The sequence below is a fragment of the Rosa chinensis genome, chromosome 2 (assembly GCF_002994745.2).
Source record: "Rosa chinensis cultivar Old Blush chromosome 2, RchiOBHm-V2, whole genome shotgun sequence".
NCBI classification, from domain to species: Eukaryota; Viridiplantae; Streptophyta; class Magnoliopsida; order Rosales; family Rosaceae; genus Rosa; species Rosa chinensis.
In genome coordinates, this window is record NC_037089.1 from 3,390,823 (window position 1) to 3,458,515 (window position 67,693).

The window sequence follows — 67,693 nt, forward strand, 5'->3', positions numbered from 1 at the left end:
TATTCAATCTCGAATGGCAGATTTGGTTAGGAAAAATTGAACAATGTACATTTAGTAAGTTTATGCAATTCTAGCAAGTATGGTAAGTTTATGGTCAAGTCAATCAAGCATGGGTTTGCTTAAGATTTGGATTATGTCTTTCAGTATAGTAAGTTTATGCACTGTAATCGTTTGTGTTCGCAATTCTAGTAGGTATGGAAAGTTTATGGTCAAGTCATTCAAGCATGGGTTTGCTTAAGATTTGGATTTTAGCTTTCATGATTTTGCCGCATTTGAATTGCTGTAAGGTTTAAGCTTTACTTGCATATATTAGTAGTTCCTCAAGAATTAGATAGTTTGTTAGTTGCTGAGATTCAATGACATTTACTGTTGCATTTTTTCTTATCTCTTTCATGTATCTTGTAGATTGCCGTTGTACATTGGGATGGTGGGCGTGGTTTTGAATTTTATCATCTTCTGTTACACAAGTATGTCAGCATGGAGTGTCGGGCGATTTGATGAAAAATGGGAATTAGCAAGTATATCTGCTCTGCCATTTGTGACACTACTTGGTGCCATTTCCTTTTGCCTGTAAGAGAAACTGTTCAGTTACCTTATACATTCATCAGGTGTTATGTCTATGTTGCTTCTTCTGACTTGTTTGATCTGTTCTTTGGCAGGTTCTGCTTTGCTCTGTGGCCAATATGGGGGGTTTTGACCCTTCCTCTTCTGGTACATCCCAAACCAACTTCCATTTTATTCATGTAGGTGAACAGTTTAGTACTTGTGGCAACTGTCTAATTACTCTATTCACGTTGTTGCAGTTCACGCTGTTTATGGCAGGCATGGTTATATTTCCATACATTATAATTGGGATATTTAGGAAAAAACATGATGCGCTGCGTACTGATAATGCCTTCTCAGATTTTAGTGAGAAACAATACTGACCTAGATCAAGAGCTGCTAACTCAACCATGGATGAACTGTCACATCAATAGTGGAGCGATTATTGTCTTTCAATCAGTCAGGTTTCGATTTTACACACACATTCTTTTGATGATACACTTGATAGTACCACAGAGTTCTTTACAAACTGGAGCAGACCGGTTGGGATGTTGTTTTGGATGTTGATGCCAGCGAGCGTTAGTTGTGTAAAAATGTTAAATTTTCTGGATACAAATGATGCCTTTGTTTCTGGTATGAGTCCATCTTTCACCCTAGGTTCTGGCATTGATTTGGCATTACAAAATTCAGTTCTTGTTTATGTTTCTCTTTTAGATTTCGTTTCTCTTATATTTTCTGTTGGTGTTAATGAGCTATGGTTTCACCATATTTGCACACATATTTTCGTCTTGGTTTGAAGACATTTGTGATGCTGGTGAGTTTGAGAGTTGCAAATTCAGCAAAGGTGCCCAGCATCTTCAATAGTCTTGTAATTCCTTCATAGCATCTTTCAAGAACATATCCTTACCAAGTAAATTGCAAGGGTTCATCTTCACCTGTCAAGGAAAAGCTGCGGTAAAATAAGGTTGGAAGCTTCCAGAGTTGAAAATGTTATCTAGAATTGTTCTAAGGTCCTTGGTTCCTAGTCTTCTTCCATTTGATGTTTGCTTCTTCGTTTTCTCTACCGGTTTTCAAGTGTCTAAGCTTATTCTATTGCAGTTTTTAAATCGATTTCTATAATTTGCCATGTAGTTTGGTTAGGAACACATTGATGGCAGCATAGCAAAGGAAAACTCGATTTTGGGTTTGCCTTATTTTCCACTCGGCTTGTGAGCCTGATATAAGTGACAATTTGACATAATCCAGCTAATCAACGTTTTTGGCGAGTACTGATTTTAGTGCTCTAGTTTCATACACACATTAATTTTTAATGTGTCTTCCACTTTATCTCTAATCTAAATTTAAATCAAATAGTAGTGAATAAACACGTCAAAGGTCTTCATAACAATAGCTTCATCATTCGTAAGGCATTATTTTTGGAATGCGTTGAAAATGAGGAAATGCCAAAATTTGGAATAAAATTTTTTTTTTTCAAAAATTGTAAAAAAAAAAAAAAAAATTCAGGAGTTTTGAGTTCTGTTAATCTAAGAAGTGTTAAAAAATTATTATTAGAATGTGGAAAAATTTTCTGAGATATGAGAAATTGGAATTTTGGCAAAAAACATGTGTTATTTAGGTAAAATCATGGTCTTGGAATTCCGAATTCCTTGTCTTTTTTTTCTTTTGAGAAAGTTATGCTTCAAATTTCAATGAAGTTTAGCCATTGAGGTCCTGAGGTGTGAATTGGTATCGCTTATAGTTGTTAACATTTTGTTTTTGTTTTTCACCTTTGAGAATCAATAAACAGTATTATAAATGACTAATTAGAACATAAGTAACATGATGACTAAAAGGATCTCATATAACATGAAACATTATATATCAAGTAGACTATAAAATTTAACTTTTTTACAAACAATTACTAAAGTATAATATAGGTTAGCCAAATTTTACATGCTACATTACCTAGTCCAATTTTAGCTTCCAATCTTTTCATTACCAACCCAAGTATCATCGAATTTTCTTAAGAAATTTAGGTAAGTGATCCGATACTCCAATAAACCAAAAATAAAAAGAGGAAAATAGCTTCCAATTTTAGCTTCCAAATCTTTTCATTACCAACCCAAGTATCATCGAATTTTCTTAAGAAATTTAGGTAAGTGATCCAATACTCCAATAAACCAAAAATAAAGAAATTTTAGCAAGACATTACGTGTCAAGAAACGAGGGGGCAATGCCAATCTTTGAAATGAGTCATCAACGTGGAACCTACGTGTAATCGACATCATTATCTAAAACTTGACATGCAGCTCTGATCATCCTCTCTATATATACAAACCCTGATTTGTAGCTCTCTTCTATTATCTATCCTTGCTAATTATACACCATCTTCTATTTTTTGCTATAGAATCTGTTGTTGAATTGAAGAATAAGTAGCTAGATTTTCCAAGTTCCAGCCTCTGTGGAATTGTGCTCTGTAGAATTGTGGCTAAGCTAGAGATCAAGGAAAAACAAGTATGAAAGAAAGAATGGGAAATCCTCTGCAATTGAAGTCCTTGAATCACATCTCACTGGTTTGCAGGTCGGTCGAGAAATCCATCGATTTCTACCAGAATGTTCTTGGCTTCTTTCCCATTAGGAGGCCTGACTCCCTAGATTTCAATGGTGCATGGTATGACAACATTCCCATTCTTGAAAGCTATTGAATAATTATGGTTCATTCTTTCATGTTGATGTAATGTCTAAGCTTGATTTTGTTTAATCAAATGTATGTAGGTTATTCAACTATGGCATTGGCATTCATCTCCTTCAAGCTGAAGACCCCGAGAAGCTGCCTAAGATCAGCCAGATTAACCCCAAAGATAACCACATTTCTTTCCAGGTCTCTCTTTCGTTTTCCTTTTAGATACTTTATATAATGGTCCTTCGTGTATAGGGTCATATTTGATACATTAATGCATCTCTACATTATGTACACAAATTAATTCTATCCAGCGGGTAGTTGTACACCTTATTTACAAGCAATGGTCTTTTTCCAAATGGACTAATCTATCGCTAGCTGCATGTATCTTATCTACGTTTATGTATCAGTTAATGCGTTACTAGTTAGTGTAATTTAGGAATCCTCTGGTGTTTAACGACTAGAATGACATAAATATGCAGTGTGAGAGCATGGTCAGAGTGGAGAACAAATTGAAGGAGATGGAGATCGAATACGTGTGGAGCAGGGTAGAGGAAGGAGGAATCAACGTTGATCAGCTCTTCTTCCATGACCCAGATGGCACCATGATTGAGATCTGCAACTGTGACAACCTCCCTGTGATACCTCTAGTTGGAGATCAACCTCTCAGATCTTGCACAGGTGTGAAGTGCAAAGTGCAGCAGCAAGAAGCAATAGCCCAGATGAAACCTCAGCAGCAAACCATGACCTGCCTGCGTTCTAATTCTATACACATGAACGACGACTATCTTCCTTGTGCTTGATTTATGTGAGAAAATTGATGTGATCCATATATGTCACTGGCAGTTAATGCTTAGATCGATGTAGTTAGTAGTTACTACTTCTTGGCCTGTAAATATGTAAAATCCCCGGTGTTTATGAGATGAATAATAGTAACCATATATGGAAAAACACAAACCCAGCTTTACCTAAACATCAAATGCGTTGTTTGATTTGTATATCTCGTAAAGTTGGTTCATGGAAGAGTTTTGCGCTTTTATGTATTTTGCAAAAGTATAAGGCATGGTGTACGTAATAATGTCTCAAACAACTTGTACGTGCAATGGGTTACAATAGCTAGGGAGAAGAGGCTCACTATGATTATGCAACCAAGCAAAAATACGCCTCTCCTTCAAGCTTTTGAAGGATGACAAGAGCGCTACAAACGACGATTTGAAGGCCAATCACATGATTCATTAAGCACTGCCGCACTGGAGGCAATTATGTTTGCTTTGAACAAAAGTAAGAGAAACTAAAATAAGACATTGCAAAACCGCTAATACCAGACGAATTTTAATTGGTAAAATTTCTATAGCCGACGAAATTTCGTTGGCCACTAAGTTTTCGTTAGCAAAACCTCATGAAGAGGGTTTCCAATCCAAAAAGCCTTATGAAGAAGGTTTCTATAATCTGAAAGCCTTGCAGTAACCATTTGGCCTCCAGGGCTGAGATAATGAAGCTTGATCAAGGAATTAATTAATATGTATGAAAAGTGAAGAATTGGGAGCTCCCTTCAGTCCAAAACAAAGATGGCAGAATAACTCAGACTTATATATAACCACCGGTTTGGGCTGCAAGGAACTCCCATCTCTGCAATTTTCTCATGAAGGTACTTGAAAATATTAAGAGATCAAGGGAAAAGGAGGAGAAACAAAGAAGTATGGCAATGATGCACATAATGCCAAAGAATTTAAGTTAAGGCGGTCTCTACTTCTCTCCTTCCCCTGTATATAGTCTTTGTTGACTTGTAAAAGAAAAGCTTTAGCTACATAATTCACTAATTAAGAGGCAGACGAGTTACAATTAAGCACGCCACGACTCGGTTCCATTAAGCTGTTCAACCACCATTTCTAAAACAGTAAAACTACATATATGCTATAGTTTCATGAATATTAACAAGGAGCTAGAAGAGGAGACAGTATTTAATGAAGCAATGGCTTGAAGATGAATGCCATGATGACTTGGCGAGTGACATCTAACAACACCAGATGATAGACATCGAGGCGGATTGATATGAAGTTTCCATTCAATTGTTTCCCAAAAACAAAATGTAATACTTGTTTATGCTCTTTCTCCATTTTCCTCTTAAGGAAAAGGAGATTAGACTCTTTTCCATTCCATAATTGCTTAAATTAGTTACAGGATAGCGAACTTAGCATCTAATATTAATTCCTTATAGCTAATTATAGCTATAATATTGAATATGCAACATCCAATCTACTCTAGATCTCCCTAGTTATAGCTTTAGGTTTTGATGATTTATTTGCCCAATCTCTCATAGGTCACTCAGGATGCATATAGTGTATTCCAAGGAAAAATATTACTCCGATTTGGCAGTTGGTAGATTGATTTGAAACACCATGCCATCTCAATTTCTTGTAATATAAGAATGGTTTGGTGCACATGAGGCTATGCATAACCGGCTATTTTCTGTGGATTTGAATCATCTGCTACAAATCTCAGATATTTGGTGAGTTTCTTTGAGTGGTTGTGGATTACACAAGAAACCCAGATTCACAAACAGCTCACATCTCAGGCCCTCAGGGCCTCATGCCCTCATTGTCATGGAAGTATGAGAATGAGAGAGGGACACATAATTGGCTTGCTTTAAATATCAAAAACGACCCTCCCCCTACCCAATGAAAGGTCTGGTGCTGAGATTTTTGCCCACAGAATCTGTCCTTTGGAAACTGGGGGTCACCCACTCACCCAGAGCTTGTAACTTCAAACCCTACATGGAGAATGGAGAGTGTATTATTATGAAGATAAGCAACTAAAATACATACTCATCCATCAGCCCCATCAATGTCTACTATAACAAACATGCCTCTGCACACCCCACAAATTTTATGTGACATTTATTGTGGAAAGAGATTTGGTAGGCAAAGCTCTTATTTTAGTATTTTATTTAGGTTTTTGGGTATGTCCTATGAAGGGTTCTGTGGCTCAGAGCTGGTACAATGGCTTGAGTCTACCAGGACTAATGGGCATATTGTTATGAATATCATAGGCAAAATCACATAATACATCTTTTTATAGAAACTTTATATTTATTTTAATCTTCTGAATTAAGATAGAGAGAATCTTATTTGATTATCATTATTTTAATCTTTTTGAGGCAATTCATTGAGTTACATTATTTAAACTTTTTCAAAATTTTTAGATTCTTTATGAAAAAGTGTAGTACATGCACATAAATTTTGATGAAAAATGAGGTTTCTACTTTCATTCGTATCCCTAAAACTCATCCCTAGTCAAATTGGGGCATTTACCTTCACTAGCACCGCTAAATTTGTCCATCAGTAAGCATATGAAGGATTGAAACTATGCTTCGGCAAAACCAATAAAAGAAAACCATGCAAAATTTTGGATCTAACATACAAATATACAATAGAGAGAAATTTGATCCCTTTACATTTTTTTTCTCCAACAAAATTTTATTTCAAAGATAGAGCACATGTTAGGTCATGAAGATGCTTAGCAACGTTCCATTGACTAAAATCAAACCAAGGATTTCGGCTTCCTAATCTTCAGAATATTGAAAAATCCACATTAATCAAACATATTCTTTGAATAAAGTTCGTTATCGTTTCAACTCTTTTCTTCTTTCAATGGTTTGTTGAGGATTCCAATTTGAGGAAAAGAACTCTGAAAAAAAAAAAAACAAGGGTGGTTACAGAACATAGTCAATTGTATATGAGTAGGAGCTACAAATCTATACAAACTTGTGCTGTCCTACTCCTCTATAATGTAATCGATCAATTCTATATAGGTGGATACTCTTAAATTATAAATAAGAGAAGCAAATCAAAGACAGCGACCCTTTTTGTTGGCTACCCCAACAAAATAAGCGGTGGATGGTAGGAAGGGTCTGGGGGTCCTCTCCTGGTCTGTCTGGAAAACCAAAAACCATTGCTGACAAATATTGCTCCAAACAGTAATTACCAGCCTCCACCATTTTCATATAGCCTCATAACCATTATTGAATTTAGGCAACAACAACAACAACAAAAATGTCCTATCTAGCTTGGATCTATGTTAATCTTTAAGATCACCACACAACGAATCAAGCATAAAAAGTTGACATATTAATTAGTTTTACAGCTCACGTAGTAATCTGGAGTAGTCTGTAATGAAAAGAAAAGAGTTTGATACGATTCATGTACTAATCCAGCCTAGTCTCTAACCAAAAAAATGAATCTGTTCGCGCGGGAACAATAAAATGAGCGAATGCATTGATAAAAAAAGTATGAGAGGAATGCTAGCAACGTTTTCTTTAACCAACTTGTGCATTAAATAAATCATTGCTAACATTTCTCGAAGATATATATCTTATAAGATATATGCGTCAATTTGCGAGCACATGCATCAACACCATTAATCAAGCATAAGGTAGTGAATAAGAATTTGGCTCAAAAACGACACACGAGTCGATAGTCTTATCACTCTTATTCAAACAAGTTATCAAACTAATCGATCATGGAACTATGGAAGATATAAATATCCATGATTACAGGCAAGCACACATGGTTTGCTTCTATAAACTATGTTACCGTCCTAAACCATTAATCAATCAATTTATACCCCTTTCCTTCCACACAGTCCCCATTTCCTCATTATATACATAGTTTTGTACCACAACAAACAAATCAACTAAAGAAAGAAAGCCAGAGAGTCCGAGTCGCAGAAATGAACACCCCTTTTCATGACCATGAGAAGAAGCAGAAGAAGAGTTTCATGTCCTCGTACAAACCCAGCCCCGGACGTCACCTAAAGCCGGACTCTAAGCCTAACATGGTGGATAAATACCCGGTTTTACGTAGCTGGTTCAGTTTGTCCAGGAAGTCGAAAACACGTCAAGATGTTCTAGATCAATTTGAGCACGCTCAGATTCAAAGAGAAGAACCAAATAAGCAAGTTGGAGTGGTGGCGGAGTCAGCAAGAAAGTCGGTGTCTCATGTCGAAAGCAACTTGGTATCAGTAGCTTCGTTTCTTCAAGTGAAGGTCTTGGTCTCAGACATGCCCGGCTTCATGCAAGTCCATGCCTTCCGCAGCGCTAGAAGAACCTACGACAGTTTGGAGAAGTTTAGCCCCAAACACATGGCTTACAACCTCAAAAAGGTACGCTAATGCCGGCAGGCTAGGCTTTTGTTTTCTTAATGAAACGAGGATTAGGCGAGATTAGCTTTTCGGGTTTGACTGTGTCTAAATTATAATTTTTTGATTGATTTCATACTATACTCGTTGATAGGATGAGTCTTTGAGAGGCCAAGACAAATATGTTTGGATATACGCGATTGTGTTCTTGCTTCTTGGAGTTTCTTTTTGGATTTTCTCTTCTTTTTTGTTGTTGATGATTGACGATGTGGGATAGATCGTATAGAAGAACCCCACATGGGAACAATATTGAATGTTGAGGAAGACAATGCACTGAGCCAGATCTTATTCTTGGTGTTCAATTCTGAAAAACACAGCACGATGTTTCTCTTTCCCTTTGTCTATCGTTAATGGGGCCACTGTCCTCTGACCCCTTCAGAACATGGAATTCTGGATCTTGGATCCGGAATACTGTTAATGAAATAACATATTTAATCTCTTGATACATTTTATCGAGCATGTTGCGGTTTTAATAAATAAACAAAGTTGACTTTCCATGCGCAGGAGTTTGATAAAATGTATGGACCGGCATGGCATTGCATCGTGGGCTCAGGTTTCGGGTCATTCGTGACCCATTCGACTGGTTGTTTCCTTTATTTCTCAATGGAGAAGCTATGCATTTTGTTGTTCAGAACTAAAATCCAGAAAGCTGAGGTTTGAGTCTTGTGATTTGTCTCTCTTTATGGACTGAGATGAACATTATTGTGTTGTTAGAGTGTGCATAATATCAAATTACATTATAAAACATATATAAATTTGTTACTAAACACCGTTATGATCAGCCTTTTGGTGCTTTCTGACCTTCTCTTCAGCGAGCCTTTATCCATCTTGGCCTATTAACCTCAAAATGGGGAAGCTCGGGTGATCATAATTCAAAAATTGTGATTTACTCATGCAAAGTGCATGTGCAAATGAATGTGAAAGGGTGATGAAAATCAGTAAAACAAAATCATGTTTTGACCGTCATGGCTATTGTGTGATACTGAGAGTCTGGATATATAAATATATATATATATATATATATATATATAATCCTCAATTTCTGGTTCCGATCACATAGAACCAAAAGGAATGGATGTATCCTTTCAACACATGTATTCATGTAGATGTGTGACAGTCTTTTTTTTTTTTTTGGGAAATGGGGATCAATTAAGCTGCCCCAAAGCTAGCCCAAAGGGCTGAAATTAGTACATACTAAAAAGTTTGATGGACAGACCCAAACAGACAATAAAGAAAGGAAACTTAATTTCTCACTGGGCTCAACAAGAGCCAGTATTAAGAAACTAACCCTTGTAAAACAACTAAAACAAAGGCCCAAAGAATAAGCCCAATCCAATACAGAAAACCTAGCTACTGCAGACCTCGAAGAGCCGCTGATATGTCGCCGGAAGCAGAACACCAAGTAGTTCCGTGCTGTATATCCGATGCCAATCGAAGCCCAGAACACAAATCATATGAATATCAACAACCCAAGGGATATAATCCCTCAAAACAACGCCATACTCTCCACCATAGAGACCCATACCAAGAAAGCGTTGTGGCTACCGAAGGCGGACCGAGAACCAGAACCATGGAGAATGGGGGGTGATGAACCCATGCGTGGCACCCATACTCACCTTGGTATCATCGTAGCCACCATAACTTTCATGGAGTTTGGGAGTGAAAACGGAAGAACTGTTTTGGGGTTAGGTAAACATTGATTTGGAAAGATGTGGGATTGATTGACAGAGAGAAAGAAAGAAAATAAAAGATGAGGAACAAGGTCCTCCCGATCTGGACAAAGCTAGAGAAGAACTGGACATAGCCAGATATAACCACAAAGGGAGCAAAAACACCACAAAGGTGAGAGAAGAACAGTAGTCTTTAGGATGCTGAAAGGGAAGAAAGAGTGACCTCCCCCAACTCTTAAGCCTTCAATCTAGATCTAGATGGATCAAGATTTGGGCAAAAGAGAAGGGGGAGGAAGGAGCTTTTTTCTCAGATCTACTTTCTCTCTCTACTGTTTAGAGAGAGAGGGTCTCGTATCGGGTAGGTTTGATACTAGCTCCAAATACTTAGATGTGTGAGAGTCTGGATGTATATAATCCTCAATTTCTGGTTTCGATCACATAGAACCAAAAGGAATGGATGTATCCTTTAACACATGTATTCATGTAGATGTGAGATATTGGAAGAAACTGAAGTTACTCTGACAGTTTGACATATAAAGAAAGTCAAATTGGGATAACCATCTTCATTCTTATCCCTATATTGACAAGCTCTTCATTCATGGTGTCAGTATCCTTTTGCTTGGTGTTGCCTCTGAAAATTAGCTCGGCCAAGATAGCCGAGAGATCAAGGAACATACGTCATTCTTGATGAATATATTGCGGAGCGTGCCACAGCCAAAAGGTCAAAGTGTGCAATTGTAGATGTAGTGCATGTGATCCTAGCTTATCAAGCAATTGTTGGCTGAGGAAGGAACTGATTCTCGGCTGATAGTTCGCTGCCTTTAGATCAAGGACTTGATGGCTGAAGGTTGGGTGAATTGGGTGTGATTGTGAGAGTATGAGTGAATACGAATTGTCTGGTCACATGGCTTAAGTCGATTGGATCCAAGTAATAACACGTAACAGTAAAAGTGAACTCATAAAGAATGAAATTCTCAATACTAATAGCTACTATGCGACTACGAACAGTAAATAACATGATCAAGCAAGCAAAACATAAAGGAAATAGAAAGCAAATAAAAGACAATAATAACAAAACTGAAATCTGGAATGGCTGAAAATGATTAACTATTGTTTGAAAGAAAACAACGAAAATAATTCAAAATCTATACCAGGCTACAAGAAAGGTAAAGTGACTAAAATTGTAACTAGTAGAGCAAATTAACTAAGTAAATAGATGAAAATTCTACCTAAGCAAGGGATAAAACGAAAACATAAAAGCTTGATGGCTTGAGTTTCTAGAGTTATGTGTGTGATGTATTTTGTCGATGCTTCTATATATACTGGCTACTTTGTGATTTGAGCTGATCTCTTGACTCTTTGAAGTTGAGTGAAATTCGACTTCCTCTTAGCTTACTAACTCTTATCTTGATTTGGCTCCAATGCTTATCATTGGCTGACTTGATACTAGACTCCATCTTGATCGGCTTTGATGTTCATTATCAACAGCTAGAATTAATCTTGAAGCAAATTGTCTTGGATTGAACTCTCTTTATCGGCTTACGTGAACTTCAAGTCGATTGAAATACTAACTTGATCAAATTTCATCTTTATCACTTATCGACCTTCTCTGTTTATCGACTATTATTTCCCAAGTTATTGAGTCCAAGTTGGAAACTGACTAGAGTGATTTGAACAACTGGCCAATGGGGTTTTAGACAGTAGACCTTCTTTCTGAATTGATGACTACAGGTCGGCCGATAACCGAAGGCCTAACTTTTATCTGACTTGTCTTGGACCAAATGAACTATCCAATTACTCATTGGCCAATATATATTTTTGACTATCGGACCAGTTGCTTGTTGAGTGGCTCATTGTAATTCGAAAACATTCAATAACTATATGCACATTAGCTATATTTGAGTGGACATGCAAATGTGGGTACAAACACTTGGTAGTTTCTGATGTTTGGTTGAAGATTACTAGAGTAGGGTTTTGGTGAGGGTGGTAATCCCTTGTTTTAAGCAAGATCCTTAGAGTTTTCAACATACTTCTCTAAATTCTACAATAAAAAGATGTTTTTTGCGACACAATCGAGTAACTCACGAATCCTTTGGGCTTTATGTCTTCATTATTGTAAGATGGAAATGTATATTTGTGTTTATTTCTAATATCACAATTATTCATCTTTCTCTCAAAAATAATTACAAAAAAAATAATATTATGGCTGAATGATATGTTCTTGTCATGTTGGTCTTGTTTCCGACAATATATTTTTGTTCAATTAATCCGCCTACCAAAATTTCATGCATGTGGAATGAAATATACAGAGAACTAGAAAATTAAGCATTAAATTAATTGGCTGAAAACAAATTAGCACGCTGAATAAGATTCATATTTCTCATGTTTCTCATTAACGTTGGCGACGATCACTTGCTCTAAAGAAATTGAATCATTGCAAGAATCGTATCACATGAAGTACGTCCTACTCAGGTAGTATAAGCAGTGTTAAAATATGTTGATTCGAATTGAAACATTAAATTTTTTATTTAAAAAAAAACATTAAATTTTGATCGCACTTAAATTGTGATTAACCCCCACACACTGTGCATGGGATGTGAAAACAGTGAAATGATCATGAAAATGAGATACAATTGTTTGAACGAGATGATTCTTATCTGATTTAAACATATATATATATATATATATATACATACTATCCTCAAGTTTCTGTTTTCAATTGCATAGAATCAAAATGAATGAATTTATTTCATTTTACATGTTTGAGATATTAGAATAAACTAAATAAGGTCTTTTTGACATGTATAGAATATTGGCATCCATCACTCACTTTCAAGAATTCAATCATTGCAAGAACACTATTAGCATTGTTAAACTCGTGAATTTAAAACATTAAACAAAAATAAAGAAAGAATTAAGATATAAAGTAATCAGTAATCAGGTTTATCAGAATTTGAAGATAGTAGTAAGAAGTTGTGGATGGAAACAGAAAGGAAATGAAGGATTCGGCAGTCAAGAATGGTTTGCCAGTTTGGTCTGACCCTTCTTTTCTGGTCCTAATTTCCTACGTTGGCTTTCTTGAAATTGTCCAAGCAAGAAGAATGGTTTTGTTGCAGCTGCTGATTGCCAAATGGTTGTGTTTGTCCAAAGCATAATTGGGTGGTCAGGTTTAGTTTTTGTTTTCATTATCCTAAATATTCATCATTAGGCCAATAAAAGGAATTGATCAGTGCTTGGTTTGGCAATTATATTTTTAACTATGAACGACAATTGATTCTTTCTTCAAACTAACTAAGCAATGAGGATTGGTTACCTAAAAGTGTGGAAGGCTTCATATTTGTCTATAGAATCGATCAACATATCTTAACATGTCGACTTCTCTCATGTTTTAAAATTTGAACATGTATTAGTCCATCTAATTTCGTCAACTTTTTCAATTACATTGTGAAATCATTCACGAAAAATTTTGTACTATCAAGTATTTAAGTAAAATTTATGTTAAGTATATTAATGTATATAACTATCATTATAAAGAAGTTGTCTACCGTTAATTAGTCACACTTGATTGTGATTCACGAACGAAGCATGAAGTGATGAAGGATCTTGGTCAATAGTGATGGAGAAAAAGAGGCAAGGGAAGGTAGGGTAAGTGGGACTTAGAAGGTAGGGTAGCCGATTTGGTTATGACCTTTCTCGATCATGTACTATGGTGGATTAGCTTGATACCGTGTGTTGTTTGGTTATGGGATACATATTCGATTCAATTTCACGCAACTATTTATGTTCTTCAAACAAATTGATACCGGAGGCTACAAGATTAATAATCATAAAATATATATATATATATATATATATTAACAACGAAGAAAAAGAAAATGAAAAATATGATTGGGTGCACCTTATCCTATCCTTACGTGTCCACTTGAGAATAAGCCAAAAATCCTCACTGGCTCGAGGCTCACTCTATTCATCGACTTTGAAATGCAAACCAAGACATGGGGCAAATTAGCTGATGCTCTTTATTAGCTGTCTACATTTCACATCCTAAATCCTTTAATAATTATGCCCGGGACCAACAACACCAAATTTTATTTACCAAAACTAATTATGACATTTATTAAAGCAAAATTCCGATTCTCTTTCTTCATCGAAAATACTGAGGATTTAGCAGCGTTTTTTGTACAGTTTCACTGAATCGAACAAACCAGATCATATCTGTTAGACTAAACTAATTTGTATGACGCGTAGTTACAAGCCAAGGCTAGAAGAGTCCGCTTGCCTTTGCGTCTTCATCGTTTCGATGATGACCTAAATCTAAACCAAAGCATAAACTTTGATTCTATGTTGTATCAAAATTTAACTCTAAAATAAAGCCTAGAGGCGACCAACTATTAGAATATAACGGCCGGCAAAGATATAAAACAAAACATTTCAGATGAAAACAAAGTTGGTACTTACCAAAATACCAACCAGCACCCTCCAGGTCTCTCTGACATGATTGCATAAATAATACTATGGTCTCATAACGAAGAATAAAATGGTGCTAGATGCTAGACGCGTAATGGCATGTGCTGTCCTAGACCTAAAAGGGCCACAGTGTTATTATGTAATTGGAAACTTTCAAACTAACACATTGAAAACAAGTCAATAATTGGTTTTGGTTTTCAGAAAAAATATAAAACCAGCACAACTTTGTTGAATAGATCAAATTACAGTTCCCACTCTCTTTGAACGGTCATGGCAGGAAAGGTTAGACACAAATGATTGAAGAAGAACCCAATTCAAACCAGGTCACTTGGGAAATTAGCAACATAACCCTAAATTACGCATTCGGAAATTACCTCTAATGATTAACGATCTGGTATCATTTACGTCAAATTTTTTTAGCTATGATCGACAAATATTAAAATATATAATAGCGTAAAGCAACATTTTTTGTAGCTAAAAGGGTGGACAATACCTAAAAATTGAAGAAAACAAGCCCTTAATCCAACCAAAGTGGCGTAAATAATGTCCTAATATTCTCATCATTACCTAAAGAAAATATTGAGCAATCATAAAAACATGATCCTAGTAGTATGTAGCTAAAGAAGCTAGATCAAACCCAAAAAACCACACCAAAACTTGATCAAATCTGTTTCGAAAATTCGAAACTTAAAAGGAGCAAGAAGAAGAGAGAGAAAGAAAACCCAAACATGATAATGGAATGGCCCTGCGGAAGAATGACACCCATAAATCGAGAAATGACAATGAAATTCTAGAATTGATATACTATCATAGCTCACCACCACCACAACACCCAAGTATTTTAATTATACATTTTATCATTAACATTAACATTACAATCACTCACAAAAGAAAAAGAAAAAAAAAGAAATGAAATTCAAGCAGTGTTTAATTAATTTTTTTTTTTAAACTAATTTAAATGGAGCAAACACCACCTACTTCGATCTCCGCTGGTTCGATCTGGGCCGCTTCGACGCCGCCGGCTTTCCGAATACTCCACAACACCCGGACACCTTCGGCGACGGCGGGTCCATCATCGGCGGCGCAACCTTGACCGTCCGATACCCCCTCCCTCCTGGAGCTCCGCCGTCAGCTGCAGGACCGTCGGAGCCGCCGCCGCCGGCAGCGGCGGCAGCTTCAGCTTGCTTCTCGGCCTCGACTTGATTCAAAGCCCTCTGTAGAAATTTGTCGTCCCAAATCAAACCGGAAGATCCTTGCCTCCTGAAAGTGCTCTCTGACCTCTGCAATTCCGCCATCGTCGATTCTCGATTTGCGAGATCCCCTCCGATATCAGATCTCTAGAAATTGTTGAGATCGGTTCCGGCTTTATACGTGTGAGAATTTGAGATGATGAGGTATGAGAAGGTCTAGAGGATTCTATGGAGTAAGGTTGGAAGCGTGCCCCAAATGGTGAGGGTGAGCAGAGCTATAATAATAAGCGTCGTTGGACTTTTCTTTCAGGCACTTATATTATTATTATAAGAGAGAAGGGGAGAGGGGGAAAGTGACAAGCAGGAGGCATCTAATCCAATGGCCCTCGGTTACGTCGTTTTATATGTATTTATGTCGTTTTTAGGTCAGCAGTGCCAGTTGCCAATTACCATGGAGGTTGTGGCTTCCTTATTCTTCCTTGTGTGTTGACTATGATCCTAGACAGTTTTGCTTGTTAGCGTGCGTACGTCGGTGTTCTGAATTTCTTCGGTCGACTCAAGTTATCCAAAGAAACAAAATAAAAGTGGGAAATTAAATATCGGGGGTTGGATGAATTTTGATTAGTCTTTTTTGATACTCGAAGAAAAATTTGATTATTGAAGATATTTCATTTAGAAAAATAAAAGCTGTTAATAACCCTAAGTGTGTCATAGTTACGAGCAAAAAAGTCTTCCATAGCCAGGTGGACCTTGCTGCAAATAGTGGTTATCTACATTGGATTATAGGAAATATGTACCTTGAAGCTAAAGCTTTACATTGAAAATTAGGGCATCAATGGAGACTAAACTAATTGGTAACTTTATGAATGTATGTACCACTAGAGCAATCCTATTCAGATGGTCAGTGGATTTCGTGGTTAGTTATGCTCAATTGTCAGTGAATTTAGATCCAATAATAAGGTAGTTAGAATGCTCATTATACTGAATACCGATTGTACCGGGTTTTTATAAAATATATATATCACATTTCACCCGTTTTTTTTTTTTTAATAGGAATTGATTTCATTAGTAATCAAGCCATGAAAACAGGCCAGAGTCTAACAGAACTTACATAAGAAATCCTTGGACAAACCAGATAACCTATCTAAGGCATAACTAAACTCATTAAAGTCTAAAGGGATGCTCGCTGAACAGCAAGCCTAATCTATGTAAGAATAATCTCACTCTCTAAGGAAAACATATTCATCTAGTCTAATCTGCCAATCACTCAATTGTGGTACAAATATCAACTAGAAACTTCTTAAAAAAGCTTATAGAAATCACCCATACTTCAAAAGGCTTGAGTTCAGAATGTCTAACAACTTGGAGGACTTAAGAAAGAGCAAGTCCCTTCCCCATAGGGTTGGAACTAGCCCCATCTACAGCCTCCTCAGTAGCCAACAACCTCGGCATCAGGTTGCTCCTTGGGCTTTTCTTAAGGGTCTGTAGTCCCTCGCCATATTTGAGCCTCCCATGAGGCCCAGTTATCACTATCGGCCCACAGTAAGAGGCTACAAGCCCAGTCACCACTGGCCCATATGCCAACCAGCCTAGTCAACACGAAGGTCAACCCTAGTTCAAAACTAGGGTTTCCCGCCGGTTTTTCCGGGAGCGGTTCTTGCCCATGGCCTATTGCCGCCTGCAGCACCAGTGTTGCCATATTTCCAGCCGGCCCGAACCCCAGACCAGTCACCGCCGGCGCTACGAAGACCCAGTTCGGCCCTCTTTCCTCCATCACAAGTCGCTGGAACCTCGCGCCATTATAGCCCGAATTAGGTATGTTCTGGCCCGACGCCACCACCAGCACCTCTAACCGCCCATATCTGATCCCCTTGATCAAACAACACCGACCCACGACGCAGGTCCCAAACACCACCATCGTAGTTCCAACCCGTTCGGTCAAAACAGGATTGAGATCCTAGCGCCGTTGCAGAAGAAGCCGCGACCTCTCCATGCCCCCGCCGCTGTCATCTCACCTCTTCTTGGTCTGGAGAGCACGAGGCTCACCGCCGCCAACACGAAATCTAAATTTCGTTTCACCGGGTCTCTCCGCAAGTTTCGGAGGCCCTTTCTCCATGTTTGTCAAATAATATGTCCGTTTCACATTTCACCCGTTGGTCATTACTTTGTAGAGGCCGTGTGGACTATTAGGCGGGCTTGGGTAACGTTTATATAAAAACCCACAATAATCTATTACCACATGTCCACATGAAAATGAGTCCCTTGTTCTCTGCCCTTCTTGGTCAATCTGCTTGTCCTAAAACTTCTAAAAGAATGTGGGTTTGACTTGGTCAAAGGAGGGAATGTGTTGGGACTGATTCCCCTGTCAATTAGCTGTGCTGTGTGATTAAAAACACTAACTAGAAGACATTATCAATGTTGATTCTTCTTGATGTTCTCATTTGGTGAACCATTATAGTAGAAGACTAGAAGTAGGACAAAACACACACAAGTTAAACGAGAATATCATGCATCAGATGACCAGAACTAGTCAATTTTACTCCCAGATATAGGCGAAGAAGGAAAGAGGAGAAAATAAACCAAATGAGGAAATATGAGCAGAAACGACCCCAGTAAAAGATGGCTCTCCCTGTGCAAAAATCAAAATGAGCTTCTTTTCAGTGGCTTCAAGTCTCTGTAGGGAGCTAGAGTCTGTCAAGGAACGGCTTTTGAATAGTAACTAAGATGTCTGGGGGCAAAAGTAGGCTCAACATCTGTACTCCCAAACAAGTTTCTTGTACCCTGGAATTCGGGAAGCTAACTTTGAAGTGCATATCAAGTCTTCTCCCTTGAAGAAAATGGTCTCTGAAAAATGCAGGTAAGCTTCTGCTGCACAAGGCACACACACCCGCACAATCTTCATCTAGTAAGTAATTCTATAAATCTAATTCCACCTAGCAATGGTCACGAAAAAACAGTCTTCACTGACTAAGCGTCTGTCCTGCAAGTATCTTTCTTCAGTTGCTGCCAGAACCGCTCCTGTCAGCTAGCTTCCTTTTCTCTTTTAGAATTTCAGTGAAAGGTTTAGGGCCCTGGAAGTCATCTCGAGTTCTCTGCACACATCTTGATTTCCTAATACCACGTCCATTTTCCTCTGCTTTCATCTTCTCTTCTTTGATCTGAGCAAGTGACTTGGGTCCTGTAAAGACAGTTGAGTCCTCTATAGATGATCTCTTGTCCCTTGGTATAGGTCTCCTTGAGAACCCAGATGAAGGAACCTCTGGCTTAGCCAGCCTTCTTTCCTGATGTTTCCGAGATCTGTAATGCTGTGTATGCCTATGTGGACGACGTTCAATTCCAGCATTGTTAAATGATTCATTCTCCCTGCGTGATTCGAAAGTTCTGTTTTCCACTTCTGATGCCAATCTTCTCTGCCAACCTGTATCATGCCTTTGAGGCCATTCTTGGCTTCTACCAATCAACTGAATTGATTCATGCATTCTCGATAATCCAGAACTTGAATAATCATCAATCACTCTGCGTCTTCTCAGGTGGTTTCGGAGATCCAAACCATCCTGGTCATCGACTGCCACTTCCAGTGGCATAAGCTTCCTCTTGCGGGACAATATGGAATCCAACATTCTATCCTCAGCATAGCCATGAATACTTCTCTCATTACCAAAAAGGTACCTGGTATCTAGACAATCATAGGAGTCATAAATTTGGTTTTCATGCAAAAGTTCAGCACCAGGATGCTGGGGATCATACTCATCTGGATTGTCATAATCATGCCACTCCTTATTTAGTTCCCAGTGCTCTCCGTCAAGTGTGGGAAAGTATTCGGGGCTATCCTCCTCTGATTTACCATCAACAAGAACATCAAAGCCTGGAGAGGATTCCCACCATTCCTCTTGCACAATCAGGTCATCTGCTCCCTCCTCTGAACTCTGATCAGTGAATAAGGGAGATTTGCTATGAATAGAGGCTTCTGCTGGAAGGAGCAAGGAGTTTGATCTAATTTCATCAGCCTCTTCATCCCCATATTCAGAAACATGAGGAGAAGCACTTTTCTGTAGTTGTTCTCGATAATCAAGATCCTGCTTAGGCTGGAATATTGCATCTACTGTTGCCTTTGCCGCAGTTTCCAAAGGGTTTTGGTGTGCAACTGTTGGTGCTGATACTGTTTCATTTACTGTGGATGCCTTGTTTTCTGAAGGAAGTGCTTCAGTACATGCAGAAGCTGTGTTTGAACATTTCCCAGTTGATGCACTACCATCAGCGTCATGCAAGAAAGAGCACCTATCACCTTTATTGCACATCCCATTCAAGTAAAAGTAACAAGGAATGTTGCTCTTGTTTGCAGAAATAGAAGATGGGGTGGTCTCTGATGGTGCTGCTTCATGCCCCTCCAATGGCTTTATAAACAAAACCAAAGATTCAATCAGTAATCAAATGACCGAGGAATTATAAACAGTCACTAAAGGTCTAAAGCAGCCATAAATCAATAAATTTTCAGTAGACTATTCCAAAAAGAAAAATATGGATGTAATGAAAGCATCAATGCCATTAAGTATTACACATTAAATGTCCATACTCCCACTTGTTCAAATGTCAACCATCAGGGATTCCTAATATTTCATTCCCAAAACAGTACTAGAAACTATATGTTACAAGGAATTTTAGCACTTCAGCACTGCAGTTAAGAATCGATGACTTAAGAATGTCATATTAAAGAAAACGTGTTTTTCATCCTCAAAGTGTAATTGTCTAAAACATATCATGACTTATGTCAGCACCTATCTACAAACAAATTCCAGACATTCATAGAACAACAGAAGGATAATGGGAAGCTTACAGGATGCCTAAAAGCACAAGTTGGATTAAAACACTCCCCAGCCAACCAATACCAGCATACTTTTGGGTTGAGCCTCGCCATCTTGCTATGTCGAAATTCACATTCAAGTCCCTGAGATAAAACACCAACACCAACACCAATGTCACTCCCCAAACAGATAACAAACTCAATAAATATATTCACTACATATCTCAAAAAAAAAAAAAAACAGATTCTCTTCTCCCAAAAAAAACACATTACGGATCAAACATCGAAACCATCCCAACAAAACAAGGAAAGTTATTGATTATCACCAACAAAAGGCAATACACACTAAATCACAAACAGAACTCAGACACAGAAACAATTTAGCTGTTCTTCGAAATCGTAAACAAAGAAAATAAGTACTCTAACTTGCATATATACACAATCATAATCGTCTAGCAAACCCTGAAACAAGAACCCAAAAGACACAAACCCAGCACCCCCATGATAAATTTGCATGGCATTGCAACAATGCACAATGTAAAAACAAACCCTGAAACACAAATCCCTACTGTACTCAGAAACCCTAGAACCTTCAAATGTAGGTAATCCGATAATGGAGAAAACGAAATCGTTGGTAATTGTTTTGATGACGGACCTTGTCGCAGGCAGGAGGAGAAGCCATGAAATGGACGCAGTCGGTGTTTCGATTCAGCAAATCTTGTTCCTCCATTGCAAAAAATTGGACACCGAAAACCAAAGATGGTTAAGCAAAATTGGAAATGGAGATGATCGGAACAGAGAGAGAGAGAGAGAGAGAGCGGGGTTATTGATGTTTTTTTGTTCGGGGTTTTATTCCGACGTTTGGTTTTGGGCCACTATCACATCTCGTTTGGGGTTTATAGGTGTTGCACTTACCTCGCTCTTTTTTTTTTTCCCCTTTTTTTAATTTAATGTTAGTCGAGCAGCCTTACATGAAACCATTAATGTCTAACATTCGAGTCTCAATTCGTACCGGTTTGTGGCCGACAAGTTTAAGGGTTTTCAGATTTGTGCACTTGCAGTGGGGAATTTATTTAACTTTACTAGTATATTCTGACGGACCTCGGTTCGAATGCTCTCTCAATGAGTGTGTTACTAAAATTGCTAGAGTAACCCAATTGACTTATTACCTCACCCCGATAACAAAAGGAAAGACAAAGAACATATTGGGGTTTTCTTCAGAAATATATATCAATGCAGCATATACCACAGATCAAGCTCTCCATTTCAAGAAACTTTGGACTTAATAGGTGGCCGAATGAAATATATTTAATCACGTGTTTAAATTCGATTAGTCGGCCAAGTTGAATCAGGTTTGCCTTCCTGTTACCATTTTCAGTGGTAAAAATTCAGCTGCAAAAGTAACAATATTCTCTTGCATAAAACCAAGGTATTCACCTCATCATGCAAGAGTAGCTGATTCCTATGCACACTAGGATTCCATTTAAATTGATATAAAACTTCCCTCAAAGAGAAGTCGGGTTTGCTTCCTATGAAAACATCTTATTGCAGCAAACTGTTCCTAGTAATCGCTTCAAAAGCTAAATGGCCTTTGCTAATCAAAATTTGTAAACCATTTCTTCTGTGTAACCAAGTTCTTTTAGTATGCCCCTGAGCTGCAACAAAGCAAAGAGAGAACTAATCAGAGTGCAAAGCAGGAAGAAGGGAGAATTGGTTATTGGTCATTGGCCATTAAAAAGCACAATATGCCTTTCTTACCTCTCCTTGTGAATAGTCTTTAGCCTTGCCACCAGATATGTGTTCCATCATTCCAGGAGGACCGCATACCTGCACAAGTAGACAAGTTGAAATGAAGGTTGGTCGATGAGTTCGAGCAAATATTGAACTAGTAACTAAACTTTTGTTAATTTTCTAAGTTGTACATAGTTATACTATAATACTATACGCAAAAAGTACACGAGCAACTCTTCCGAATAACACTTACAAGGATGAGAGTATCTTCAGCTGGACCAGGTAAGCCTTTAATTGCCATGTCCTTTGATATGTAGCCTTTACCTCCTTTCCAACTCTTTGTTGGATTATCTACCGTGTAAAACACCTGAATTTTTTTTTTCATAGAATACAATCATATTCTGTGAGATAAATTATCCAATTTGGAATGGCAATAGTAATTTTACAATGAGGCAAATAGTACCTTCAAATTAGGGTGGCTAGCTGCAAGTATGTCAAGTTTCTGTTTAAGCAGTATGTCATCTGGTGAGACATTAGCATAAACCAGCGACACCTATGCCATCATCAAAGTTTAACATTTTCCATTAGACAATATGTTCAGGAGGGTATAGTGAATAGTTACATTGGATTGACATTAAAAAATGAAGGTCATACGTGTGCACCAAATGTAGAATTGCGAAGGAAACTCTAGTTAGACTCACCTTGGTTGTGTCATCAGGATTTTTAAGTATAGCCTCAATGACCTGAAGCATAGGAGTTATACCAGTACCACCTGCAATCTGAATGAAAGAAAGAAATTACACTTGAGAGAGGTAACCAAACAGATTTCTTGTACTTGGATCATCATAACCTTATAAGTAGTCAAGAGATGGATATACTTTTGGCCAGAAAAGAGGAAATGATAATTGCACAATAGCAATTAAAAAGCAGGATATGCCTTTCTCATAATCTGGTTCAAAAACCATATGTTCACAAGCAGTAATAACAATCAACAAATGACTTGCCACTGGCTATTAATTTAAAACTGTTTCTAGATAACTTGCTCTTACCATGCCAATATGTTTCTTCATGTTGGGAACATATCTCAGCTTTTCAATGGGCCTGCAAGAAAAGATACACCTGATTATAAGACAACGTCAAGTGTATCCTCTACCTACCATTGCCAGTGGTAAATGTAGGTTACCCCTTCACTTCGACTACATCGCCTGGTTTTAAGCTTGCAAAATGCTGGCTCATTTTCCCTTCTGGATACACCTACATACAGTTCCAATAAAAGGAAAGAAACATTAAATTGCATCCTTTAATCAATAAATCCTTAAACACACAAAGCAAAGCATCAGAATATGTGACCACCATAGACATCATACCTTAATCAATAAGTCAAAGTATCCCTTGGAATCTGGATCTGATATAGGAGTATACCTGGATATATAGGCACGCCAAAAAAAATTTAGAAGTTAAGCAGATAAAAATTGAGAACAACCAGAAAATTGAAAAGTCCTACTATAAATGGATTTCAAATGGTACATAATCAAGTTCCAAGAACAGTGATGTTTGGAAAGAAACACTTACGGCCGTATGACATATTTTGGTTTCCCTTCAGCATCTTGTCCAATTGGAGCCCTAGTGTTACAAGACCACATCAAAAGAAATTAGATATAGTGACGAACTTCCAATAAGAAATTCCATGACAAAGCAGAGTATACCTTGTAATGAGGCATGAAGCCACATCTAAACCTAACTTGGCATTTGGGTCAAATGTAAATCTGCAATTTTTGGAGAAAAAAGGTAATCAGTAAAAAAAGCATTTATATGGGGCATGCTCGCCCTATTTGCAAATCTCAGAGAAAGTTGAAAACATTTCCCTTTATAGTGCCTCTGATCAAAATAAATTTGAACCAGGAGAAGTATCAAATATCAAACAATATGGATAATAAGGTCATTGATGATTGAGAGAGACCAGAAGATTCTACCTGAACAATTGAGTATTGTGGCTAACTCTTGCCGTGTCTTGGAGCTTAAATTCAGTCCATTTATCTGGGTTAAGTGCTGAAAACACATTAAAAGCAACTATTCAGTATGAATTTAGTGGTGACAAAATAGGATATATGGCATGTCAAGGAATCATGCTGACATAATAAGTTGCAAATACTTCAAGATGAAAACCTTTCAGCTAAATATATACTCCTAAAAAGTCCAATCAATTTTCTTCTGAGTGTTTGTGGGAAAAGAGAGACTCACCAATTTTTGGACCAGCCTGTTCTTTGATTTCATCTAGATAAACCTGTGAATGAAAGAAGTAAGTGCATTCAATTCTCAATACCAAATAACAGATTTACTCAAATAACTTGCTACCATGGCTCATATCAAATGACTTGCAGTTAGCTGAAATGCAGCATGTCAATGTATCACGTGCAGGTTTCACAAAGAAAGCAATGCACATAAAGAACGTGATAACATCTTTCCTTCGACTTATCAATTGATTAAATTTAGTTAACAAGGAAAATCAGATTGTCCGCTGAAACTTAAGGGATACAAGTGCTAACCCAACGGCACACTAAATCTCCTCTATTCATATCACTCTTTGAGCAGCAGAACTAAATCAATTTTCTTATCAAACACACTACTTCTCTTATCGAAAAGAAAAACCAAATGCATGAACCAATTACTCCAAACTCCATAGAATGTGAATGCAGGATCCTCACCTATCATATATACTACACTACTTGAAAATCAAAATCCTACTAATTTTAGTTAACCCAACACTATACTCCAGAATCAACCAGGCCGGCATCGAATACTATATAAATCACGATAAACACAAATTAAGATCACCAAAACCTAATCCAGTACTCCACACACCACAACCACTGAGCTACACTACATTGCAAGAGTGATAAACCGGACCAAAACCTAGACGAAATCGGCGAGAGAATCTTACCGAATCGGCCGACGACTGGTAGTAGATATACGAGATTCCGCCGGAGACAGCCGCGAGTGCTCCGATTGGAAAGCGGAACCCGGGCTTAGATTGGCCGGCACCGGCGCCGGCGGCGAACGCAGCGGTGAAGGCTGTTGGGGCGGCCTTGGCCAGTCTCTGAAAGAAGGCAGCCATTTCCCCTGAAAGAGTGAAAGCAAAGCACAATGGTGAAGAAGAAGACTGAGAAGAATAATCCAAGGGAGGAAACCCTTTCAGTGGGAAATGAAAATGATCTGGTAGATACGCGGCGGCCATTAGTTTGTACGCCGCTTGCGTGGAGGTCAGTGATTCGCTGACTGCGGAGGGTGTAACATTCAACGTGCGACTGCGCTGTACCCAAGTCAGACACTGATATTTTGGATTGGGCTGGCATGAGAGTCGAATATGGGCCTGACCTTTTCATGAGTCTTCGATCTAGCCCAACATACCACGTCGGGACATCGGACCTGGATCCATTCTGTGTGGGTCCAATTAATTTTTTTTTTTTCATGAGAAGTTTTTAACAGCAATTTATTCGTCCGCAAACGGGTGTCCGGATATATATATATATATATATATATTTTTTTTTTTATGAACTAAAACGTCTCAAGGACGATGCATTAATAATAGAGGTAAGACCAAAATGACCATTACATATTCTCTCACTACCATCTATAGATAGACAAGAAGTTGTGATGAAACCTATCAAATCTTGTCAGCCTAGGCTTGAATTTATCGACAGTTGTCGACCCTTAGAGGGAGCTGCTGTAGAGTAACGACGCTAAAAACCTAGCCCAAGATGGCTAGGGTTGAGAGAGAGCACATCACTCATCTTTTTTAAAGAAATTGTTAGTTCATAAAATAAGAAACTTTTTATGTTTTTGTTATGAGAGGTTTCTGCCACAAATAATTTGTTGATTTTGGTGTGGTTTTCTTTTATAAAAACTTTCATTCCTTCATCACAAAAGTGTGTCTTCTTTTATTTTACTTTTTTTATGAGAGACATTCTAAGTAATAGTTAAGCAAAAGTGCTACTTTAGTTCTTAGTTAATTCTTACTTCAAGAAATATGAAGAATTTGTGCAAGCTTTATGTTTTGTTAAAGGCAATTGAGTTCTTGGTCTATTGGTTCCAAAAGTCTTAGATTAAGCAGATTTGTGAGGTAGCATATTCAATTCATCAATTAAATTAAATTTTTATGAGGACCAAAATCAACATACTTGGTGATTTTGACATACAATGTTGCATATCGGTCTCACCAAAGACTTTCTCCTTAGGCCAAAGTACATTTGTCACATAGCCAAATATGCAAATATGCCCTAAGGTCTTCACATGGGTTGGACCCATTCCATCTCAAGATTGGAGTCATTAGGTTCCTGTGATAGGTCCAAATTAACCCGATGTTCATGCTGACATATTCTACTGTCAATAACTTAGGGCTAGTTTTGGATTTTTGATGTTGTGAATTAAAATGTTTCGTGTTTGGTAAATAATACTTTTTAAAATGTTGTCAGTACATAAAATAACTTTAGAGTGTGTTTTAATTGAAAACAGTTTCTAAAAGTAACATATAGATTGCTTTTAAAATCTGCTGTCAGTGACCTGTAATTTTCAATTAAAGCTGCTTTTTATTTATTTACCAAACACAATCAAATCTAAAAATTTATACAAAAACAGAATTTTTTTTTTTTTTTAAAGCAAAACAATCTCAAACGGGATCATAAAATTAAGTTTCCTTTTAATCACTGAAAAATACCATTATCACCACGAGACTGGGGATAGTTACACTGTAAAACAAGAGAAAATTTTACAAAAACAGTACCCAAACTAAGGCTGACTCCTAACTTCAGTACCCGACTATGCAAAACTATCACTTTGGTACCCTAAGTTTGAAGCTCAACCCAAGAATGGTACACGTCGTCCATCACAGTGTTAAGTCTTTGCTACGTGGCAAACCATGAGGGCCCTCAAAATATACCACGTGGTTAGCTAGTTAACACCGTGATAGACGACGTGTACCATTCTTAGGTCGGACTTCAAAATTGGGGTACTAAAGTGATAGTTTTGCATAGTCAGATATTGAAGTTAAAAATGAGCCTTAATTCGAGTACTGTTTGTAACATTTTCCCGTAAAACAAAGAAATTTATCAAGTGGAATTAAGCAATGAATAAATGATTCACAAATTGACTAGTGGGATTAAACAAAGTTCAACTCATCAATTCAATTAAATTTTTATGAGGACCAAAATCAACATGTTTGATGATTTTGACGTACAATGTTGCGCGAACAAGCTTGGTCCAAAGTTCATTTGCCACGTAGCCAAATATGCAAATATGCCCTAAGGGCTTCACATGGGTCGGACCCCATTCCATCTCAAGATTGGAGTCATTAGGTTTTGGTGATACGTCCAAATTAACCCCAATGCTGACAGATTCCACTGTCAATGACTTGGAACAGTAAAAAAGTAAGTAAAAGTTTCCTTTTAATCACTGAAAAATACCATATATTCTCACCACGAGACTAGGGATGGTAAAACTGTAAAACAAAGAAATTTATCAAGTGGGATTAAGCAATGAAGAAATGATTCACAAATTGACCAGTGAGTGATGCATGTGATGATGATGAGGAAGAGAAGGACAAGGATGACGATACGTTTATCGTTTTCAGTTTATGTATATTGGTCACTTTCTCAACCATGTATAGCTGGATTACAAAAAATGAAGAGAGATTGGTTCATATTGAAACTGTCACCCTCATTTGAAACTTTAGCCACAGAATGAATGACACACACTAGCAAAGGGGTAGGTCCCTTCAAATACAGAAAGATATTGCTGGAGAAAGCAATTTCTCCTGGAGATTGCCTGAATCTTCAACTGGACAAGCAGAAAGATATTTTTGCTGGTGTTTTATACTATAAATGGTAAACTTTTTAGGGGAAGAGATATTTTAGTTTCTTATATTACTATAAAAGGCCGTATGCAATTATTCAAAATGGTGAACTCTGTACTTCAAACTCTGTTTGTTTCTCATATGTGCGAAGGTTAACACAGTACGTTGCTTTTCATTCCGACGTGACGGTGAAAGTCACTCTCTTAAGTTTTGGCTATAAAAACTCCGGCAAAGCAAATTTTGAAAAGTTCTATAGTACATACCAGTATGTCATACTCACATTTACAAATATGACAACAAATTTGTTGTCATTGTGATAACTTGAGTCATATTTTGTAGTTCTATTAGTAGTAATTACACCACCTACGACCTTGTTACAAATTTTTGAACAAATTTGTTGTCAATATTGTAATTTTAATTTATAGAAATTGTAATTTTTGTTCAAATAGATGTAAAATCAATGTATGATAAACATCACATTATCATAACTTGTCTCGCAAATTTTAGCAGTCAAAACATTCATGCTCAACATTTTGGCCCTCCGAATTTTGGATGTGATAACAACAGAGACATAAACCCAATTTGATTTGTTGTTTAACAATCTCAACCAATGGAATGTATATGACATGTGTCACTGATCTGGCTGGTGATGAAGAATCCTTGAATAAACTTGCAACAATTAGTACTATGGTACCCGTGAAGATAACAAGAATTGCTATATAAACTTTGTCTAGGTGAATGGACTTGGAAAAAGACATATCTACGTGTCGATCTGTGTTTTGCTGAGTCCAAATGGACGTTCCAATAATTGGAGTCCGAAACCTGTTCTATATAATGCGTGATGAGTTTAGTACTCACTGGTTGATGTAGATTGAAGAAGACTTTTTGTTAGTTCATTGGTAAGCAGCCAGGTACAAGCAACACCTGTGATCTCATGCTCTATGGAGATTCGAGATCGAAGATTGGAGGAAGGCGGATCCAATCCAGGGTTGCCAGCAGTGAACACATTGAACTGTTTAAGTGTTCAACCGGTTCATATTTTGCTCTTTTTTGGTGTTCACGAATTACTTTAAAGACAATTGATATGCAGCATTATTTGCTTAATTGTAAGTCAATGTGTTTTGCTCGTAGGTGGAAATTCAGCCATCAAGAAACTACATATTCAATCCATGGCAGATCCAATCAAGGAGTGCTAATGACAAAAATAAATTGCTAATGACATTGTTTAAAGTGAACGAGCAAGATGTTAGATAATTAAATTGCTTCGAAAAAATCTAAAGAAATGAATGACCGTGGAGTTTACACTGTCTAACAACAATGAAAACGAGAGGTGTCGGTCACATTGTATTTCTGGGTGCGTTGAAGACTATCAAAGTTTCACTGCAGACAATTAGCTGAGCACTCACCATCATAGAAGTAAATCACCATAGAGTCCTGGGCACACTGCAATCCTTATCAGACAATAATAAATACAAGGCCAAGGTAGTAACTAGAGTCTTCACTAACATAGATATTTTGGCATTCAATTTTCTTCAGTTGCATTATATTACAACTTGGTTTTTTCAACGGCTGAGAATGATGCCATATTGGCAAAACCTGACAAGAAATGTGTGTAGATTCCTTGTAACTTTTCGTGATTGGACCTTCAGTCTGATCATTTCCATATATCATATAAAAGCCCACAAAAGGTTGCAACTCTATGTCTTGACTCCCCTAGTGGTCTGCAGATGCCTCCTTATAATTCTCACTTAAATCAATGAATTCTTCTTAAGGGTTTTGGTAGTTAGCCTGTAATACTGTAACTCCTGCACTAGTTTAGTGTAGCTTCTGAGTTTAGGATCTGGGGTCTGAAAATCTTCCATAGATTCTTTAGATCCTTATGCTCTTGGGTTTCTTTTTCTCCAAGTAAGACCATGTATGCTAGTAGAAGTAGAAATATGCTCCTGGGTTCTTGATTGGTGCAGGGCTAGCCTGACAATGTCCTTCCACACCCAAAATCGTCCTACTCATCTTCTCGGGGTTCTAAGCGAAAACCGAACCCAAAACAGAACCAAATCAAGCCCATCTGTAGCTGTACAAGTATCCTCAGTCCTACAAACTAATGGAAAAAGTGGAAATGGGAAGGGAAATCTATCTGATCAGTCTAAGAAAGGCATGGCTCTGAAAAAGTGTCAAGTCCCCAATTTTGTACTAAGCCAACCAAACACTGTGGGCATCATTGGAGGAGTGTCTGTATATTCTAGCCTGCTTTTCTTGGAGAAGCTTGTTTGGTGGAGTCTGAAAGATGGAGGAGAATGCCCACCTTTTCTTGTGTGCAGTGATACAACACAATATAAAGAGCTTCCGATTCGCAGTTTGTTTCAATCACTCAAGAGAAAAGCTACTGAGATGAAATATTCAAGCAGCAATTGGGCCATCATTGACAGCTTGTGTCAAAAAAGGGCATTTCTCGAGAACTCTGGAGCTCGATGCATAGTGATGCCCTGCCATCTGTCTCATGCTTGGCATGAACAGATTTCTGAGGACTGTTCTTTGAGTTTCCTTCATGTTGGTGAGTGTGTTGCTAGAGAGCTCAGAGAAGCGAAGATGAGGCCACTCGAAACTGGGAGTAATGTGAGAATTGGGGTGCTTGCTGCTGATGCAACTTTAACTGCTGGTTTTTACCAGCAGAAGCTGAGAAATCAGGTATACAATTTGAGGCAGCTTATACGAACCAAGCTTGATTTACATTGTATACTAATTTTAACATATTTCGGGTCTAGTGGTCGTCTAAACTGATGGTAAGAGTCTTGGTTCCAGGATGTTAAGAGTCTCTTTGTCTGCATTTCTACAGCTTGAGCTTTCGAGTCTAGTGGTTGTCTAATTCTAATATAGTACCGTGCAAGCTTATTTACATTCATCAGAGTCATGTAGAAGCGATGAGCATGGACATTAAGTGATACTAACTAGCACACAGATAGTTTTGTTCAAAATGGGTGTCACTGAAACAGTTTTCTTTGTTTGTTTTGAATGGCAAATGTACAGGACTTTGAGGTGGTTGTACCAGACAAAGCGACGATGGAACATGTTGTGACTCCTGCAATCGAGGCATTGAAGAGAAGAGACCTGGAAGGGGCACGAAATCTGTTAAGAATCGCGGTGCAGATTCTGTTGGTGAGGGGTGTGAACATCGTCATCATCGCTTCTGATGAATTGCAGGGTGTTCTGCCTCATGATGATCCTCTTCTTAAGAAATGTATTGATCCCATGGATGCTTTGGCCAGGTCAACCATAAAATGGGCAAAGGCCACAGGAAATGGTGGATGAAGAGAGCTCATCGCGCAGCAGACCCAAATAAGATGTACAAAATCTTGCTGTCATTGGTGAAGACTTTGTGTTTATAAACCAAGGTACTTTTCTAAACAGAAGCATTAAGATCTTGAGATGAGACTCGAGGCATATAAAGAAGGAAGGGCCTAAAAAGCAACACACCTGAAGTTGATCAAGATTCAATGACAAGCAGTCGTGTTATTCTGTTTTTATACACTAGGATTATATTATGCTCTGTCTAGCTTGCCTGCACATTCATTGACATTTGTAGTAATAAATCAATTTCAACCCACAAGAGGAGAAGATTAGTATTATAAGTAAATTACTTCCGAATTCATAAGATTCACAACATATATACACAGACGTTACATCTGGACGAGCAATGTGATCAATCAAAAATTAAACAATAAACTGTTGCAAGGATGGAACGGTAGGAACATTCTTGAAAAGGAATAGAGAAATTCAGATATTGAATACCCTAAATGTAACCTGAGCTTCGTTCAGAATCAAAAGAGAACTAATTCAGGAATTTGGTATATGGATGAATTGAATCACTACTACAAATTTGAACCACAAGGATGTTTTGGACGTGCATCAACACTGTCTGGTGCATCCTGATAGACCCAAGAAGAGATGAGGTGATGGGCAATTGCAAATGGCCCGGGTATAAACATGGGAGTAAGTTCGCCACTTTCCACATTGTAGTCTGCAGAAAAGTTCTGCCCTTTCTCAACGCCCCTGCACATCTGCTCAACCTTCTCTGCCGCTGTTTTCTGTGCCTTCTCATATTCAGCAAATGTCAAAGCTTTTTTTACATCTTCTCTACTGTGCCACTGGGCGTCTAGTCAAACATAAGTATAAAGAAGAGAATCAGAACTTCATCTATCCAATACGAGTATAATGTAGCTTTTCATTTTTATCAAAAATTTCGTAAATCAATTTTCTTGCAGATGCTCCTACTATCACTAAGATGACTTTCTTTTTAGGTCCCAATAAGAGGACTCAAATAGTTCATAATCTTGGTCACTAAGTTGTTTGTCATGGAGAAAATAGCACACCAAAAATAAATTTTTCCTTAGGACAAGTTGAGTGTAAAGACAGGGCTTAATGATAATAGGGCTTTATTATAAATGCAACAAGATACTATCTCCTACGTACCTTCCAACTCTTCCTTGTCGACATTTATTTCAAGTGATTTGGCATATGCAAAGAAACCAACCATCAACTGGCATGGCATGCTACTTGGTCCAACTGGAAATAAGCCAAATTAGGAACTCAATAAATCAATACAGAGCTAAAGAAGAAAAACTGTATGATGCTCAAACGAAGTTTGAAATGTTCATACCAGGCCATGGTTGAGAGCTATGATAGACAACTTCTCCTACTTCAATACCGGTCTCCTCCCATGTTTCTCTCTTCACCGCTTCTTCTAAGCTTTCTCCTGGCTATGGACAACAAAAAGATCCAAGCTAATGAAACTGCTTTTTAACCCTCAAATGGTCCTCAAGTTGGCCAAGGCACTAACCTCTATAAAACCAGCTAAGCAACTCCACATTCTAGGTACAAATCGGGATTGTCTACTCAACAGAGCACGGTCATTCTCTTTATCAATCACTAACATTATGACAACCTGTTAAAATGGCAAATGTCTGAGACAACTATACAAGGAATTGAAGCAAGTGCTGCTTGAAATCGAAATTGGTAAAGCATATTCTCACCGGATCAACACGAGGGTAGACCCGCTTTTTGCAAAGCTCACTAGAACACTGCTTGCGTCTCCCAGCTTCCTTGGGGACTGTCTTTTCTCCACAATGTCCACAAAACAGTGATGTACTGTGCCACTCAAGCAAAGCCCTGGCCTGACCACACACCAAAACCATACAACACATTTGAAACTATATTCGAAAACCATCACACCAATAACAAACTTCAATTGAAAACCTCTCTTCTATAATGTCAGAACCAACATTAGCATCAATAATCAAACTAGAAAGCATTAACCACAAGCACTTACATGGCCAGCAACAGCCAACTCTGCCATAGCCCTTTCATCAGCCCAATCAGTAGCCACCATAAGTGTTCTGAGCTCAACAAAACACAATTGCTTCCCACCCAATTCAGGAACCACACCATCCTCCTTAGACACATCAATTGCCCAATAAACCGCATCCTCCTCAGGCCTTGAACCCAGATACACCAATGAGTCACCACTCAACTCAACCCCACAATTGCCCAACAAGCCTTTACAATCAGCCAAACTGATCCAACCCAGATACCAAGTTGGCTTCAAATCACTGATCCCACCGATGGTTGAGGCCAAAGGCCTGCCCTTTCTGAAAGGCAGGACCTTGAAGCTTGGTGAAGAAGAGGGCAGGTGGGGATTGTCCAAAAGTCGAGTCTTGAGGGTCTCGAGGGCTTGGGTTGGTGAAAATGGGTCACTGGGTTTTGGGGTCTTGGATCTCATAGGATTGCCAGCAAAGGCATGGGACTGGAGGTTTATGGACATGGTGGTGGGAATTGAGCAAAGGGTTCTTGTGAAATTGGGCAGAGCAAGCTTTTTGGATAAAGCTAGGAGATGAAGAGAGGAAGAGTAGAGAAGAGAGAGCTTGACCATGTTTCCATTGGGTGATTGCTATGACTATGTGTCTTTTTTTTGGCAGAGAGCCGACGGAGGTTGGTGGTGACTAAGGGCTCTGGTGTATCGACAACTGTCCTAACCGAGACTCGTGCCTGCTTGTAAGACTTGCAGCCACAAAATCAAAATCTCGAGAGCCAGGACCCTTCAAACCTATGAACCATATTGGTGTTGGATAAATTGATTGTATGAATGTGATCTTTGATCTTACGAATGTGGAATGTCCGATGCATTCAACACCGATGTGCTGCTTCGAAACATACCACATTGTGTAGGTACAACATGAGAAATATGTATGTAAAAAATATAGATATTTTATTGCTGATTTGGCACAGTACAATCACATTTACCATAATCAAGAAACTCTCTTATTTGATGTTGTAAAACAATTGCTAGTTTTGCAACAAGATACTATGACACACTAGGGAACCAGAATAAGAAACATAAAACCTATTGACCTCATCCACAACCAACAGGGACCAAATATTGAAAACAACAAATCTTCCTGGACCACAAATATTTCAAAACTCGGCAGCAGCATAAGACCTTGAACTCGAACTTAGCTCTCCACCAGCGGGACATCATCAAGCCAGTCACCATATATGCGATTGATTTGATTGATCTTCTTGGATCCTCTCCATTTAAATCCGCACTTCTTACCCTGAACTTCTTCGTTTACAGCAGCAGGAATTGCTGCCATTGCAATTGTAGATGGATCATTAGCGGGAACAGTTTGTGGTTTCGTTGAAATGGGAGCACTTGTCATCACTTCTGCTTCAACCCGCACCCCAGGCACTTGTAACTCTGAGATCAAAAGTTCAATTTTAGATAAAGGGTCAATCGAAGTATAAATGCATACGCCAAATTCAAAATCATCTCATGAGCATGGAAAAATGTGACAACAGGCTCATACAAGAAGTCCTCCATGAGCATGATAATGTATACACCAAGTAAACGAAAACAAAAGTTAAAATGCAACACACAACATAAAAACATAATACACAAGTGTAGAGATTGAAGTACAAGCATGATAGCAAACACTGAATCAGGTATAAAGAACTGAGATTCACTCAGTCTAACAGTTTTACAGTTCTGTTCCAGGCAACTTCACCAATAGAGACCAGTGCCAAATATGGTTTTTGAACGAAATTCAGAGTCAAACTAGGTTTAAAGTTAATATGAATATAAACTCCTGTTCAGCGTTACTAAGCAGAGGACCAATAAGCACATAGTGACAATGCAAATGCAACATACTGAGAACTAGGAAATACCTGCTTGCCCATGAGCAAAGTGACACTTCTCACCAAATGGACATTTTCCCGTTTGCTCCCACTTATTACATATCTTAGTCTTCCAATAAGGCTTCATGTTTACTCGAAATGCATCCATACCAGTGTTCACAGGCCTATTATCCTCGGAATGATTAGTGCTACTCACTTGTGTCATTGGTGCTCCTGTAGTCCCAATGCTGATTGCTGCATTCTCCCTATACCTACCCGAATCCTCCCTAAACTTTGCCGGTTCTTCATGAAGAAAGTTACACCTATCTCCATAAGGACACTCCTCGCCGTTATTAAACTTCTTGCACAGCTTCATCCTGTGAATTATCTTCTGATCATCCTCCCAATTACCAGTTAGTGGCCTGTCCTCGTCGCGCACTGTGACAAGCTCTTGCCAATTGGGAGGCGGCTGGCGAATGTCTTCAATGCCATGTGCATAGTTGCAATTCTCACCATTCCTACAGGAACCATTCTTAAAATTTGCACACAGACGAGTCTTGTAAAAAATGTTGTTTGCTCCTCTATTAACCGGAGCATTCGGTGGGTGCAGTCTAGAGTTGTTCATAGGCGGGTATGGCATCGGATTCGATTGGGGTTCTTCGGAATTCCGAGGTCTCTTAAAGGGTGGAGCTTGCTGCTCAAACTGAGAATGGTGATCTTCATTGTTCATAGGGAAAGGAGGCCAGCAATTAACAGCATCACTGCCTCCAACATAAAGTGATTGGACCGGCATAAACGATGTTTGATCAGAAAAATTCATATCTCAGAAACTAGTCAAACCTTGCCTCTGTAATGAATCAAATAAATATGACAGATTTTAGGCTTCTAAACCACCTAGAATCAATGACGTATGAAATCAACAATCTTTACAATGCTTAATGCCTCAAAATCCTATACAAACATCGAAGTACTGTAGCAATCAAGGATCAAAGAACTGACCAGATGATGATCAAAACAACAAGCAGGGTCTAATCAACAACACCCAATTCTGCAAAGAACCAAGCTTTAACAATAAAACTTCAAACCAGGATTGAATTGGGGGGCAATGAGACTAATCAAGAAAACCCGGATGAGAATTGTGGGTAAAAGCAAAAACCCAAATTGGAATTGGGGATGATCACACAGAGTTTACAAAACCCTTTTTATATCGAGGAATAAAGAAGCAAACTTTATCAAAACCCTAGCCGCCAAGGAGCTAAAACCCTAAATTTTGCAAGCAAAATCGGTGCCTCTGAGTCGTACCCACTACTACTAAGAAAGAGCTGCGCCTTAAACCCCTGACGCGTCCCAAAACCCTGAGATTTCGGGGTTAAAAAGAGACGGGGATTTTGACTTTTGACTGAGATTACTTCTGTAAAGAGGTTATAAATAGGAACAGTGGGCCATCCGTGTACTGCTTTGCACGTGTGTCTTCTTATGCTTTTTTCTTTTTCTTTTTCGAAAAGTCCTAGGACTCTTTTATCTTTCTAAGTTTCAGATTTTCCGTTTTAAATTAGGATAAATTTTGGCAAGGCCAGTTTTTGAGTCGAGTTGAATATGATCTCCCAATTGAATTAGAATTGAATTTAAAGAGTTAAATAAGAAACGTCGAAAATAAAAATAGACCCATAAACCTATTCTAAGAAAATTAATCTCCACTAATTCAAGAAAAAGAACCCTAATTCAAATTAAAAGAAAAGCTCTAAAGATTATAATCCTGAGCCACTATTGGAATGAAGGATCTAAGGCATGTATATGTAGGGGTCATCATTTGGCCAGCGGATCAATGGGTCGATGGACACTCATCTGGCCAGAAGGGTAAAAACCTGACTTGGCCTGTCAGTATTTATGGTCGAGCTTAGTTTAGGGTTTTGAAGCTCGACCCACTAAAATAGGACCCTGCACAACAACAAAAATTTAGGTTATAAGGTTTCTTATCCCCAATTCTTTGACATGTTGGCACAATCATACCCTATGTCTTCTTCAATTTTTGCATACTGCTCTCTCAATCTCTAACCCAGCATCAAGATCAAACCTTGGATACCTCTGCATGAAGCTGAAATGATCTTCCCAAATGGTATTTTCCGAGTTGGAACTTGGCTTGATCATGAAAATAAATTTAGTTTCGAACAAGATTCGACTTGGCTATTTTTATTTGAATTTAATTTAAGGATTATTTTCAGTTTACCCCCCTGAGGTTTGGGGGTGTCATCATTTCACCCCCTGTACTTTCAATTTTGAATTTTTACCCCCTATACTTTCCAATTTCAATCAACCGTGTCCAATTTCTACTATTCCGTCCAAATTGAAAGTTAAGTTTGACTTTTGAGGGCTAAAATGGTCATTTCAACATAAAAAATTTAAAAAAAAAAAATTTTAAAAATAATTTATTTATTTATTTTTTTCTTCTGTTTCTTCATTTTTTTTTTATATTTTTAATTAATTTATTTATTTTGTCTTTAACCTATACACCACAAGTTATAATAGGTTTATAAAAACAAAAAAAATACTCTACGTGGTTGAAAGCCGCTCGCTGGTCTATGATATTTGTGATATATATCTGATAAAGTGAATAATTTTAGGATATATCCCCAATAAAGTGAAGAAATATTTGTAAAAAATAATTTTACACTTTATCTGTAAATAAATATCTGTATATCCCAAATAAAGTGAAGAAATATCTGTGTAAAATCATTTTTGGTCTACGATATTTGTGATATATCTCCAATAAATTGAAGAATTTTATGATATATCCCCAATAAAGTAAAGAAATATCTGTAAAAAATGATTTTACACTTTATCTATAAATATATGTATATCCCCAATAAAGTGAAGAAATATCTGTGTAAAATTATTTTTTACAGATATTTATTTACAGATAAAGTGTAAAATTATTTTTTACAGATATTTCTTCACTTTATTGGGGATATATCCTAAATTCTTCACTTTATCGGAGATATGTCACAAATATCGTAGACCAGCGAGCGGCTTTCAACTACCTAGAGTATTTTTTTGTTTTCATGAACCTATTATAACTTGTGGTGTATAGGTTGAAGACAAAATAAAATAAAAAAAAAAAAAAAGGAAGAAACAGAAAGAAAAAAAAACGAAGAAACAAAAAAAAAATAAAAAAGCGAAGAAACCGAAAAAAAAAACTAAAAAACATAAAAAAATAAAAAATTTATTTTTTTAAATTTTTTTATGTTGAAATAACCATTTTAGCCCTCAAAAGTCAAACTTAACGTCCAATTTGGACGGAATAGTAGAAATTGGACACGGTTGATTGAAATTGGAAAGTTTAGGGGGTAAAAATTCAAAATTGAAAGTACAAGGGGTGAAATGATGACACCCCCAAACCTCAGGGGGGTAAACTGAAATTAATCCTTAATTTAATTTATTTTTTGAAACAGGAAATTTAAATTTACTTATATGAGATAAAGTTACTTAGAAATTCATGCTCAAAATGAAGTTAAAAATAAGAATGATTAATCAAACTTCAACGGCCGAGCTGAAATCAAACTTATCTTTTTTTTAAAAAAGAAGAAGGGGTGGTGCTGCTGGCCTGCTGCCATCAAGTTTTGATTAATGAAATTGTAGAATTCAAGAGGGGGAGGGGGGACATTGAGCCGAAACCCTTAATTACAATAAGCATTTAGAGAACATCCCGGATTAAAACAAATTTAATTTTCGAAGACCATATTGATTAGTCAAGCAAATAAATGATCAAGAAATATAATAGTGATAACATTCAAAAATTTTACACTAAAAAAAGAAATAGATTAATTGAAGTTAGCATCTGATGTAATATTGAAGTTTACACTCAATAAAATTAGTCCATTCAGTAAATAATAAAGGAAAAAAGAAAAAGAATGAAAATTTTAAAAGAAGACATGATCAAACATGCTGCTAGATAGGGATGACAAAAATCTCTAGTGAGGCGGAGCTTCATTGGATACCCGCTCCTAATGGGAGGAGAATTCAGGGACAAATAGGGAATGGGGATGAGGATCCCCAATCCTCGCTATCTAAGATTGGGGACGGGGCGGGGATGACATTGTGATCCCTATCCCCAAACCCGCCCCAATAATATATACATATGTTTAATTTATATATATTTTAATATATATATATATATATTTATAATTTTTTTTTATATAATATATACATTTATTAATTTACTTTAATGACTACACTTTTATTTTAATGGTGTTTTGACTTTACTTCTATCTCTAATATAACACCAGCGAGAAAGCACAAACACCACTAGATAGTTCCCTGTCTAGAGGCAGTCATGGATAGCGCTGGCTTCGACCGCGTTGTCTTTATGATTGCTTTCGGACAGGCACTTCAATGCCCAGGCTATGAGGTTGGGAAAGAAGATGGTTGTGGCTTGTGGTTTAGCAGGCTAGTTTTGACGGTAGGCGTGGGCGGCTTTTCTTGGCATCCGTGGTGGTTTGCTGTGCAGGGACGGAGTGATCCAGTAGCGGCGTGAATCGTGGACGTCTGGCAACGGTGCCGTTGGAGGGGCTCGGGGCTCAAGGCGGTGCTAGCTTGTGGCGGAGCTTGATGGCGCAGCTCAGGGCGAGGCTGGCTCGTGGAGTGGCTGGTTTCGTGGGCAGGGCTCGAGGGCGGCACTGCACAGTCTACTGCAAGCGTGGCGGAAGGGTGGTCTGGTGCTGGGCCATGGATTGAACCTCTTCTTTTTGGGGCTGCTCTATTGGGCCTTCCATTTAGGTTGGTTTTTTTTTAGCCTTAAGCCCAACTCTAGGATAGTAATTTTATTACTTTCAATAAGTCCCTAATTTTTCAGGGAGCTACGCACTTTTGTGCCTCTAGCGAATCTTCCGGAGTAGTACCGATGGAAGATTCATACTATTTCGATGTTTTTAATGTCAAATGAGTGATCTAGTTCTATGTACCACTGTGGGTACTAACACATCTTCTTGTCTGTCTATAGATGACAACGGAAGGGTATGTAAAGGCCATCATGGCTTTTGATCAATATATTGGCTATTGGCTATTGGCTACTGCCTTTTTTCAAAAAAAGAAAGGAAAAAAAAAAGTGAATTATGAATTTAATCATGTTTTAATTTTATTTATTGTAGATTATTATTTTATTTATTAAATTTTTATTAAGAAGGCGGATTTGGAGGCTTAGTTCTTAGTGGGGATGGAAACGGGGAATCTCAAATAAAAATATTAGGGCGGGGACCGAAAATGGAGATGATATTGTGATTCCCATCCCAATCCGCCCCATTGCCATTTCTACTGCTAGAAAAGTAGAAAGTGGTTTTATTTTTGCGGTAAATAACTTTTATTTGTCTTAGGATGAACTCTGTCCGATCACCTGTATTCTCTGCACAACCGTCTCCTCGCCACGTCTTCATCGATCTCCAACCTCGGCGCCGGCGTTCTCCTCCTCCACGGCTCCACATATCAGGTTCGTTTGCCACTTCTTCCATTAACATGTGATGCGATTGATCCCAGAAAAAAAAGTTTGATTTGAATCCATTGGGAACCAACCTAAGCAGACAAACGACCCTGCATCTTTTCTTATGTCTCCCAGATTTTTATTTGTATCAAGTATTTCACATTTACGATGAAATTTATGAAGATTGACTCGCTCTTTATACATTTGTTATTCTGTACAAAAGGATCCTATAGGTTTGATCACTTCTAAAGTTTACAAATTTCTGTGTCTTGTGTTCGATTTCCCTTTTGCATGTACTCTTTAGGCTCTGTGGGACACTCAGAGTTAGACATATTTGATCAGTTTTCAAAGTGATTACCTTGATCACAAGCTCTGGGTCTCAGGTTTGTTCTTAATATTATATGTTTACTTTGATGAGTTATACTTGTTGCACCCAGAATCTCACAAAAGTTAAGTAATGGAGTGTAGGGAAAACAAACCATAACATATTGATGAGGTCAACGAAGGGAACCTATTAATACGCTCATGAAGCTTTTATCCAAATTTAGGAAGGGCATTATAAAGTTGGAATCCAATGACAACTCGGCTTTTCTAGCTATTGCGCATGATGTTCAGTTTAGGGTGAGTTTGTGTTCTTTGTTTGCCATCAAATGAAATGCAAGAGGTATGGAGGGAAAAGTTGAATTTGACTCACTTTGAACTTCCGATATTTGCATCTATGCTTTATTGAATCACAGCATCTGGTTCTTATCTGCATAATTATTGGTTGCTCGGATATTTGATACTTAAAGGGATTGTAAATTATTGCAGTGAGGGAAGGCCCTGTCATATAAAGTGAACAACTCAGAGATTCCTTGAATCCAATATCTGTTTTCCTTTTCTGGGCTATTTTCTTGTTGGTTTGAATCTAGAGCTGTAGTTAACGGTCTATGATTTAGACTTCAATTTTTCTGTTAATCTTTGTAACCCCTGTGAGGGTTGTCGTAAAGCAGTGTTGAAGTATCAATTCTGTATGTTCCCCACCCCCACACACAAACCCTGAGTGAGAGTTGATAGAGGTACAAAAAACTAAGTAACTCCATTAATATAAAAATACAGAGAGTGGAAGAGATTGCCTAATTCAGTTGCACCTCGCAACATAATTAGAAACCCTCCCTAGTACAGTTGTATGGTTGATTGGCTATACTTGTGAAAATGTGCCTTCAACCATGATCAACCTAAGCTTATTTATCTTTTAAAGGAAAGTGGGGGAAAAATTACTAGAAAGATTTTGAGAAGGGATCCGAAGTGTAAGAGTCTTCTACACCTCATTTCCTTAAATATCACTGTCTGAATCATGTATTACAGACCTGCAACCAAGCAACATTTACAAATTATGTTCTGAGCCACTTAGTTGTGTTGGGAAACCAATGAATTTGGAAGACTAGAACATACTGTAGTCCTTTGGAGTTTTGCATTTAAAACATTCTTGCCGGTTAGCATAATTGTGCACTCCACATCCGGCTCTGTTTCCATTCAAAATGCCATAAGAATTAGGAAACTGAAGAGAAATGCCAGTATTCACTAGCTCTAGAAGTAAACATGCTTTAGTTAAATGTAAAATTTAAGTTAAAGAAGGAGAGTGCTATACTTGTATCAAAATATGGTGAAACAATGGAGGCTAGTTATCTTGCGACTTTTAGTTTCAGTGGCAACTGCTAAGTGAGTATGTTCTAGTCTACATTAGGTTCTGTGTTCTCTAGAGATTATGCATGCAATAGTGTATAGACATATTGTCTATCATTTGCCTAACAGACAAAAGATAATACTAGATGTGAAGTTACCTATTGCAAATCCAGTCACCAGCTTTCCATCCTGGTGGTGCACTGCCATCAGATCCATAGCCTCCAGAAGCCATCATGTTATACCCACCACTGTAGTCATTTTTCAATGCAGTGCATCTGAAGCAATTTGGTCTCTGTGCATAATTGTGAGCTCCGCAGTTGCAAAACCAGTCCCCCGCCAAGACTTCTGTTCTGTTGCTTCCATATGTCGAGGGATCAGGGCCACCATACTTGGGGTACCCACATCGTTGGCATGCTTCCCGCTTTTTAAAATTCAAGTGCTGGCATGCGCCACACATCCAGTCTCCTCCTGCCCAGCTCATTCTTCCTGTGTATGCAATCAACATGAGAGTTAGCAAATGATAAGCCAACATTTTAAATATTTTCATTTTGTGTGATTAGAAATTTATTGAGAGGCTTCATCAGATCATCAAGATGCCAGCTTAGCTAGAGAAGATGTATTGTTTCCGTGATAGCTGAGATAGCCACAAAAGTCTAAAAACAGTAGTTAACAAGTGGTAGAGATGCTAATTCTACTAGCTCATCATCATTACTGTTCCATAAGGGAAGAAAGATATTCTGCATAGCCCTGGCCTTAAGTTCATTGTTTTATAACAATAACAGCTTTAGGAGTTTCAAACACAGCGATTTATCTGAATTCCAAAACACAAAGCAGAAGGAAGGAGCTAGAGCTCACCTGAAGATTGTAAGGACTTAGAATACAAAAGAATTGGGACTGTAGTAGCTCTGCTTGAACTGTGCCTGTTGTAGAAGAATACTACTTTGTCAATGAGTTGGTGTTCTTGTTGTTCGGGTTGGGAGGTTTATATAGTACTTGTTCAAGGCTAGATGTGTGGGGGCCATGGATGTTCCGGTTTTATTCTCTGGCTTTCTGCAGATAGGTTTTCCTTAATATGCATAGAGGATTCCTTAAGATTGTTACTTCATGTATATTTTAGGATTCTTCACTCAACTAGTCACTTCTGTTTCTTTCACTACTGTTGAGAGTTAGGAAGAGCAGGGTGGCAAGTGGGTTTCTAAAGGTGGGGGGCAGAACTAGCCAGTTGAGTTCATGCATACACACAATTTTCCCATTAAAATTCCACATGTGACCCCTACCCCTGCCCCATCTTTACATTATTCTTCATGCATTATTGCCAAAAAAATACGCTTGGAACTATTATTCTTCTTGTTCTCAGTATATCCACAGTTTTTATCTATGAAGGTGTTATGAGGGGAAGCTGCTACTTGAAAGTTGAAAGAGGCCCAGAGAATATATCTTCCCTGTTTTGTGTCAACGGGACTACAATTTGATCATGTAAGTTATCTGATCACCATCTTGTAATGGTTAACCTGGATGGTCCTGCAGGGTTAGTCTTTTTTTCCTTTCACATCTCTTATTAACATTGGTTTTCACGTGGGGAGCTGATATCAATGTTTACATACACACATACGTCACACGCTAAGAGTGCTTCTCATCCAGTTTGCGCATACACCTTCCCTAAGTAGTTCATGCAGATGTGGGTCATATTAGAAAGCGCCACACACTGGAGGTAGAGAGGAACTTTTCTACTACTAGTTTTTCAGTCGGAATCAATTCCTCCAAATGCACATCCATTGCCAAATTCTTCTTACCTTGTCTAGGTTGCTTTTTGCCTTTTGGCAATAATTGAAATGCCATTCGAAGATTCATATCACATTGTTTAGTTACCTACCGTTAACCATTTATGAATAAAATGTTGGTAATCATCCAATTCTTTCATTTCAGATCAAGATATTGTAAGACTCATTTGAAACTCATTTCATACAAGATAGAGAGGAAGAAATCTGAAAAGTAGTAAGAAGACTAATATTTCCTTTTATGCATATATAAATATTCATGTGTAAACTGTAAATGTATTTGTTTAGTGTCCTAAGAATGTATAAACTCAAATGTGATTTGTGAGGTGACTAACTGGGTCCTCTACCAGGAGGTGGTGGACCACGTGTTTGGAGACCAATCTTGAAGTGAAGAAAGCAAATGGGTATGGGTAGCAAATCTTAGCCTTCCATGCAGTTCCACTCTCTTTAAGTAAAAGGAATGCTTTCAGTCTTTCAGTAAGTTTAATTTGGAATAAGAATCGCGGCGGACCGACGCTGGTTATGCAGAATGAGCTGGAGAACCTGGTATGTCACAAAAGTGCCAGATAGGTTCTATTGAGCAGCTGCAACTTAATTCTGAATTCAAATTAACTTTATTCTAGTCTGTGCCTTTTTCTAGGCCAGTAAATAGTAGTTCTTTTTTATGCCGCCTTTGTTTACTGCAAATTAATATATAGGCATGTTTGGTTCGCCGGATTTAGCTTTTGTGAAAGGAATGCAACCCCTTGGGCTGAAGGGATTTGTTTTCGCTCTATTTGGGTATTTAGTTTCCTCTTGCAGGTATCGATCATTGGGAAGCCTCCCAAACGGAGCCTTAATTCATTCGCCGGCAGATTTTTGACAGCCGAAGACTGTTGAGTGAAGCATACCTTTTTAATGTCAACTTGGGTCCCTAATCTACCTCCCATGTAGATGCAGAATGCAAAAAGGAAAAAGGAGCATATTTAAACTTGCAAACCCATGGCAAGCTTCTTCAAGGGCCAGAACATATTGCTCTAGTAACAGATTCATTCATGCATGCATACATGTATATGCCCTCTGTCCAAGTGACCATGGCATGTTTAGCTATAAGGGTGTCCGCATTTGCTGACATGTCAATGACATAGAGTCCATACAGACTGAGGTGGCACAAAGATGCTGGCGTGTTGACCTGGGATTCGATAAGAGAGAATCCTAATCACCACATTTTTACCAGACATGATGAATATTCCACCATGATTTAAAAAAACCGTAGACAGTGCCCCTTCAATCTTTATTCTCCATACATGGCTATTCTCAAAAGGTAGAGGGGATGAGGCCATTCCCCTTCAATAATATACACTTTTGGTTTTGGAGAATCCTCCACGAACTTCACATCCCAAATCCCAAACCGACAGCCATAACCAGCAGAAAATAGCCGTGGCTTTCGAATTTTTGAATATACTCATGTCTTTCACTCTTATTATCGTGATCAATATCATTATCATATGTGGATTAATAATTTTTTTTCTCCCAGATAGATGGCACTAGCAGGAAACCTTAATCATCCAACATGCATGTGAATCCTTTCAATATCTTAATTCGCTTGAAAAAGCTGTTTGAACGGGTATGACCATTCACAATGACAACACATCATTATTTCCTCTCAATTCTGAAAAGTTTTTGCCATCCTATCCTTAGTCTTTGGTGGATTTTATTCAGAATTTTGAAAATGAAATTGCTCGTGAATGCTATCTTTTTCCTTGGGTCAATTGTGGAATCAAATTTTGAAATGCATAAACGTGTCTTATAAATTACAATAATTGAATTGAGTTGGCTTTATAATAATCTCTTTTAGGGACTAATCAACTACTATAAGGGATTGCTTGTACTGTAAGAAACAGAACCCATGGCCAACATAACCCTCTAACAGTTTATATATCTTGAGCTATCATTATTGTAGTCTGTTTCCTTAAAGAAAAATGGATGAGATCAGATTCATTTACTTATGAAGTTTTAGATTACAAATCGGTTATGCGATCGTAAATCAACACATTAAAAGTCCAAAAAAAAATTTCGAAAGATTTTATATTCATCCAGTTTATACATAAAAAGAGAGATTTCCCCACCACCAAAAGAAAACAAAGAAGAAAATAATGGAGATGAATGGGGAACATGAACATAGAGGTTTTAATTCTTCTAAAATCAATGATGCCACAAATGCAAGGCCCAATGTCAACTGTTTGTAGCAGAAGCCCATAGGCCAATTAGTAAGTCATGGTCATATTTCTTCGATTTTCCCGAATAGGCTACTGTAATTCTCTACTTCTCCAGGATTGGATGTTCTTCGTTAACTGGTTTCTTATGTTTAAATCTTTTTTTATATCTTGTAAATGTAGATGCTTTATTAACTATTATAGTTGACTGTGGTAATTTGAGGTCCTTGGAATGTGAATGTGAACTGAGTTTGCATTGTAGTTTCTTGATGATGATGATGAGCGGATGAGGTTAGCACAGGTTCATTGATTTCACACTATTATGATTACTCACAATGTGTGCGCTTGGTCTGCAAATGCAAATCAAATAGGTCTTCTCTTGCTTTGCTGAAATAAATGTGTTGTAAACTCGTAATTTGTAGAAGGTTCCAGATCAAATGGTTCAACTCCGTAGCTTTCTTTTTGTGTAGAAAGACAAGTATTAAGTGTTGTTTCAGTTAATTTGATTCCATAATCCATTAGTATGATTGACTTCTGGATGCTTTGTTTTCCTATACTTTCACTAATGAGGACTGTCGCATGCAGGTGGACTTTCACGAAAATGATTTACTTTATGAAGCCCTTTAGATTAGAAAGGTCGTCTACAGATTCTTAAAATTCATAGACAGGATGACGGCGAAATTTCTTGCTACCGATGTGAACCTTGAACAGCTTACTAGTTGTACGAAGAATTACAGTAGTATACAACTTGAAGCTGTTGTGAGAGGTGCTTTGTCCTTTGCTTTAGATAAGTGAGGTTGGATGATCACCATATGACAGTGGATGGAGAGAGCATTAAGGTCACCATGGTTGATTTCGTACTTGCACTACAAGAAGTTAAATCTGCTTAATTTAGGAGTTTCAATTGATGAACTCCAAATGTGCAGACCAAATGGTATGGTAGATTGTGGTCATTATCATAATTAAGCAGGTTTATAAAAGAGTGATGCTACTTGTGGAGACACTTAAATTGGGCGAACGACAGCCCTTTTGTTAAATTGGTCAGAATATATTCTCTCACAGTTTTGGCCTTAAAAATCCAAGTTTGGCGGGTAATGTTCATAACTCAACTACCAACTGTATTTCAAATAGTTACCCGTCACCCTTTGTTACCCTTATCCTTCTCACTCAGCTCTGCACCACAGAGCTGAGATATGGTGTTTTCGTTTTCATCTTCGTCTTCGTTGCTGACCACTCCACCCTCCACCCTTCACGTCCTCCCCGCCTCCGATCCTCCGTACAACCTCCTCCAAACCCACCCATCTCTCACTCTCCTCTCCAAATGCAGAAGCATCCAAAATCTCAAACAAGTCCACACCCACATCATCAAGACCGGCCTCCACAACACCCACTTTGCCATGAGCAAGCTCATTGAGTTTTGCGCCGTTTCGCAATTTGGGGACCTCTCCTATGCTCTGTCGGTCTTCGAATGCGTTGAGAATCCGAACCAGATTATTTGGAACACAATTATTCGAGGCTATTCCTTGAGCTTGAAGCCATTACAGGCCGTGGAGTTCTATGTAAGGATGATTGCCTCGGGTGCTGAGCCGAATTCTTACACATTCCCTTTTGTTTTGAAGTCTTGTGCGAAAGCTGGGGCAGCTCAGGAAGGGAAGCAGGTCCATGGGCATGTGTTGAAGCATGGAGTTGGCTCTGATGCGTTTGTGCACACTTCTCTGATCAACATGTATGCGAAAAGTGGTGAATTGGATAATGCAAGGTTGGTTTTTGATAAAAGTCATCTGAGAGATGCGGTTTCGTTTACTGCTTTGATTACTGGCTATGTTTCAAGGGGTTGTATGGATGATGCCCGCAGCTTGTTTGATGAAATTTTAGTAAGAGATGCTGTGTCTTGGAATGCTATGATTTCAGGGTATGCTCAGAGCGGCAGGTTTGAGGAAGCTTTGGCTTTGTTTTCGGATATGCGAAAAGCAAATGTGGTACCTAATGAGAGTACTATGCTTACTGTGCTTTCTGCTTGTGCTCAGTCGGGGTCACTTGAATTGGGAAAATGGGTCGCTTCTTGGATTGAAGACCAGGGACTTGGATCGAATGTTAGGCTTGTTAATGCACTTATTGATATGTACTCAAAGTGTGGTGCTTTGGACACAGCTAGAGGTTTATTTGATGGTATGCAACAGAGGGATGTGATCTCGTGGAATGTTATGATTGGTGGTTATACACATAAGAGCCAGTACAAGGAAGCCTTGGCACTCTTTCGGTTAATGCTACGTTCAAATGCAGAGCCTAATGATGTCACATTCTTGGGCATTCTTCCGGCTTGTGCTCATTTGGGAGCTCTTGACCTTGGCAAATGGATTCATGTTTATATAGATAAGAAGTTGCAGTGTTTGACCAATACATCTCTCCAGACCAGTCTCATAGACATGTATGCAAAATGCGGAAACATTGAGGCAGCAAAACAAGTCTTTGATGGTATGGAAGCCAAAAGCTTGGCCTCTTGGAATGCAATGATAACTGGCTTAGCAATGCATGGGAAAGCAAATGCAGCGCTTGAGCTTTTCTCGAAGATGGCTGATGAAGGATTCAAACCAGATGATATCACATTTGTGGGAGTTTTATCGGCTTGCAACCATGGTGCTCTAGTAGACCTTGGACGCCAATATTTTAGTTCCATGACCAAAGACTACCATATTTCACCGCAACTACAACACTATGGATGTATGATAGATCTTCTAGGACGAGCTGGGCTACTTGATGAAGCAGAGGCCCTCATGAAGACCATGGAGATGAAGCCAGATGGTGCTGTGTGGGGTTCTCTTCTTGGGGCTTGTAGAACCCATAAGCGTGTAGAGATGGGTGAATATGTTGCCAAACATGTGTTCGAATTGGAGCCTGAAAATGCTGGGGCTCATGTGCTGCTATCAAATATCTATGCAAGTGCTGGTAGGTGGGATGATGTAGCCAGAATAAGAACCACGCTGAACGATATGGGAATCAAGAAAGTTCCTGGCAGTACTTCTATTGAGGTGGATAGTGTTGTTCATGAGTTTCTCGTTGGTGACAAAGTGCATCCTTTAAGTGAAGAAATCTATGAGATGTTGAAAGAAATGGATAGGCTTTTGGATATGGCTGGTTTTGTGCCTGATACATCTGAGGTACTCTATGATATGGATGAGGAATGGAAGGAAGGGATTTTGAGTCATCATAGTGAGAAGTTGGCCATTGCTTTTGGTTTGATCAGCACAAAGCCAGGCACAACTATTCGAATTGTAAAGAATCTTCGAGTATGTGGAAATTGTCATTCAGCTACAAAGCTGATATCCAAGATCTTCAATAGGGAAATTATTGCAAGAGATAGGAATCGCTTCCACCATTTTAGAGATGGTTCTTGTTCATGTAATGACAATTGGTGAACATCCCTTAAGGGGCGATGGAAATGCAGGTGTTTTCCTCCGTACGTGGATTTAATTAAATTGCAATTCCATTCTTGATCATTTAAGCAGATAAGTGTCTATTATTAAATTTGGATAGAGACTGAGCCAGTTGAATGGAAGAAAAGTGCAATATATTAAAGGCTGATAATCGAGTACATAAATTTTCTAGTACTATTACAATGAAAACCCATCTCTATTTATTTATTATCAAGATGATGGATTCACATAAGAACAACAACAGCAGTAATTTAAACTCAAGTCAGTGATTGGAATTTATGCTTCATAGTTAGATCCTTGGTGGAATGAGTTCTTCCTTGCGGTTGCCAAAATGGTCTTGTCAGCCACTATGAAATATGCCATTCCAGCCGCTGTCATAATAAATCAACAAAATTTTCTTCAATATATAAAGTACTACTGATAATGATACATGCATAAAGAAAGATACTTTTTATGAGGATTATGATAGAAGGCAAAGATTGAAAACCTGTGGAAATTATGAGAGCCTGAGCAGTGGGATTCAGATTGGCTTTTGCCCATGGCAGCATCCTCACACTAGCAAACTGCATATAAATCATAATCTTAATTAGTTAATTTTGGGTATCATAGCTTCCCCTTTCATACATATAGATTCACTTACTTGTATATATATTAAATATATGGAGCCAAAGGAAACTTACAGTTGGAATTGCAGTGGCAATGCTAGCAACAACAGCTGCCTTAGCTCCAGCTTTTACACCCTCTGAACCATTAAAAAAGTTAAAGGTTAAACTTCCAGAAGAAATTCTTAGGCTAGCCTAGTGATCTTCTCACAATTGTTCTAAACTTCAGAAAATTAAGAAAGGAAATAAAGTTCATGGGATACAGAAACTATGAGCTAGTATATCAACAGGGTATTAGCTAGGGTCCCCCACTTGATAGGCTGGTCCTATACTTTATCCATTTGATCAAGAACAAGCCCTTTATGTGTTCTTTGGCAAAAAGGGAACCATGATCAAATACAAAATCTTAACCTCATGATAAGCATATATCTGATATCAGTCTATAACTAACTTTTTAGAGGCTCTAGGCAAGAGATATATACAAGTAATACAACTTCATACTCCCAGTTCCCATGATGCTTAACATCATGAATTACCACATGCCTCTCAAACCTTCATACTGGTATAAATTCTAACCATAAATACATGTATATGATATGATATGTATACAATGTATGAATCAAGTCGGTCAAAAAGGTGAGGTAGGAAAACAAGAACATGCCATGAGAACAGCGCTTAGCCAACTGCTGGTCAAATGACGTCAGGCTGCGTTTCTCCATGGGAGACTGAGCCACATTCTTTGCCATTGCAAGAGTATTAGTGCGTGTAGTAGTAGAGATGAATAAATGGAATGACAGAAGTTAGAAGAACTGGGATGAAATTTTGAGAAGCTATTTCCTGAAAACTTTGGATGAATGGTAAAGTTACGCATGGGTGGATATTTATTGGGGATTTAGGTGTAGCTGGTTACTGAGAGAGGTCCTAGTGTTGTGAGAGAGCAGCTGGTTTTCAATGATTTCTGGTATCTGAGTCACTTGTTTTCAATGAACGGTCGGTTTTGTTCTGTTGCTTTATATTCCCCAAATGCCCATGGTTTTGTCAGGGAAAGTTTGGGTCCAAATCGATGTATAGAGGATACGAATGTAAAAACAAATTCTCACTGATCAGGCGAAGAGCATAGAGATGAGAGATTCTGCTCCTATAATCCATTGGTGTTGCAGAACTGACATAAGAATCTTAAATATATAAGTATATATGACTCATTTTTTCAAATTACCATAGTAGTTTATTAGGCAGAACTCCATCTTTTCTGTAAGTCGGTTTCGGTTTCTCTCCCTTGAAACGAGAGAGGAAAAGTGCAACTGGTTTAGGACAAAGCTGCCCTGAAAGGCCAAAACCATGGGTAGCCCTTCAAAGGAGCTCTGGTTTCATGCACCTCAAACTGCTCATGAGATTGTAGCACGTGTGCTCAAGGTGTTCCTGAGATTAGAACACGTTTCATAGATCGATCTGCACCTGTTGCAGCTGATGCACAGTGCCACAGTAGTGGTCAGTGGCACTCAACTCGATTCATTTATGATATTAACGTAAAACAAAAACAAAAAATTCATATTTTGATATAATGTGTTTGTTTTCGGAGAAATATCTACGGGAAAAAAAAATCATATATGGTGATGTATTAGTTTTTGTTGAAGGATATCGACATAATGTGTGCCTCTACAAACTAGGGTTTAGAGTTGTAATAGGAAAGTACCCTAGGTATACTAATTGTATTCCGATTCTGTTACCTTTTGTGTACTCTGTAAACTCCCTATATAAAGGGCTCCTATTATCAATAATAAACACAATTCTATTCTCCTACAACACGTTATCAACACGAGTTCTAACCCTAGCTTCAGAAAAAGAAAAAAACTTTTCTCTCTGCCGCCAACCCAAAACAAAACAACAACAAAAAAAGAAAGAAAAGGGAGAGGCCGAACCTCAGCCTCACCGGCCTCCGAACTGCAGCCCAGCCTCCTGCCGAACCAGTCGCACCCACCTGCACCAGCCCGAGCACACTCGGCCTCGCCTCCCTCCAACCCGCCTTGCAGCTCCAGCCACCGTCTCCTACCGCTCACCCTGCACCTCCGCGCTGCACACAAGCCTGCAGCCCACTGCAGCACACCCCCGCCGCAGCCCAGCATCCCATACCTCCGATTTGCAGCGTCGACTCCGGCACTAGCACCTTCTATCTACAGAACAGAGGAGGAAGAGCAAAGGAAGACCAGAAGAAGAAAAGAGAAGAAGAAACCGAAAAAAAAAAAGAGGGACCCAGCCAAAGAAAAAAAAAGAAGAAAGAGAAAAAAAAAAGGAAAGGAAAGGGGGAGGAGCGGGCTTGGGCCCGGAAAGAAAAAAAAAAGAAGAAAAAAAAATAGAAGGAAGGAAGAAAAAAAAAGAAGGAAGAAAAAGAAAAAAGGGAAGAAGAAGAAAAAAAAAGAGGGCGAAGGGAGAAGGGAGAAGGGCAACCACCAACTGCCAATTTCCAACCAGATTCCAACTACACGCCTGCATCAACACGCGCGTGTCTTCAAGTTAAGAACAATCACGTAAGTTTTTATAATTAAAGTTGCTGCTTTCTTGTATTTAAATTCCATTTATTTTCTGCAAATATTGGAATATATGTTGCCAAATGAGTTTGATATTTAACAAAGCGGAATTGTTGGGATTCACGCTTAACGAACTAAGAGTGTTCGTATGAATTAAGAGTGTTCATAATTAAACGAACTAAGAGTGTTCGTGTGAACTAAGAGCGTTCACAATGCTTGGACTAAGAGCGTCCGTAAGCATCAAAATGTGACCATATTAAAACGTCATTGTTGGTCTAATCCAAAAGAGATTCTTGGAAATTGATTTCTTGGAAGCATAGCTCAGAAATCGCATTATTTTAGTTTTCGTGGAAGTTTAACTCCGAAACTAATATATTTTCTCTTCTTATTTTCAGGATGTCGAATGAACCTAGACTCGACTTTCCCATGCTTGACTCAACAGGCTCGGATTACCACAGTTGGGTAACCGATGTTGAGAATCATCTCACTTCCAAGGGAATATTACCCATAATCCAGGCACCTAACTCGGATCTTTTGTTCAACCGAACATCTACAAAGCATGCTCAAGCAGTTATCTTGATGCGACGCCATATGGACAAGGCACTCAGATTAGAGTATATGTCGATCAAGGATGCAAGAGAGCTATGGGTAGCGCTAGAAGAGCGCTTTGGCAATGTCCAAGATTCCCTCCTCCCTGACTTGAAGGTTCAATGGAATAATCTGCGCTTTGCTGACTTCAAGTCTGTTGCTGAATATAATTCAGAAGCTCTTCACATACAGTCCATGTTGAGGTTTTGTGGACAACCTGTCACAGAGCAAGAGCTAATTGAGAAAACTCTCTCCACCTTCCCCGTTTCAGCCATTGTGGTATCAAAGCAATACCGTACTGAAGTCAATGCTGGACGGATCATGAGGTTTCATCAGCTTATCAATATTATATCTGTAGTTGAGAAACATGATAACATACTCGTGAGGAATTATAATTCAAGGCCCATTGGAACTAAGAGCGTTCATGAGGCGAATTATAATGCATCCAGAGGAGGGCGCAAGGAGCGGAACCCTAATAAGGGATATGAGGGACGTATGAGTCCATATAACCGCCCTAATAAGGAAGGCAAGTTTGGTGCGGATACACGTGGTGGTAATGCCACACGTGGGAGAGGTGGTCGTGGTATCCCTGGTCGTGGTGGTGACACCAACCCTCCTAGGGAACGCCCACAACGTGTACAACGTGCACCTCAATTAAAGGGAGGCAACCGCAATGATGAGTGTCATCGATGTGGATCAATTGAGCATTGGTTCAAGCAATGCAAGGCAAGTGAGGAACTAGCTGAAAGAGACAGGGCATATAGGGACCTGAGAGAGCAAGAAGTGTACCTTGCAGAAGAAGAAGAAGATGGTGGAGATGTCAATCTCACCATAGAGGACTTCAAAGCTGAAGATGAAGTGCACATGGATGCAAGAGACTTTGATTAGATTAGTCCTTTTTATTTTTCCAAGAACTTTTGTAATGGCAATTTGCCTTAGTCAATAAATGACAATTGTATTAACTCTTTCTTATGTGGCAGACCCAATAAAATGTGATGTCTAGGAAAGTCATTGAGATTCTTGGTACTTACGAGAGCCTCGCTCCACCAACATCTCTCTCTACTTTCCTGGTCATATTTGATTGGAGTTACCAAATGGATAGAGTGCCTACAATGTGTCTTACTTTGATTTTATTTTGGATTAGACTTTGGAAACTTTGATGTAATCATTGGCTATTAATAAAGTGTCAATTCTTTTACTTAATGTCTTGGACATACCTTAATTCGAACTTTATTATATAAGAGCCAATGGTTTTCATGTCAATCACATTATGAGAATGGACAGAGTTCCTTTGCATCACCTCTAATGACTACGGACATAAACGAGTATTAGAGAAACTTATGTGTCGCTCTAGTGGGTTGTATGCAACCACTATTTGAGTTATTGAATCCAACTATGTCATGAGAGACGACTTATGGGATTTTGACACATATAGGCTTTGACATGATGATCCGTGTATTAAAGACTTACACGGACATCCATTTTCAGAACGAAGAAAAGTAAGAACCAAGAATTGGTTCGAGGAGCTGCACATGTGCCTCATGGCGCCATGATTGTGCAAAGACAGGCCATACATGGCCAATGCCGCCTACCCCCTGTGGCAAATACATGGCATTGACGCCATAAACTCCTCTCTCTACTTTTCAAGTCTATTGTGACACTATGGCTTCACCAAAACCTTTATTGGTTGATTATAAAGCCCATGTTTCGTTCTGTAAAGCCTGTTATTTAGGATTGAGACCATCCTATGCAAAGGAGATTGAGGAAATAATTCCATTCTCACAAAGAATCTAAGGGAATTCTATGGATTTGATTAACCAACTTGCGGACCATATAGATGTTTTATGGTTGATACGCAAACACGCTGGTCACGTGTTGTGCCATTATCCACTCATAATGCTGTTTATACTACACTCCTAGCACATAACATATGGCTACGGGCTCACTACCCAAATCATCCCATTCAGTCAATTTGACTTGATAATGCTAGAGAGTTTACATCGACAGTTTTCGATGACTATTGCATATCATTGTGTATTGATATCAAGTATCATATTCCCATGTACACACCCAATTGGTCTCGCGGAAAAGCCACCATTAAACGACTACAATGGTAGCCCGGACATTGGTAATGCGCACCAATATTTCCGCTTGGGTTATGCAATAACGCATGCAGCTATGCTAATTTGTCTACGACTCATAGCAGCCACTCAACTTTTATTTGCGTTACAGCTAGTGACTGGGTACGAGTTTCATATCTCGTATTTAAGCATATTTGAGTGTGCGGTTCATGTGCCAATTGCGTCGCCACAGCGCATCAACATGAGTCATTGTAACAAATGCATATATATATTTGTTGGACATGAGTCTCCAACTATAAGTCCGCTATGTAGAACCCTTGACAGGCGATCTCTATTTCGCTGGATTTGTGAATTGTCACTTTGATGAGACAGTCTTCTCGTCGTTAGGGGGAGATTAGAACGTCAACGTTCAACAGAAACGACAGGAATTGTCGTGGTCTGTCCCCACTATGTCTCATCTTGATCCCCTAAAAGTGACGAGATCACATATACCTGCTGCAAACATGCCTGCAAGGATTGATGTCCCCACAAGAGGACATGGTGCCACTCAGAGAAGATGGGTACTGCACCACTACCATGGATGGTAGTATGGTGACCCCACAAAAGTGGCATAATGGCGTCATAGGCCATGGGTTCCGCTAGAGAGAGTAGGAGACCCATAGGTTCGATGGATTCTCGCCCTAAGAAGAGAGCGAGTTTGGCACAACTTGATCCATTGATCATTGATACTCATAATCCGTCTCATGAGAATATTTTGGATTGTGGTTATGTCCAAGAGACATCGTTGGGGGACGCCTCAATGTTAGAACCAATTCCTAAGAATATAGAGATCTCTACGAACTACACTAGTGTACATGAGGACGTGGAATTATTGAGACCAATGACATCGAACCTTACTCCGTTGAAGAATGCCAACGTAGAGAAAATTGGCATAAATGGAAAGATGCGATCCAGGTTGAATTGGATTCACTAACGAAGAGGAAGGATTTCATGCCTGAGATGCCAACACCTCCTAACATAAAACCTATTGACACTAATAGGTCCTCGTTAGATAGCGTGATGAGAAAAAGAGATGGCAATCTCACCTTATGGCGCAAGGTTTCTCACAACGCCCTGGAATCGACTACGAGAAGACATATTCTCTCGTAATGGATGTCATTGCACTCCACTACCTTGTCAGTTTGGTAGTTTCCAAATAACTGAACATGCAGCTTACGAATGTGGTCACTATGTATCTCTATGGGAATCTAGATACGGAATATAATAAAGGTTCTTGTGGACTTTATTTACCCAAGTCAAGTGGCTCTGGACCACGGAGCGCATTTGCACCGAGGTTGAAATGCTCACTAAAATGACTACTTGATTGGGAAGGGATATGATGAACTATGCCCACGCGTTTCCATGACAAGTTCCGGATTTGCAATTGTCGCGGTTTATGTTGATAAACATAATTGGAACCCTTGAGAGTTAAGGGAAACCGCTGAACACCTGAAATCTGAGTTTGAGAGGAAGGACCTTGGGAGAACACGGTTTTGTCTAGATTCATAACTTGTATACCGTGTCAATAGACATTTTTGATAAAGTCAAAGATGCACCATGGTCGTCCGTAGTCTTGGCCCTAAAAGGGATCCGTTTCGTCCCAGGGATAATGACGAAGACGTGTTAATAGTGAAAGTGCTTACTTATGTACAATAGGCGCATTATTGTACTTAGCACAACACAAGACCGGACACCTCAATTATTATGAACTTGTTGGCTAGACATAGCCCCGCGCCAACGCAACGCCATTAGATTGGTATAAAGACAATCTTTCGATATTTGAGAGGTACGATTGATATGGACTTGTTCTATCCCTACAGAGAAAGAGATGACGGAAGTGTGGGATCGGACCCCACAAGGCAAAATGCCACCTTCCGTGCTCCTCCTCCCCTCCATCAAAATGACAACAAGCATTTCTAAATATTGAAGTGAACCAAATCCGATCAGAGGATAATGTAGCGGACTTATTTACTAAGTCGTTACCAAAATCCACCTTCGAGAAACATGTGAAGAGCATCGGATTGAGAAAGTTATCTGAACTCCCATGATTGTAGCAATCAGGGGGAGATATTGACATCAGGAGGGAGGCATGATGTCTACATGTTCGATCTCGAAGAGTGAAGGACGTGTTGTGCTCTTTTTGTCCTTCGACCAGGGTTATTTTTGTCCCACAGGGTTTTTGTTACCTGGCAAGGTTTTTAACGAGGCAACAATTAAAGCGTCATCACCAAGTTTGAGCGGCACAAGGGGGAGTGTTGAAGGATATCGACATAATGTGTGCCTCTACAAACTAGGGTTTAGAGTTGTAATAGGAAAGTACCCTAGGTATACTAATTGTATTCCGATTCTGTTACCTTTTGTGTACTCTGTAAACTCCCTATATAAAGGGCTCCTATTATCAATAATAAACACAATTCTATTCTCCTACAACAGTTTTATATTTATGTTATTTTACAGAAAATTATATAAAATTAATCTACGTTGTTAATGTATTGATGCACGTACGGAAGAAACCATATTTCAAAGAAACCATATTTCCTGGTACATACTTTCTATCTATATGAGTTCATGGTTTTGCCTTTGAGTGGGTGGCCACTGCCCACTGGCTATGGGTCAGTGGTTTCATTAATGTCACTACAATGTGTTTTGTGTAGCTTTCTTTTTGGTGGAGAATATCACACCCTACCTCACTGAAATAAGACAGCGGCTGTAATCTTATTCTACCAACTCTTTTTGGCGACTTATTCAATCAACTCAGCCAATAACAGCAAAAGTCCTTTGATCAAGTCCAAACGTTGATCCAATAGCCAATGGTGATGGTTAATTACAAATGTACAAGGTTGAGTTTAGCTGTGACTTTCTAATCATAAAGATATTGGTGTGGAAAAATTGGCTCAAACATATGCAGGGAGCTATAGCCAGCTCCATTTGTTTATTCAAGCTTTTCTCTTATATATTCCTCGAAAAAGTAGCCTCTGAACTTGGAAATTGGGAAAGAAATAGCTACTTATTGTTCTCTCAGAGCTAAATTTAGATCATATTAGCATCATGATTAGGACGTTAGTTTTCTAAGCTTAAGGCACATGCCAAAATCTAGTATGCTCATCACGCTCTGGGCTGGTTTCCCTTTGGTTAATAATCTATTCATTCAATTGCCCAAAGAACAAAAACCTAGTGTGTGAGAGTGTGACACCGGATAACCCAACTTGTATGGACCCAAAAACAAATCTGGGGAGATTGGCCTACTGTAAGGATTCATTTTGAAGCCATAATAAGATTTAGGAGTCACTCACTGCAGAATGTGTCTCACATAAGATGTATATCACGACACTGTCAAAAATTGATTTACAAACATGATAGAAGTTCTAAAAGCATAACGAACGCAGTACTAGTTCGAAAGAATTGACAAAAACTAACTATTGTTAAGTGGAACAAGGAGTATTCTGTATCAAAATCCATATCAAATTAGTATTTGGATCCTCTGGTCATCATATGCTTTTTAAGGTACTTGAGATGGCCATCTGATCTGATCTGATGATGCTCTACATCCGAATTAACAAAAGAAACATTATAATTGTTATTAATAATTACAATCATAATTGCCTTAAATGAATAATTCTATAACTTTCGGGGTTGGCTGATGTTATCAAATATTTTAGTCCCCCACAAAATTATTCTTCATTTTAGTCCCACATCCTAATGCCTTCAAATCGAAGGTAAAGCTATTAGTCTGATCATGTGTGCTGGCTAAGATTGTTGGATTAATGTAACCAAAAAAAAAAAAACGAACAAAATAAGATGCATCATTTTTGGTCTTATCATCAAAAAGCTAAAATGATGACAATATGTTTTTGGAATTGTTAAATGATTTCTGAATTATATGATTCTTTGGAGGTGGGAAAGCCATGAGTAAAGGCAGCTTGTCTAGACAGTCTAGTCAAAGTAATGATGTGTTGGCTAAAGGGAAGTGGTGAGTAGTATAATGCAAAACAACAAATTTGTATAATAATTCTTGTTTTAATTAATCATTTAGTTTTGTAATCCACATCCTTTATATAAATTATATATGATATTAGAGATATGTAATGCCATGTCATTTTTCACATCACTCTGTGTTGTGTTGACATCATTCAAATAATAAATTCGAAGCATTGAACTTTTTTAAATCTAAATGGTTCACAAAGTGTTTGGCTCCAAAACCAGTCTGGTTGCAAACAGTCTCTTTTGAGCGTGCGCAGGCATGCCAACACAGTGGGGTGCAATCGTTGGGGAGTCTCTTGACCTGACTTCTTGATCAAACGCTGTGGACGAGGAGAGCACCAACCCCGTCACAAGGTTCTTTTCTATGCCTTTCGGAAAATAACTTCTTGCCTTACGGATAAGGGTTTGTGGTATGATCTCTTGCGTCACTGAATCGATACTCAATATTGTAGATTGAGCAGAGCAATCACCGGGAAGTAGGAGAAAGCACGGTTTTTGCTAAAGCGTGACTTTAGCTTTGCTGGGTTGCGAGGGCGTTACCCTTACTTCGCTGGTTCAACTAGGTTGAAGGTAGGTTTGCTCCAGAGAGACTTTGATAATCTGAGAGATTGATTGATTGAAGAGTTGTTGGTCATTTTTTTGTCCTTGAAACCTGGCATTTATACCCTAGGGTTTCGACTGTTCCTTGCCACAGAAGGATTATTGATTGAAGTTTCTTATTCAATCTCTGCTACTTGATTCCAATAAGGGCTCGTTTTCCTTATAGACATCGGAATGAGTGAAGTTATAACCCAAATCCACGCGGACTTAATTTTGGGCCGCATGTATCGGCCCGCTATGCTAAATCCCCTAAAGGAATCTTACCAAAATTACTTTTGGGCTCAAACAAAAAGTGTAAAAAGTTATGTAAAATATGGTATCTCTTAATCCGGACCCAATAATTAATGACATGTAGGCTACTAATTGCATTGATGAGCAAGTCTCAATCACTTTTGAAAGAAAATAAAATATGCCAATTTTGTTTTGAGTTAGGAGTTATACAATTGAATACGTATTTTCCTTGTCTTAATTCTTCTTTTTAATTTCACCATGTATTAAAATTTTACAATTCGAAGTATACTTTTTAATTGACCTTTTAAGAATCATCACTACAAAAATAAATTGAAACATTGTTCACATGCTCCGTTAAATAAAACAAACATACATTTGTTAAGAGAACATTAATTTTTGTGGTCCGAACAATAAAACTACAATATAGAATGTACGTGAATAAGAGTAGTTCCGACGAGTTCATCTAAACTCGTTTGGACATCATCAAAACTTGGTTGTTTTCATGTTTCTGGATAGATATGTTTTAGCTTATCAGAAGAATATAAAGGAGATGATCACCATGAAGGATATAAGATGTGGACAAGCTTGATCGACCACCGGCCATGCTCTACCCTCTACAAACTTATCTAAAGAGGTTGTTGTCTTGTTGATGATGCCCTAGCTAAGTACGTACTAGTCTTGCAATTGGTACCACAGATTGGCTTGAAATTCGACCACTTAAACAGCCTGTAGCTAGGGAAACCCAAAAACAAATTGCAGAAAAGAAGTTTTGGTTTCTGATGCATGTGCATGATATATTAATGATAGCTTCCCTATTGCTGACACAAGTATTAGCTCGACATATACGTACGTACGTATGTACGTATATATTTATACTCTGTAACACGTAGATAGGGCTATCCCTTTCGTACGTGATGAGTGGGGAAGAAGCCTCACGCGTGCTTCTGCAAACTAGATCGATCAGTCGGAGTTTCCATCAATGGTATGGACAAAATGGGCAGCTCTTGAAACCTCTGTTGACCTTTCCTGCATATATATCGTTGACTTCTGCCATTGGAACTCTAGCTAGCTATCAAAAGCCAAAAGTACACTGACATCTTACTGTGATATCATACATGTATAAGGATTTATATATTAGACTGTACCACCCGACGTTGCAGATTATGATTAAACTGATACACAAACACGTAATGATCAAATGCCTTAATTTCTACTACGCATGCTTGAGTTGGGTCAGTGACGACTCAGTGCCTGCATATATATACAAATAATATCACTCCATCATGGAAAGTTTGATCGATATGCATATAGCTAGGGTCTGATATTATAGTAAAGGATCTTTTCGATTTCACTACAAAACAAAAGGTTCATTTGAATCCAATGGAGCCCTGGTTGGAAAATTATTGAAAATGGGTTACTCTATCAGTCTATTGGAATCTCTCAACCATGAATAAAGGTTGAAAGGAGAAAAGGACTTTTTTCCATGAATGAACAAAAACATTAGAAGAACAAAAAGAGGCAAATGAAGCATGATGATTTCTTTAGTTCTTTTCTTGGTGAAGAAAGAGCATGTGAATGTGAGGAGTGGCCATCAAAGTTGCCCATATGCATAAAGCAGACCATTTCAATTTTTATAAAAAGATGATATCAATTTCTTTTTATTATAATTTTTTCCACCATGACAAGAGTAATTATTGTACTCACATGACTTCATGGAGTTCTCATGAAAATCACATTGGGACAATTATGGGGATCATCCATTCATCCATCTACTTTTACACCTATACACAAATTTCACTATTCAATATCATACAATACAACGATACATAGACAAAGAATCTAAAACTTAATTGGTCAAAACAAAAAACATAAAGCCGTTCTCATTAATATATAATTAGTAGCAAAACAGAGGAAATAAATTCTTAATTCTTTGACGTCAAGCATGATGATAAGTAATTGGCATACTTTCTGTTTTACCTAGCTATTTACATTCATAATACATAAATATCTAAGCAATTAGAAATAGTCAATATGATGATGAGGGATCTGGTATGGTTCATCCCTCTCTTTCTTGCTCAACTTAGGCAAATAATTACCTCTATTACTACTAGTCCTAATCTTATGCAAATGATCATGGCTAGCAGGAACTTGAGGAGGCCTAACTGATCTAATCAAAGCCCAATTCACACCCTTAAAGAACTCATGCCTTTTGATCTCAACAGAACCCTTCAAGCTTCCTATTCTCTTCTTGGGATTCTTCACCAAAAGCTTGCTTATAAGGTCTTGTACTTTGGCCATTTCTGCCTCAAACTCTTTGCTGCTGCTACTATTAATAACCCTATTATCATTAAGCACTAGCTTTGGAAAGCTCAATGGCTGCTTAAGAATATTGATGAGGGTTTTCTCATTGTTTTCACCTTTGAAAGGTGTCCTCCCATATAACATTTCATACAAGAACACCCCAAATGTCCACCAATCAACTGCACTCCCATGGCCTTGTCCTGAGATCACCTCCGGTGCTAAGTACTCGTGTGTTCCAACAAATGACTTGGACCGGGCATGGATTGGCTCCGCTACCAATTCCGGATCAAGTACTAATTGATTAACACCTTGATCATCATCATGATCATCAGTATCACCAACATGTTCTGTTATTGTTGTGACTGTGGCTCTCTTTTTCTTGGTGGAGGCTGAAAAAATGCAAGAGAGGACAGGCTGCATGGGAGCTGCACAAGATGGCATAGATGAGCTCTTTGCAATCTTTTCAGTGTTGGATTCCAAGTCCAATTTACGCCTCAGCAACTTTGGAACGACGTCGCATTTAAGAGACAGATCGAAATCCGAAAGCATTATGTGACCATCCTCTCTAACTAGCACATTTTCAGGCTTCAAATCTCTGTAAACAATGCCCATCATATGCAGATACTCGAGAGCTAGAAGTGTCTCTGCAGCATAAAACCTGTCATTTTCAACATAAGCACAAGATCAGTAACAAAATCACACATTTAATTAGAACAAGTTAATGCTTCTTCAAAAAGTTAACTAATTAGTAATGCACTAGTGGTTTACCAATAAGATGTAAAGTCTCGAAATTATATATTAAAACGACGTTGTTTTATACATAAACACGATATCAATAAAGAGACGAAATTAATTACGTACCTAGCAGATGAGATACTGAAGCGCTTTCCGGGCAGGCGTTGACGGGCAGCATACAAGTCACCGCCGGGGCAAAATTCCATAACTAAGCAAGAGTAGTGAGAAGCATCAAAGTCAGCATAGAGGGTTGGTAAAAATGGGTGGTCAAGCATGTCTAAAATCTCCTTCTCCATTTCAGCTCTATGCAATTTGTTCCTTATTGCAAGTGCTTCTCTGTCCACCACTTTCATGGCGTAGAAGCACTGCGGCTGCTTAGGCAGCCCCTCCACGGCGGCAGCGGGGTTCCTTATCTGGCAAAGGTACACATTACCTATGTCGCCGCTGCCGAGGCGGCGGAGGAGCCGGAAATGGTCGAGACCAACTCGGCCTTTGGAGCTCCGGAGCCGCCTCATGGCTTCCCATGCAGCTTGGTTCGCCTTGTGGGGCTTGTGAGCTGAGCTGAGTTGGGAGGCCTCAGAAGTGGCGGAGGAACAGACGGAGACGGAGCTCCGGCGCCGGCTGCTGAAGCTGAGGTTGCTCATCCAGCTACGGCTAGAGTCCGGCATGGTTATGGAGGAAGAGCTACTGTCATAGTCGGATGATTCAGTACTTGTTATGGCTGCCATTGTAGAAGTGTTTGAGAAAATGCGGAGAAGAAAGCATGTATATGTTTTCTGAAGCTCTGTTACTTTGCTTTATGAGAGGGTTTTTATAAGAGAGCTTGTGGGAATTAGTACCCTAACTACTTTGTTTGGTAGTTACAAACTCTTGCTTTTGCTAATAGCTAGGGATAGTAAATGACATTTTTACTCTTCTGCATTAGGAAATTTAGGATGGCTACATTTTGGTATTTAATTAGTTAGTGTGTGCTTTAATTTAAGTTGCTCGTCACTTTTTATGTCATACGACTTCTCTTATAAAAATATCACGTCTTAAATCTCATTTTAATGTTGATAACATTACCAACATTGCCAATAGTCTTGTTCATCCTTGCTAAATACCTCAAAACAATTTCGATTTTTCATTCGAAACATTCGAAACTCCAATACAATGAAGGGGGTCTAAGCTAGAGGCTACTTGTGCAAAATTGGAACACTTGCAGAACAAATTACACTAATTATAGAGAGGTAGTACTTAAAGGAAAATTTGCTGGTACGTACCAATTACTGTGCCTCCACTACCACAAACTTTTACAGCAATGCCATCGTTTTTACTTTCTGGAGGAATCATGTGAGGCTCTTCCACAAGAAGTAGAAAGGATTCAGAGGATTTGCTATTTTGGTCCTAAAGTTAATTTTATCTGCACACAGAAATGAAACACTTTTAGGTGCACAGTAAGTAGTGCAGTCCATACTGGATTTTTGTTCTGGTATAAGATTACTACTCAACCAAGCACAAGACTGCAACAAAATAAAGGGCTTTTAGTTCGATGGATATTCTAGGCATGCATCTCAGCTGACACAACCACTATGCTTTGTTTTCAAAAGTGACTTCCAAAATAAAAATGGTGACGCATCTTTCATCATATAAAAGATCCAAAACCAGGCATTGTAACCTGTAACTCAGTTTTCTATCTTATCTTGCCCAGATTTTTTATTTTTATTTGGTGTAGCTTAGCACCTTGTCAACTTCTTATGTAAAAGTCTTCGATGGAAGAATATATATGATATTTCTGTCTAAGAATCGCACTAGTACTTGTTCGTGAATCGTGGAGATGCACACGTATTTCTGTTTCTAGCAGGGAAATTCTAGAGTTCATGGTTTAATGCACACCTAGTGCATAGGGTTGTAAACTACCTCTTTACTAGCAGAAGTATCTACCACCACAATTACTATCGAATCTTGCATTAATGTATATAAACTTCATCTCTGTTATATGATTAATGAAGGGATTCGTCTCCGATATGATAACAAATCGGCTAAAATGGTATATGAAAGAAAGATTTGTCAAGATTAAGTTATAATATTTCTATATCAATCAAAATGAACATTTCAATTAACTTTAAAATACAAAATATGAATGAACGTGCTAATTTGGCCTATGTTGATAGTCAATACACGTACTGATTTAAAGATTTGTTCAAATACCAATTAAACATGTTAATGATCTTATATGTAGCATTATGTCGATTTACCCGAACACCACTGCGGGTTCTTCGGCCGTGGCGGTTTCGTTATTTTCCCTCAATACATGAGAATTTCCATAGATGCAGTCAAAAAGGGTTTGTTCTTTCCTGTTAAAAGCTCCTACTCCGTTTGTCAAGAAAACCATCGTTGTAAAAAGTGATAAAGATCAAATTATCCAAACCCACGCTTTTACCTTAAACGACATGTCGTGCCAACCAGTCCAGCCTCCTTTTCTTTTATCTCGGTCTCAGTTCATCGGCCAGTCAAATTGCCACCGTAAAGAACGAATGGTAGTTACTTCAAAAAGTGAGGGGGCTTTTGGTAAATTAAGGGGACAACCGTGGCCCACATGAATCTGAGGAAAGGCAAAGATCAAAGGCCTGGTGGGCCGGCGGTGGGTGGGTGGGTGGGTGCACCGAAAACCCGTGCCCCAAATTCATATCCACCTCACTCTTTGGGGAGGTGCTCCCTTTATATCTCTTCTTCTTCTTCTCTCTTTTATGATTTTCTTGTCAAGCATGTGAAACCATGTATGGACATTGTAGGGGACCTGTATTGGGTCCAAAGTAATGCAACTTAAATGAATCACCCATTTTAGGGTAATTTGTGTGATTAGTACTACAAGTATTGCATCCTTATAGCAGACTGTTATCGGACTGCTGAATTATAGTTCATGCATCTTAAGATAGGCGGATATTCCTTACTCATTATCAAACATTCACTTATTTACAAACCTTATGTGGGGCTAATAATATTCATTTCCCGTCTCATGAAAAACTCTTTTCGCTCTGTTTGGCTCTATCCCTTTTAAGGGAGCGGCTACTGTGACATAACAAGACTATTCCACTAAAGACCTTATCTTTAATTCGTTACATACAACTGGTTTGTTTAGAGGATAGTAATTAGTTTTCTTTAAGTACTAATTTTTGTATTTAGTTGGATATCCCCATTTAGTTATGCACAATCTTGGATTTCATCAATCTCCCCACCATATTCCACTTTTCAGCTTTAGATCAGACAACAAAGATCACCCAATCACTGTGGTTCTGGACTTCTTGTTGCTCACTACCCCATTCCATAGACCATGGTGCTGATCTTGTGGGACCTTAATGAGGACAGATCATTTCATATCATTATTGATCAAAAAACTTCTATCAAAGAAATGAGAGAAAAGCAATATGGGTTTGATTGATGAAGTGAATATTGGATGACACCAAATCTTGTCATTCCTGCCTATTTGATTGGACTTTGGACCTTTTCAGAAACACATTGAATTTTTCCCTCTGCAAATTTCATATCCTAAAACCAATTGTCACCCCTTTCTATAATTCATCTTTCAATTCTTCACTTTTCTCAGCAGGATCTTATCGCTTTCAGTTTTTGGTTTCAGTTTCAGGCAACAGACTTGGCAAGAATTGCAGGGTTGCAGAATGGCATATATATATATATGAAGGCTCAAAGCTCCATCACTTGCCCCATACATTCTTCTCCCCTCACTCTTAAAGATATACAACAACTTTTGTTTTGATTTTTATTTCAATTTCTTTTGATTGAACCAAAAATCTCTTAGAAAACAGGTTGGTAGAATTTATTTTTTCTGTTTACCGGTTTGGTTATGTTCTGTATTGCATGAAAGTTGGATTTGAATTGTAGGATCTTGGATGGGGCCAAAATACTGCATCATTGCAAATGATCATATTGAAAAAGAAAAAGAAAAGTTTCATTCATTTCTTTAATCATGTATCCAGCAAAGGCTATGTAAGAAAATGGAATATCAAAACTTCATTGTGGTCCAAATTACATAAACTAGAAATTTAGATATAACATTTGATTAAGGATTGACATGAAAAAAGGGTGTTCATGAAGAAAAATGGACAAAATGAGGAGATGGAAACTAGCAATATCATATATCACTGTCTAAACTCTAAACAGAACTTCCACTCCTCCAATAATGTAAAACCCAGAGCAAA

The 67,693-nt window shown here is 38.4% G+C and overlaps 13 protein-coding genes and 1 long non-coding RNA gene across 17 annotated transcripts in view; 6 read left to right on the top strand and 8 right to left on the bottom strand.

Moving 5' to 3' along the window:
* LOC112186749 overlaps positions 1–1,835 on the top strand; it is a 3,091-nt gene extending 1,256 nt beyond the window's left edge. Inside the window, exons 3-5 of the mRNA XM_040514919.1 lie at positions 406–570; positions 660–711; positions 804–1,835. Of these exons, the coding sequence (XP_040370853.1) occupies positions 406–570; positions 660–711; positions 804–926 (340 nt within the window). The 3' untranslated portion in view covers positions 927–1,835. The remainder of the gene's footprint in view (positions 1–405; positions 571–659; positions 712–803) is intronic.
* Positions 1,836–2,868: 1,033 nt separating this feature from the next.
* LOC112186750 lies at positions 2,869–4,182 on the top strand. The gene is made up of 3 exons (XM_024325252.2): positions 2,869–3,193; positions 3,298–3,403; positions 3,685–4,182. The coding sequence occupies exons 1-3, from the start codon at positions 3,039–3,041 to the stop codon at positions 4,003–4,005; spliced, it is 582 nt and encodes a 193-aa protein (XP_024181020.1). The 5' UTR covers positions 2,869–3,038; the 3' UTR covers positions 4,006–4,182.
* A 3,619-nt stretch (positions 4,183–7,801) lies between these two features.
* Positions 7,802–9,368, top strand: LOC112190065. Of its 2 annotated transcripts, none has more exons than XM_024329494.2 (2): positions 7,802–8,362; positions 8,493–8,894. In XM_024329494.2, exons 1-2 carry the CDS (start codon positions 7,931–7,933, stop codon positions 8,613–8,615), a joined length of 555 nt encoding a protein of 184 aa, XP_024185262.1. In that variant the 5' UTR covers positions 7,802–7,930; the 3' UTR covers positions 8,616–8,894. The 2 variants fall into 2 exon arrangements, with proteins under 2 accessions (XP_024185262.1, XP_024185261.1); XM_024329493.2 differs by lacking the exon at positions 8,493–8,894 and adding an exon at positions 8,903–9,368 and having other exon boundaries at positions 7,813–8,362.
* Positions 9,369–15,304: 5,936 nt separating this feature from the next.
* Positions 15,305–16,042, bottom strand: LOC112183454 (MAPK kinase substrate protein At1g80180). Its single transcript, XM_024321837.2, has one exon. It carries the CDS (start codon positions 15,828–15,830, stop codon positions 15,510–15,512), a length of 321 nt encoding a protein of 106 aa, XP_024177605.1. The 5' UTR covers positions 15,831–16,042; the 3' UTR covers positions 15,305–15,509.
* A 2,533-nt stretch (positions 16,043–18,575) lies between these two features.
* LOC112185559 (zinc finger CCCH domain-containing protein 34) lies at positions 18,576–21,686 on the bottom strand. The gene is made up of 3 exons (XM_024323818.2): positions 21,182–21,686; positions 20,560–20,670; positions 18,576–20,119 (listed from the first exon to the last, which is right to left on the bottom strand). Exons 1-3 carry the CDS (start codon positions 21,254–21,256, stop codon positions 18,722–18,724), a joined length of 1,584 nt encoding a protein of 527 aa, XP_024179586.1. The 5' UTR covers positions 21,257–21,686; the 3' UTR covers positions 18,576–18,721.
* A 183-nt stretch (positions 21,687–21,869) lies between these two features.
* LOC112187602 (NADH-cytochrome b5 reductase-like protein) lies at positions 21,870–25,416 on the bottom strand. The gene is made up of 13 exons (XM_024326469.2): positions 25,199–25,416; positions 24,499–24,541; positions 24,231–24,306; positions 23,964–24,023; positions 23,830–23,880; positions 23,625–23,679; positions 23,441–23,511; positions 23,307–23,358; positions 22,959–23,036; positions 22,721–22,810; positions 22,511–22,624; positions 22,285–22,353; positions 21,870–22,181 (listed from the first exon to the last, which is right to left on the bottom strand). Exons 1-13 carry the CDS (start codon positions 25,370–25,372, stop codon positions 22,125–22,127), a joined length of 990 nt encoding a protein of 329 aa, XP_024182237.1. The 5' UTR covers positions 25,373–25,416; the 3' UTR covers positions 21,870–22,124.
* A 4,374-nt stretch (positions 25,417–29,790) lies between these two features.
* On the top strand, positions 29,791–31,736 carry LOC112187279. The gene is made up of 2 exons (XM_024326019.2): positions 29,791–30,790; positions 31,130–31,736. The coding sequence occupies exons 1-2, from the start codon at positions 30,023–30,025 to the stop codon at positions 31,409–31,411; spliced, it is 1,050 nt and encodes a 349-aa protein (XP_024181787.1). The 5' UTR covers positions 29,791–30,022; the 3' UTR covers positions 31,412–31,736.
* A 43-nt stretch (positions 31,737–31,779) lies between these two features.
* On the bottom strand, positions 31,780–34,156 carry LOC112187278 (nudix hydrolase 19, chloroplastic). Its single transcript, XM_024326017.2, has 6 exons — positions 33,429–34,156; positions 33,133–33,273; positions 32,940–33,044; positions 32,760–32,859; positions 32,573–32,665; positions 31,780–32,255 (listed from the first exon to the last, which is right to left on the bottom strand). Exons 1-6 carry the CDS (start codon positions 34,026–34,028, stop codon positions 31,972–31,974), a joined length of 1,323 nt encoding a protein of 440 aa, XP_024181785.1. The 5' UTR covers positions 34,029–34,156; the 3' UTR covers positions 31,780–31,971.
* A 191-nt stretch (positions 34,157–34,347) lies between these two features.
* Positions 34,348–36,638, bottom strand: LOC112188468 (zinc finger CCCH domain-containing protein 39). Its single transcript, XM_024327584.2, has 3 exons — positions 36,269–36,638; positions 35,321–36,116; positions 34,348–34,853 (listed from the first exon to the last, which is right to left on the bottom strand). The coding sequence occupies exons 2-3, from the start codon at positions 36,087–36,089 to the stop codon at positions 34,609–34,611; spliced, it is 1,014 nt and encodes a 337-aa protein (XP_024183352.1). The 5' UTR covers positions 36,090–36,116; positions 36,269–36,638; the 3' UTR covers positions 34,348–34,608.
* Positions 36,639–40,487: 3,849 nt separating this feature from the next.
* LOC112185990 lies at positions 40,488–44,955 on the top strand. The gene is made up of 5 exons (XR_002930571.2): positions 40,488–40,748; positions 43,788–43,880; positions 43,988–44,115; positions 44,331–44,399; positions 44,533–44,955. It is a non-coding gene; the product is annotated as an uncharacterized LOC112185990 (long non-coding RNA).
* LOC112185989 (zinc finger Ran-binding domain-containing protein 2) lies at positions 41,799–43,369 on the bottom strand. 3 transcript variants are annotated; one of them, XM_024324334.2, is made up of 3 exons: positions 42,563–43,060; positions 42,174–42,244; positions 41,799–42,088 (listed from the first exon to the last, which is right to left on the bottom strand). In XM_024324334.2, exons 1-3 carry the CDS (start codon positions 42,949–42,951, stop codon positions 42,081–42,083), a joined length of 468 nt encoding a protein of 155 aa, XP_024180102.2. In that variant the 5' UTR covers positions 42,952–43,060; the 3' UTR covers positions 41,799–42,080. The 3 variants fall into 3 exon arrangements, with proteins under 3 accessions (XP_024180102.2, XP_040370759.1, XP_040370758.1); XM_040514825.1 differs by lacking the exon at positions 41,799–42,088 and adding an exon at positions 43,260–43,369 and having other exon boundaries at positions 42,104–42,244; positions 42,563–42,890; XM_040514824.1 differs by lacking the exon at positions 41,799–42,088 and having other exon boundaries at positions 42,104–42,244; positions 42,563–43,062.
* A 743-nt stretch (positions 44,956–45,698) lies between the features above and the next one.
* Positions 45,699–49,898, top strand: LOC112185513 (pentatricopeptide repeat-containing protein At1g08070, chloroplastic). The gene is made up of 2 exons (XM_024323767.2): positions 45,699–45,788; positions 46,963–49,898. Exon 2 carries the CDS (start codon positions 47,571–47,573, stop codon positions 49,791–49,793), a length of 2,223 nt encoding a protein of 740 aa, XP_024179535.1. The 5' UTR covers positions 45,699–45,788; positions 46,963–47,570; the 3' UTR covers positions 49,794–49,898.
* A 30-nt stretch (positions 49,899–49,928) lies between these two features.
* LOC112185515 (early nodulin-93) lies at positions 49,929–51,275 on the bottom strand. The gene is made up of 4 exons (XM_024323768.2): positions 51,075–51,275; positions 50,492–50,553; positions 50,299–50,374; positions 49,929–50,182 (listed from the first exon to the last, which is right to left on the bottom strand). The coding sequence occupies exons 1-4, from the start codon at positions 51,157–51,159 to the stop codon at positions 50,088–50,090; spliced, it is 318 nt and encodes a 105-aa protein (XP_024179536.1). The 5' UTR covers positions 51,160–51,275; the 3' UTR covers positions 49,929–50,087.
* An 11,042-nt stretch (positions 51,276–62,317) lies between these two features.
* LOC112188609 (protein kinase PINOID 2) lies at positions 62,318–64,289 on the bottom strand. Its single transcript, XM_024327759.2, has 2 exons — positions 63,621–64,289; positions 62,318–63,417 (listed from the first exon to the last, which is right to left on the bottom strand). Exons 1-2 carry the CDS (start codon positions 64,220–64,222, stop codon positions 62,475–62,477), a joined length of 1,545 nt encoding a protein of 514 aa, XP_024183527.1. The 5' UTR covers positions 64,223–64,289; the 3' UTR covers positions 62,318–62,474.
* Between the last annotated feature and the right edge of the window lie 3,404 nt (positions 64,290–67,693).

Excerpts from the sequence above, each read along its gene's own strand:
- LOC112188609 (XM_024327759.2), bottom strand. The coding sequence starts at position 64,222 with ATGGCAGCCATAACAAGTACTGAATCATCCGACTATGACAGTAGCTCT. Across the intron at positions 63,418-63,620 it reads TTCAGTATCTCATCTGCTAG|GTTTTATGCTGCAGAGACAC; the intron begins GTACGTAATTAA and ends TGAAAATGACAG.
- LOC112185513 (XM_024323767.2), top strand. The coding sequence starts at position 47,571 with ATGGTGTTTTCGTTTTCATCTTCGTCTTCGTTGCTGACCACTCCACCC.
- LOC112187602 (XM_024326469.2), bottom strand. The coding sequence starts at position 25,372 with ATGGCTGCCTTCTTTCAGAGACTGGCCAAGGCCGCCCCAACAGCCTTC. Across the intron at positions 23,881-23,963 it reads GCTTCATGCCTCATTACAAG|GGCTCCAATTGGACAAGATG; the intron begins GTATACTCTGCT and ends TTGTAACACTAG. Across the intron at positions 23,037-23,306 it reads TGAAGAAACATATTGGCATG|ATTGCAGGTGGTACTGGTAT; the intron begins GTAAGAGCAAGT and ends TCTTTCATTCAG.
- LOC112185559 (XM_024323818.2), bottom strand. The coding sequence starts at position 21,256 with ATGGAGGAACAAGATTTGCTGAATCGAAACACCGACTGCGTCCATTTC. Across the intron at positions 20,671-21,181 it reads CTCCTCCTGCCTGCGACAAG|GGACTTGAATGTGAATTTCG; the intron begins GTCCGTCATCAA and ends GTTTTATCTCAG. Across the intron at positions 20,120-20,559 it reads CTTGTGCTTTTAGGCATCCT|CCATTGGAGGGGCATGAAGC; the intron begins GTAAGCTTCCCA and ends TTGTTTATAAAG.
- LOC112186750 (XM_024325252.2), top strand. The coding sequence starts at position 3,039 with ATGAAAGAAAGAATGGGAAATCCTCTGCAATTGAAGTCCTTGAATCAC. Across the intron at positions 3,194-3,297 it reads CTAGATTTCAATGGTGCATG|GTTATTCAACTATGGCATTG; the intron begins GTATGACAACAT and ends AAATGTATGTAG. Across the intron at positions 3,404-3,684 it reads ATAACCACATTTCTTTCCAG|TGTGAGAGCATGGTCAGAGT; the intron begins GTCTCTCTTTCG and ends ATAAATATGCAG.
- LOC112188468 (XM_024327584.2), bottom strand. The coding sequence starts at position 36,089 with ATGAATTTTTCTGATCAAACATCGTTTATGCCGGTCCAATCACTTTAT. Across the intron at positions 34,854-35,320 it reads CTTTGCTCATGGGCAAGCAG|AGTTACAAGTGCCTGGGGTG; the intron begins GTATTTCCTAGT and ends TTTTGATCTCAG.
- LOC112185989 (XM_040514824.1), bottom strand. The coding sequence starts at position 42,951 with ATGAAAATATTTAAAATGTTGGCTTATCATTTGCTAACTCTCATGTTG. Across the intron at positions 42,245-42,562 it reads GGTGACTGGATTTGCAATAG|AGCCGGATGTGGAGTGCACA; the intron begins GTAACTTCACAT and ends GAATGGAAACAG.
- LOC112183454 (XM_024321837.2), bottom strand. The coding sequence starts at position 15,830 with ATGGCGGAATTGCAGAGGTCAGAGAGCACTTTCAGGAGGCAAGGATCT.
- LOC112190065 (XM_024329493.2), top strand. The coding sequence starts at position 7,931 with ATGAACACCCCTTTTCATGACCATGAGAAGAAGCAGAAGAAGAGTTTC. Across the intron at positions 8,363-8,902 it reads TGGCTTACAACCTCAAAAAG|GAGTTTGATAAAATGTATGG; the intron begins GTACGCTAATGC and ends TTCCATGCGCAG.
- LOC112185515 (XM_024323768.2), bottom strand. The coding sequence starts at position 51,159 with ATGGCAAAGAATGTGGCTCAGTCTCCCATGGAGAAACGCAGCCTGACG. Across the intron at positions 50,554-51,074 it reads GGCTAAGCGCTGTTCTCATG|AGGGTGTAAAAGCTGGAGCT; the intron begins GCATGTTCTTGT and ends TTAATGGTTCAG. Across the intron at positions 50,375-50,491 it reads TTGCCACTGCAATTCCAACT|TTTGCTAGTGTGAGGATGCT; the intron begins GTAAGTTTCCTT and ends ATTTATATGCAG.
- LOC112187279 (XM_024326019.2), top strand. The coding sequence starts at position 30,023 with ATGCTAGTAGAAGTAGAAATATGCTCCTGGGTTCTTGATTGGTGCAGG. Across the intron at positions 30,791-31,129 it reads AGCAGAAGCTGAGAAATCAG|GACTTTGAGGTGGTTGTACC; the intron begins GTATACAATTTG and ends GCAAATGTACAG.
- LOC112187278 (XM_024326017.2), bottom strand. The coding sequence starts at position 34,028 with ATGGTCAAGCTCTCTCTTCTCTACTCTTCCTCTCTTCATCTCCTAGCT. Across the intron at positions 33,274-33,428 it reads AGTTGGCTGTTGCTGGCCAT|GCCAGGGCTTTGCTTGAGTG; the intron begins GTAAGTGCTTGT and ends GTGTGTGGTCAG. Across the intron at positions 32,860-32,939 it reads GCTTAGCTGGTTTTATAGAG|CCAGGAGAAAGCTTAGAAGA; the intron begins GTTAGTGCCTTG and ends TGTTGTCCATAG.